General features: G+C 44.9%; 1 protein-coding gene across 2 annotated transcripts; it reads right to left on the reverse strand.

Annotated features, from left to right (window-relative positions):
- Positions 1–5,693: 5,693 nt before the first annotated feature.
- calb2a (calbindin 2a) lies at positions 5,694–43,153 on the reverse strand. Of its 2 annotated transcripts, XM_055648740.1 has the most exons (12): positions 43,010–43,153; positions 42,033–42,109; positions 33,332–33,400; positions 33,070–33,150; positions 31,065–31,121; positions 19,938–20,015; positions 19,499–19,554; positions 18,783–18,822; positions 15,039–15,056; positions 8,257–8,310; positions 7,265–7,336; positions 5,694–6,401 (listed from the first exon to the last, which is right to left on the reverse strand). In XM_055648740.1, exons 1-12 carry the CDS (start codon positions 43,098–43,100, stop codon positions 6,288–6,290), a joined length of 807 nt encoding a protein of 268 aa, XP_055504715.1. In that variant the 5' UTR covers positions 43,101–43,153; the 3' UTR covers positions 5,694–6,287. The 2 variants fall into 2 exon arrangements, with proteins under 2 accessions (XP_055504715.1, XP_055504716.1); XM_055648741.1 differs by lacking the exon at positions 15,039–15,056.
- Between the last annotated feature and the right edge of the window lie 28,936 nt (positions 43,154–72,089).

Here is a 72,089-nt window from a genome sequence, read left to right on the forward strand (position 1 = left end):
CAGATTGTGCTGAGAAGTGGCAAGGTAATAGCAGCAATATTTGTCAAACAATGATCTTTAATAAGAGAGTTTGATCACCTATCCTTGGTATTTAACAGTATTCCCACAGTCAAGTCCTCAACCATCAACATCCTTTTTGATTGTTGAACAGCTCAACATTGTTGAACAGAAACGTAACTAGATTGAGCAATGTGGCTACAAGAGCAGGTTGGAAGTGAGACACAGGGAACACATTCTACTTGCCTGGATACATACAGCCTCAACATTTTAGAAACTTATATCCATGCAGGACAAAGCAGTTGCTTAAATGGCACCCACCAGCCTGAATATTAACTCTGTCCATAACTGAGTGTGTATCGCCTACAGTTACTCCAGGATTTGTCTTTTGCACCGCCCCACAACCTTTATTGCTCAACGTGAGAGGAGCAGGCAGAGCACCACCTACAAGCCACATACTCTACTGACCTAAAAATATATTATCACTGGCTTTAAATACTGGAAATATACTTTGACAGAAGCAAATTGACAGGATATAATAAAGTGACTGAGTGATAGAACCAATCACAAATGCTCAGAAATGGAAAATGTAATGTTTCTCTGAGATAATCATGTTGTTAGTGGGAGTGTAAGGGGTCAGAGGAATGACAAGCACACCGTAAATGGATAATTGATTAATGGGCCTTAACTGGAAAAGTAACAATTTGAAGATGGACAGGGATTGCATGGGAGGTTATTCTTATGGTAGGGGACAATTGAGCGACATTCTTACTTTAACAGGGATAGTCATGTGCACGAGTGAGTGTAAATGATATAAAAATGGGAAGTGTAATGAGGGTCAGTGACAGTCAACACTGTAAATAGTGTGTATGAAGCTGGTGACATTGATGGAAAATGTAAAAGGTACAGTGAGAAATAGACAAACAGCACCCAGGAGAACAGTGGAATGCAGAGTACACAGTAGGAATAGGAATACTTTACTGTCACATGTGACTAGGCACAGTGAGATTCTTTGCTTGCATACCCAATGTACACAAATAGCAGTCACCTACGGCGCTGACAAAGATACAAAGCATGCTGGCTCCCTCTTTTGTCCTCATCCACCCCCCCCCCCCCCCCCCCCCCCCCCAACATTTCCCCTACTCCGGGTCCCCATTGTCCATCGTTCTTCCCCTTCCCATCTCACGGCGATCCCCCCCCACGCCAGGTCCTCCATTGTTCTTCTCCTCCCCCCTCATGGTGGTCCTCCATACTCTGGACGACTGCGGGTTGACCCGCGAAGCATCGCCGCCGCTGCGAGGCTTCACCACCGTCGAGGCCCCATCGTCGCGAGGCCTCACCACTGTCGACGCCCCACTTCATGCCTCCGTGGTGCCGATCCGGGCCCCAGCCACGAGCTCCAATTTTAGTTTTGCAAGTCTTGCTACATTTACTACTTAACAACATATGTTGTCATTATATGGAGCAGGAGTCTATGTTGAGCTATAGCAGATGTCGTACCTGCAGGAAGTTATCCTGCGCATGTGGAGGTTAAGTACCTGTCCCACTGGCGATTTTTTTCGGCTGCCGGCATCATTGACTGACGTATCAGGTCACCGAAATGGTCACGCCGTGGTGATGTATTGACAAACGGTGTTTCATCAAGTGTCGCAACATTTTTTTTGTCGCTGCTGGATTTTGAAATGTTCAAAATCTTTTGGCGACCCTGATATGACGTTGGCAGTTGCCGAAAAAATCGCCAAGTGGGACCAGGGGTGCGTGTGGTAACAGGGGTCTTAACTCAGCGTGGTAACAGGGGTCTTCGTAACTGCGGCCATATCTGTTACGTTGCATCCTCGATAGTCATTAAACCAGGTTTGAAACTAAATAACTTGATGTTATTTATGAAACCTTAAACACAGTCCACAGCCGTGGCCCGTCAGGAAGCCTTCTGGCCGCAAGGCCCATCCAGTAAGCGACAAGTGCTCTGTAACTGGGAACATGATTGACAGCAAAAACGCAATGGTAGATGCACTGGGGTCAATAATTCTCATACTTAACATGGTGATAGGCATTCTCAATATGAAGGGCACTGTAATTGAGGTCAGTGGCTGGCAGCCAGAATGTAATGAGAATAAGAAAGCCACATTCGAAACAATGTGTGTCATCAAGGTTAATTGGTGCACAGTCAGGAGTGTAAGTGGGGCCAGGGAGAAGCAGTGAGTGTGATAGAGGTTGGAGTGAATGATTTACTGATGAGTATGATGGAGTTTAGGAGGTGTACTCGGCTCGTTGTTATTATATGCTTCAGGTGGATGGTGGGTTTATTTGTGACTTTCTAACAGCAAACATTTTGAAATGAATTTCAGTGTATATACAAATAAACTCACATACAGAACATATTGTTCAATGAAAAGATTTAATTGATTTGGAGCAACGTAGCTTTCTAGCCATTATACAGATTATCTAAACAGGAGACTTGGGTAAAAACTAAAACCAATTCATGTACAATGCAAATAAAACAACTTAATGGTCAGCAGAAGGTCAGTTATCAGGCAGCTGGGTTATTATTTGCATCAGTGATTTTTGCCCTCTAATCGTGTCACCTCCTCACTTGAAAGCACTGGTTATCGTTAATGTACCATGAAATGGCATTGATAGTGGTCTGCCTCCTCATTAAAAGCAGAGCCCAGGCAAGGATTGTCAGTAGAACATTTATTTCTTGAGACAGATTCTACTAAGTGTGACGTTACTCTGAATATCAACTAAAATAATTTTCTGTTGGGATTCACTGGGGAGCAATCAAGAGCCGGAACTTTACTTATTTTGCTGAAATCCTTTTAAGGTTGCTGGGTAAACTAAGTTCGGTGGTCCTTACTCTGATTGCTTACCTGGTCCACATTCAGCGGCAAGCCCACCCACGTTTCTGACTCCCGGTGTTTCCAATTCCGACCGGTTACAAATGCAGTATGTATGGCCGATCTCCTACGTACATAGATAGCAGGCAGTGGCGGACTGGGTCTAAAAATATTGGTTGCCAGGAGACAAAGGGGGCCCACTTCATCAGGGGCCCACTTGCCATCGGGCAAGCTGACACCCTGGCCAGTCCGCCGCTGATACCAGGTCTGTGGATAATAAGGACTGGATGTGTAATGAGTGAACCAGAATGCTGAACAGTGGAGATTTATTGGGATAGTGGATTATCAGAGTTTAACTGTGCTATCTGAGTTGTATGTGTTGAATCATTTGGTAGTGGAGACTCAGGACTTCCATGATGTGACTAGCAGGTTCCAAAGTATTACCAGCTGCCTTTGTACATAATGCTCACTTTCCATTCCTAATCCTACATCAGTAAGCCAAGATTGGCTGCTGTGGCAATGAGAATATAAATCCGAGGTGTCATCAAGCATTACTGCATCATATCCAGACCCAACCTCCAGCAATGTGTCCAGGTCCAGGAACTCAAGCTTTGGAGGGAATGCACAGAATAATTCCTAAGAATTACATAGTAAAATAGCTTCCTTTATAATAATGGAGATACAAGAACTTAAAAGAACCAAACCACCCTCACCAGCTAGAGTGAGGTCCTGGCCTCCCATCTATCTGATCAGAGACCTTTGAATTATCTTTAATCAGACTTTATCTTGCACAAAATGTTGTACTCTTTATCTGTACACTGCAGACTGCTTGACTGTAATCAATGTATAGTTTTTTTCTACAACACACAAGAAAGGCTTTCCACACATGCCAATAATAAACAAAACTAGGGTGTTCAGCCAGAACAGAGGATGCTGAGAGGTGAGATCAAGGTATAGGATGCTGCAGAGACACACCATGGTAACATCAGTGAGGAGGTCTTTCAGCCCATTGAGTTCATACTGGCTTTATGTACGAACAATCAAGCTGGTTCTACTCTTCACCTCCTGAGTCTCGCAGAGCCTCCTTTTTCACACACTATCTCCTCACCTTCTTGGACACTACAACTGGATCTTCCTACTGCACATTCCACCCCAAACCTCTTGTTGCCTGAAGCAGTTTTTGCCAATGTCATCAATCACTTTCACACTGTCCTTGGTTTATTACCCCTTTGTCAAAAGAAATCAAGTCTGTCTCTACCCTTTGTGATATTCCATCCCTTTGTCAGTTCTCTGCACAACCTATTCTGTTCTAGGGAGAATGATCTCAGCCTCTCCTGTCCATCTACAGAACTGCAGTCCTTCATCCCAGGAGTCACTTCAGTAAATCTCTTCCACACCTTCTTCTGAGCATTTACATCTTTCCTCCAGCTCTGCTAAACCATTTTATAAAGATTTATCATTATTCCTTGTTCTTGTACTCTAGCTTTACAAAAAGCCCAGGAACCTGAAAGCCTTTTTAAAGCAACTTTCTCAATCTCTGCTGCTACTTTCAATAAATTTTGCAGATATCCCCAGATCTGTTTGCTCTTATGCCTCTTGTAATGGTTGTACCCCCTCATTTACATGATGTCTCCTTCTTCTCTAACCACATTGTCAACTACTGTCCATTCTCCTGGCCTCCGCCCCATTCAAGTGAAAAGCATATTTTAGAATAGCTAGCAGCAGCTTATCTGAGCAATCAATATTTGCATTAACTTGCTAGATAGATTAATAGAATCTAGATTATGCATGTCATTTCAGAACAAATTAGACATTATGAGAATGAAAATTTTATATTTACATAATTAATAGACAGCAATTAATAATCCATTGACCTCTGACAAGCTTTAATGTTTATATTCACACCACTGATCGACTGATAAATAACTAATCCCTGGCAAATTATGTTTTTTTTGTGCTTGCATCATATAACAGGACAAACTGCAGGGTTGCATTTCCTCTATAGGCTGTAATGTTTGTATGTACATCACTGGCGTTTTGAAGGTGTGCCATTACATGCTGAACTGCAAACCCATGTTGGAATGCACTACATTTACCTCACAGACTATAATACTCTATTTACATCACTGATTACTATTATTTACATTTGCATGACTGACAGACTTTAACATTGTATTTACACCATTGACCTCCCCCCCCCATCAACTGGGTTCATATCAAGCAAGTCTGCCCAGTCTCATGTTTAAATATCATAGGTCATACACTAATTACAATTTGCAGTGATATTTGGCAGATGATAAACAGACCGGTGGCTTGATCACATTTGTTCCCTACCACCCATATCTGTAAACTGAGCTCGTTCAGTTGGGCGGAAGGGGCTCTTTCTAACCACCTAATCTCACCTGCCCACCTTCTCAGACCAGAGAAGGCTGGCAATACTTGGCATGCCAGGCAGCATCTGCGGGTAAAGAAATTGCTGACAGTTCAGGCCATAGACCATTTTGTAAGTTTCAATGAAAGGTCATTGACCACTAGTGTTGACCTTGGCCTTTTCTCCAGATGCGCCTGACCTCCTCAATTTCCTTATTTATACCAGATTGTCAGCATCAATTGTATTTTGATTTTGGTATCCGAAACAGGGTAGCTCTGCACGGAGATTGATGACTTCTTCAATATCCTTCCCCATAAATTGGGTTTGCACTTCTTATCTCAAATACTCTTTGGATGAAGAGGTTCTGTGCAACATTCTCCTTCAGTCCCAATTTTTGAATTTAACGTTTTAATTTCCCTTAACTGAACAACCTAAACAATTGAGTTATATTTCAACCATTGAGCTTGGAAAGTGGGGTGGGGGGGGGGGGGGGGGGGGGTTGGAGAGGGGATGGTGACAGTGGGAAAGGCAGATATAGTGGTGAAGGGCAGATCCACAAAAAATATGAATGGGGACAAAATATGGGAATGCGGATAAAATATGGGAAGTTACTAACACCCTCTGGGCTTTCACTTTGATGGGTCCCAGGTGAGCTCATAATCTAGTTTACCATTTATTCTACAGACCATCCAATTTCAGAGTCAGGACAAAGTGATGAAAACAACAGTACAATGTACCAAAATCACCAAAAAAAAAAATTGCCTCATGGATAACTGACTTTCTGCTTTAGATCTCGGGCATACCTTTGGCAACCAAGAGGATTTACCAAAACACAATGTGCTTTTTTTTAATATATTACAGTGTATATGTATATCGCTATATAGATTGTTGCTTTAAAATGCAGAAAAGGAGATACATAGAAAATAATGACGACTGCTGTGTGTGAATTGTCCCTTGTGACATTTTGTAATCTGCAATGCAAGCACATTTGTGGTTTCCAGAACGCACTGCACATGCGCTGGGTGATGTTCTGTGGGGGTGGGTGGGGGCGTGGATTACATAATTTGTTGATGGATCTCTCCCTACAATGGCTCCGTGCACAGGATCATCTCCAGCTCCCGCCGATATAGTTTGCCCCCATGCGACAGGGACAAGATATTTTTCTTGTATGCAGTTACTTTCTTAATATCCATCTCCTAGGAGGGGGAGTTAATAAACAATGCATCAGATAACAATACTGATCATGTCACATGTAATAATTGTATCCACTACCCTCTCCTCTTGGCTCCAGCTTCCCTTTATTAACCTTGTCAGACTTCACCCACACCTCCCCGTCCCGCACCTGACTCCATCTGCCCATCATTCTTCACGCCTTCTCAGTCACCTACTGCTGCCCGTTGTAGACCTCCTTCTCTCCTCTTTATATGGGCTAACTTTCATAAATGCTGCTAAATCTTCTGAGTTGCACCAGCAGACTGTTGTTGCCTGTTCTGACACTTGTGCTTGGGGTGGTATGGTAAACTATATAGAGTGTCTGTGCAGTGTAGACAGTTTTTAAACCTGACTACAGCTGCAGCCTTCCTGGGAGTGTTTGATGGGGCACCGTAGAATGAATTTTATTCTGACCGTTTCTGTTTCCGGACTGCAAGTGTGTTTGGAGATAGGGCAGTATGATTCTTGCTTCTAACCTGCACAATAACTGTCCTACGAGTGGTTAATGGGTGAATGCTGAGGGATCTTTAATCTGCATCAAAATTGTTCAGTTCCTGTGTTGGGCATGTGTGACACTTTACAGGGAGCTAAATTGCTCTGTCTCTCCTCTGGATGTGCTTGATGAGAGAGCAGAGAGCATGCCTTGCATCTTATCCGTGGTATTCCTTCGTGGGGAATGTTGTTGGCATGGAGTAGAGGCCTTTACTCTGCAACTAACCCATGCTATGGATACCATGAGAATGTTGGGTGAGGCAGATGAGAAAGTCGCTTGAATTCCTAGCACCGATTAGGGTAAAATAAGCACCCATACTCTTGGATATTACTGCTTCATTCACCAAAGACCCACCTTTTTATTTCTCTCATACAAATCTCTCAGTAATGCATCTAGCTCATGACTGTCGATGTAACCGTTTCCATCCTGAGAAGACAAGACAGAAACCAAAGAATTATATGGTGAGAAATGCCAGTCAACAGCAAAAGTCAGAGGGCCGCCTGCTCTGCTGAGCAAGGGACAATGTTCTTTGTATCACTGCTCTGGGCTTTCATCTGATTTTTTTTTCTTTGTGGAAACCTTGACAAGCATCTTAATCCTCAGGGTCAGGTTGCTTTGCGCATTCAACATGCACCTGCACCACCCCAGCTCCTCCTGCAAGTGGCAGGGCAGTATAGAGTGTCAGAACCCAGGTGCTGATGCTGAGACCTCAGTGTCAGGCCCTGATTCAACACCAATCAAACCCACACAGTGAGCAATGGAAAGGTATTTCTCTGCAGATCTGACAGACACCCACTTTCCCCGAGACTATGGTCAAATCTCTCTAAATTTAGGAACCATCCTCACAGGGTGTATGTACACTGTCAAACTATTCCCAAATCTCCCAGAATCATTTTCCATTCTTGTAAATTCAAGGCAGAATAGGCCCATCCTCAGCTCTTCTATCTCACTATCTTGACCCAAACATCAGGTGGTTCAGGTATGGGTGTCCTGAATCTCTGGAACAATGCACCTGAGACTGACTCATCCATCTTCAGAAGTGAGGAGGGGGAGAGGATTGTGTGTGTGTGTGTGTGTGTGTGTGTGTGTGTGTGTGTGTGTGTGTGTGTGTGTGTGTGTGTGTGTGTGTGTGTGTGTGTGTGTGTGTGTGTGTGTGTGTGTGTGTGTGTGTGTGTGTGTGTGTGTGTGTGTGTGTGTGTGTGTGTGTGTGTGTGTGTGTGTGTGTGTGTGGGGGGGGGGGGGGGGGGGGGGGGATGAGAGGAGTGTCAAATTCACCCATTAAAGTAAAAACGTGGGTCTATGAACAACTTCAATGGATATAACTACATCGCAGAGGTGATAATTACCCTGTCATAAAATGTGAATATTGCATTGAACTCCTCTGCATTCAGTTTCATGCCCTGTAAATGCAAGAAACATGCATTAGAAACATTGAACACTGTTTATTTTAGATCAATTCTCCAGACTAGAATCTCCACATTTTCTTATCTGTTTCAAGTTGATTTATGGCTTCTGTGTTTGAGCCCCGGAGTCATTTTTCCGTCGCCTCCCATTGCTCTCCCTGAACACACAGTTGAGTGTAACAGATGAGGCTCTAGGGCTGGGAGAATGGACCCCCTTTTTCAGGACCCAATCTCAGGCTGCAGGTGGGGACTCTTCCTGTCACTGAAGGAAGGCAGCAGGAAGTGGGAGGAAGATGAGACTGGAGTTGTAAATTAACCACTGGAAGAGGGGAGAGACTCTGAAGAAGCAGAGGGCATTTGGGGAATGTGATGAGGGCATTGACCACAATGCCCTCATCACTAAGATTTTCCTCCTCTGACACTTTGTTCCTGCTGTGAGCGACGAGGATAACAACCTCTACCATAACAACCTCTACTTAACCCCACACACATCTCCTAAAGAGTCTAAGTAAAAATCCAACCTCTCATTTTCACAACTTTGGCCCGTTCTGTTGACAGCCCACTCTCACCATGCAGACCCATGAATGTGGGTTGCTCCACCGATTTTTAGCCACAGTCCCATCACCTCTCCTTCTGCTAGGAACGAGGGATTAATTTGCCCTTTCTCAGCTTCGGATGTTGCTAGAGAGAAAGGTGGGAGGTGGATGTGATTCTGGGGCTGCAAGATTGCAACTCAAAAGGCTGTGGAGGTCAAGTCAATGGATATTTTTAAGGCAGAGAGAAATATATTCTTGATTGGTATGGGTATCAGAGGTTATGGGGAGAAGGCAGGAGAATGGGGTTTGGAGGGGAGGTTAGATCAGCCTTGATTGAATGGTAGAGTAGACTCCATGTACCGAATGGCCTAATTCTGGTCCTATCATTTATGAACTTTCTGGATGGCCTGCTTCAGTACTTCTAGCTGCAGTGAGCACCTGGTGTTCTGGGAGTGGTTGAAGAGGTTTTATATTCGGTATTCTCTCAAGATCAAACACAATTTGCATCAACTGCCATGCCCTACGTTTTAGGGTGGCTGTTGTGGCACCCACAGGTTTGCCACCGGGGCAGATGAAGCTTTGTGAGGCAAGTTGGTAATTTATAAGGAGGTGCACACCCCCTCCATTTACTCTGTTCTTCTCACAGCCGCAGTGGTTCCCAACCCCTATCCACTTTGACCAGGCATGGGCTGCTTCAACACTCAAGAAGCTTGACACCTTACAGGACACAGCAGGCCATCCATTGCCATTCACTCACATTGATGGAAAATAGTAGCAGTGTGTATCATCTACAGGATGCACCAGTAATGCCCCTGTCCCACTTAGGAAACCTGAACGGAAACCTCTGGAGACTTTGCGCCCCACCCAAGGTAGGTTGCAGGTAGTGGAAGCAGGTAGGGAGACTGACAAAAACCTCCGGGAACCACACAGAAACCTTGGGTGGGGTGCAAAGTCTCCAGAGGTTTCCGTTCAGGTTTCCTAAGTGGGACAGGGGCATACACTAAGCCTTCTTCGACATCACCTTCCAAACACACCACCTTTATCAGCTGAACGGACAAGGGCAGCAAAGGTATGTGGACACCTGGAAGTTTCCCGCCAAGTCACACACCATCCTGAATTGCAAACAATGTAGCTACAAGAGCAGGTCAGAGGTTAGAAATCCTGCAGCAAGTAACTTGTCTCCTCACTCCCCAAAGCCTGTCCACCATCTACAAGGATCAGGTCAGGAGTGCGATGGAACACTCTCCACCTGCCCTAATGAGTGCAGTTTCAATAAACTCGATACCACACAGGATATAGATAAGCTTGATACGCACCCCATCCACAACCACTCACTCACTGCCACCAACGTATAGTAGCAGCGGTTTGCACCATCTACACCATGCACTGCAGCTACTCACCACTTCTCCTTAGTCAACACTTTCCAAACTCACCACCTGACCAGCTAGAAAGATATGGGTAGCAAAAACATGGGGAATATTACCACCTGGAACATCCCCTCCAGGCCACAAAGCTACCTGACTTGCAGGGTCAAAATATCCTGGAACTCCCTTTCTAACAACGTTGTGGGTAGCCCCAGACCTCAAGAACTGTAACGGCTGGATTGAACTTAGCACCACCTTCTCAAGGACAATGAAATGCTGGCTCAGTCGGTAAAGCCCAAACCCCTTGAATGAAAATAAAAGCTCCCAGGAAAAATGCAGCATTCCTACCTTCATTGCATTTAACCAGTGAAGAGTCAGCATTACTCCACACATAGCACTGACCGGGTAGAACGATCTTGGTCATCCAGCCTGAATACTCCCAGGTTTCTAACTCTTACTGCACCTGTCTGTGGAGTATTGATGCGACTGGAACAAACGATTTACTTTAAAAGTGACACCCACTTCGGGTGGGATCTGTTTGGCTGGGAACCTGCCGCTCTCCCATCAAGGTTTGGTGCGGAGAGGCTGGTGGTGAGTGGGGTGGTCGGCTGCTTAACACTGAGATGTGACCGTTGCTGGGGCCTACACCTTCAGCTGATGGGCCACCTGGATCCTACGGTTTCGTACATCGTCCCCCTTGTGATGGGACCTGGGTTAGTTTGACTGTACACCTCTCTCCAGCCCGGCTGACTATGGTGACAAGATCCATGGCCAGCAGCAAATATACAGTGAACCCTTCTTAGTGTGGACTCCATTAACTTACCCATTCCCAAGCAGTAGTAGATATACCAGTGTATTATTTCTAATTCTTACTGGACGTGCCTTGGGAATGTTTGGTGTGAGATTGGAATAGAAGATTTACTTGGTGTTCTGCTTATGGTTTGCCTGGTTTGGGAGTGCGTGACAAGGTAGTGTCGAAGAAGCCATACTCTGCATTTAATCTGCACTCTTCCCACCTTGCAAGTGTTTATGCAGAGGAAGGTTTAACTTGGTACTGAATCTGTGCTATTCTTGCTCATTTGAGTGTGTGCTGGAAGAAAGGAATTTTGCTCATGCTGAACCAACCCTGGCATTGTTGGATGGAGTTTTACTTGGTTCTAAATCCTGGGAATTCTAAATGTGACAGAGAACCAAGCATTTAGCCTCAGTTGATGGTTGATTTAAAAATATTTAAATATAAAGGACCCTCCATCGATCAGACAACCATGTAAATTAGCCACAAAATTAGTAAAAGTCAGATGAGGCAGCTTTACACAGTAATAACCCTGCCCTGGGAGTTTTTGCTGGGATAGTGTAGAGGGGGGGGGGGTTCACATTGTTGATCCATGCCGTTCTTGCACTCTAATGCTTGACCGGAGAGTATTGAGGTTAGAGATTAGGGAAATTGATGCGAGATTAGGGAATTTGTGTATTGAAATTAAGGAATTTGATGTGAGATTTGAGCTATCCTTTTGATGAGAATATAGACAGTGCTGTACTATACTGAACCTTGGATCCTTGTCTGAAGAGAAGAGAGAGGGAGAGAGAGAGGACAAAAGACAGTGAAAAGGGTTGAGGTATGGGCAGGGGGACAGGCAGAAAAAAGGGTAGAAACAGGAGAAGAGGAGAGATAAAACAAGACACTTGTAGAGAATAAATTAGAGGGTGAGAAAGAAGAGGATGAACAGAACACCACAGTGAGACACGGAAGGACAGAGAGAGATGGCGACAAAAGAGCAGATGCAGGTGACGCGCAGGAGGCTGCGACACCCTAGAGAGAGCAGGAGGAAGGCAAAGGAATGGGCAAGGTCAAGAACCAAAGACATAAAGTGATGCAGACTCACACACAAATAAACATGCACTCAAACAAACAATCACATGCACACAAGCACAATTACTGAAGGCTATTTGGTTAAACTGAGGCTCACAATCTGAATTACCTCAGTACGTGCTCTGAGAATCTACTCTATTGCCCTGCCCTGTTAGATGATCAAGCTCTGGTTGGTTTTGTGGTTACAAACATGCCTGGAAACATCATCTCTTTGGGCAATGCTTTAATGTCCCACAGGATAGAACATAATCAAAAACCTGATCACATACATGAAATGAAAGATAAACACACTATGCACAACAATTATATAAAGTGTGGTAAATGCATGTACGCTACTGTATGGGGGTGTGATTAGCGTGTTGTTAATAGGCTAAACTTAGGTAATGGAATTATGGGTTAATTGGTAGTAAAGTTAGAAAGGTTGTGATATTCATTCTACCTACATCATGGGGAGACAGGAAACCATGTGAGGAAAGGGAAGGACATAGGAATAATTGAAGAGTGTTCTTCAACTGAAGAGCTTCAAAATTTCATTTTTGGCAAAGTTTCATCGGCAGCTGGTGAACTGAAGAGATCAACAGGGTCTGGAACCATCACTCTGGACTGGGATGGACACACCTGACTGGCTGGCGGGACAACCTGGTACCTATGGGCAACTGGGACAGTTAGATCAATGATGCTGGTGCTATCAATGCTACCTGGAACATGTCTTAGCAGAACATACCTTAGCCGCTGAGTAGAGTCGGAGGGAAGGAAGGATCACAACTTCATGACCCAATAGAGAAAGGGTTGGTTACAAATTTGTTTTTTATGTTTGGTCTGTACATGGGGTTAAGTAATTGGGATAGTGACGGATGGGAACTTTTCCAAGCACATGAAATTAGCTATTCACCTTGGACATGAGGGGAAACAGGCCGGCAGCTGAGCAGGTGTTTTCTGAGGAGAATACCTGGATCAAATGAGGGGGTGGAGCCTAAGAAGGAAACCAAGAAATATCTGCTGCCCACAGCCAATGCCATCATCTTGCTGTATTCTGTCTGACTGCCCAGTAACCTCCTATGGTCACTCAGTATCATTACACTGATATAGTTCTTCATGGGCTAATAACACAGTTCTATTCCTGGTCTTTTAGGCAACCTGGAATCCTTGGAGAACATAATTGTCTTCCCTCATAACTGAAGCAGGCCTTAACTGGAGGGCAAAACCTGCTGCAGTGTACTTGGAAGGGAGGAATCCAAATTCACGTTGGTCATGAGGTGCACGATGACCCAGGATTTTATCTTTTCCAAGGTATGTTCTTCTTTCCACCTGAGCCTCCTGTTGGAGTAATACAGTGTGGAAACAGATCCTTCGGCCCAACTTGCCCACACCGGCCAAAAAATGCCCCAGCTGCCCTAGTTCCACTTGCCTGCGCTTGGTCCATAAACCTACACACCTGTCCTATCCATGTACCTGTCCAACTGTTTCTTAAACAATGGGATAGTTCCCAGCCTCAACCAACTCCTCTGGCAGCTTGTTCCATATACCCACCACCCTCCGTGTGAGAAAGTTACCCCTCGGATTCCAATTAAATCTTTTCCCCTTCACCTTGAACGTATGTCCTCTGGTCCTTGATTCCCCTATTCTGGGTAAAAGGCTGTTGGCAATGTCTTGGGGTCCTTGATCAGCACCAACCCCTCAACTCAATTTCTCCCCCAATCATTTATCTGACCCATTACCCAGTCCCCAAACAAACCTTTTGATATTGATCTGGCCACATTGCTTTTACTCTCAGATCCAACCTCTCCATCCTTTGGTCATAGAAGTTTTGACCAATCCCCAATTTCGATCTATTCAACTGTTTCCTCCAAATCCAGCATTTCCAGGAACACCTGACATCTTCCTGCTTGTTGTGCAAACACACACCCACTTGCTGGGTCCTGGAGCCTGCTGCACCGCCCTCACATTGCCCATATCCTGTTAGCTGCATCCATCATAATGATGAAATATGGAGATGGACCATGTATTCACTGCAGCTAGTTCCAGAAACAGAAGACTTTTAGTCATCGCTATACTGACAGTTTCAACGTTCTTCCATCTTCCCTGTTCTTCAATGACTGCCCCTCCAAGGCCCTGCTTCCCTATTCCTTAGACTACTCTGAGGTCTGTTTTTGCCGACCTATTCCGATTTCTGGTTTTCCCGTGCCCGCTGTTACTCCACATCCCTGAAACTTCTTCCAGCTCTACAACCTTCTTATTTCTGTGAAGCTCTAAATCTGTCCCCAGTGTTGACTGCTCTGCTACTGATGCCTATGGCTTCAGCCACCTTGGAATTAGCTCTGGAATTCTGCCTCTAATCCTCTTTACTTTGCCAGCTCCCATAAGGCTGTACTACAAATTACAAGCTATTATCTATTTGCCATGTTATTTAGTTTTGAAATTTCCTGTCTAAGATTTTATTAGTGAGATATATCACGATGGTTAAAAGTTCAACATAAGTTGGGTTCTAAATCAAGGGAAAATGAACAGAGGATTGAAAATATTGGGAGGGGATGGATTAAAGTCCACAGATGTGAATAGGGTCTGGATTAAAGAGTGAGGAAGCATCAGAAGATCTAGGGTTAAGAAAGTGGGAAGGAAATGGAGAGGCGTCCAGAGCAAGGGCTTAAGACAACAGAAGCGGAGAATGACCAGGGAGGCCAGCGGAGATTTAAACATAAATAACTGTAGAGAATGGCCAGAAGAATGACAGGAATTAGGCAGAGGGCTGGGGAATGAAGGGATATGGGCAGAGGCTGGGGGGATTGTAAGTCGGCAAATTATCAACAACTTTTCTTGGATGCATGAATGCATGAATAAAGTTAAACAGATTTAAAAAAAAAGCTCAAGCCCAAACACCGTGACACAGAGGAAATATCTGTTGTTAATATGGAATGTTGTAAGTGAAATTAAAATCACCTTAGCACTGAAACTTACCTTTGATCCTCTGTCATCCTGAGAGTAAAATAGAACTTCATCAATCTTTCACATATGTAATTAAGTTTTACCTGTAAAGAGCTCTGTTCTTCATGATGGAAACAAGTTAATTATTTATTTTCAATGTTACTGTGGGTGTTTTTCGGTGCTCAGAAATGTGCAGGAAGTCAGTGCTGGGAAATGAAACATCTGATGTACAAACTACCCGCTCCTGGGTCTGTTCAAAGCTGTACAAAGCTCCTGGGTCTGTTACAGAGGGCAGAGGCTGAGCAAGGGTCCCCTGGATCTGTCCCAGCTTAGACTGTTGCCCACTTCTGCCCCACTCTGCCAGCCATTCTGTGCAGTTTTTCAGACGACTCGGGCACAGCAAGTTCTTTTGAAGCCAATATTCAGAGGAGATACAGATCTCCCATCTTAGGAACTCTAGGTCTGGTAGACGAGAGGCCCACATTTCTGACCCATTCATACTTATTTAGCATCAGTGTCCGAATAACCCCTCACCACACAAAAAGCCATGACAGAGGAACAAGAGGAGACTATTCAGACTCTCAAATCCCTAATACTATTGAAGGCGATTGTAGTTAATTCGCAGACTAACTGCAAAGCACTTTTTGCCATATTCAGTCTTATTAGCAAAAATCTACTGGTCTCAGATGTGCAATCAACATTTGATACAGCATTAACTGTGCTTTATGGACAGTGTTTGAACCTTCTCTGTTCTCTGCATATGGAAGTGTTGCTGAGCTCCATTCCAGGAAGACCCGGCTTTCAGACTTTGCCGCTGGTCTGAGGCTCTACATCCAATAAAAAACATTTCTCAGTATCCATAAGAACAGATCCTCTTAAATCAACTATAATGAAATCAACTTGACAAATTCCAGGAATACAATCACACTGTGTAATCTTTCTCCATAATTTACGCCTTGGGCGCTCTTCAAGTAAACCTATGCTGGTATCTATGCAGACATCAAGATAAATATGTCCTTCATATTCCTAGATTTGCTCAATTAACCTTGCATCATCGGTTCCACTTTCTTAACTTCAGATTTTCAGCACCTACTTCAGGCATGAATCCAATCTGTGGCCTTATATCCACCCCCTCCCAATGTTTCAATCCCTCCGTGGGTCTGATTGATTCCCAGGCTATTGCATTTCCTCAAGGAAGCAATGGGCACATCCTTGAATATTTCCCCCAGCCTCCCAATAATCTTTCCCATGATAAGCTGGGAATAGAGGTTCTGTTTCAGGAGTAAAGTGTCAGGCATGTGAATACCAAGCGTAGCAGTGGGAGTGTAACTAGGGCCTCAGTATTTAGGTTATTGTCTTGAGAGGGGGCATCAAGGTGAAGTGGAGACAAAGAAGGAAGCAGAGGAGTAAAATGTATGGCTGTGCAGGCTTGAGAGCCCCAGTGGCCTATCCTGCTTCCATCTTCTTGTGTTTTTGTGGATAGTAAATCATGATGGAAGTAGCAAGAGGTTTGTTTTAGAAAGAACTGCAGATGCTGGAAAAATCAAAGGTAGACAAAAATGCTGGAGGAACTCAGCAGGTGAGGCAGCATCTATGGAGAGAAGGAATAAGCGACATTTTCGGGTCAAGAGTCTGAAGAAGGGTCTCAACCCAAAACATTGCCTATTCTTTCTCTCCATAGATGCTGCCTCACCCGCTGAGTTCCTCCAGCATTTCTGTCTACCTAAGAGGTTTGTTTTGTTCCTTTACTTCAGTCACAGTCGTTTAAATTGATTTCTGGCATTTCTGGTCCATTTATTTTAATTGTTTACCTTTTAAAAAAAAAAAGTGTTTTTCATTACTTAAATTATTTTAAACGTATAAATCTATGCCATCAAAAAGAGAACATACAAACTCTGCACAATCAGTGCCCAAGTTCATCATCAAAACAACACAACTAGCTGTACAACTGTGATGCACTTAGGAGTGTAGGACTTAGGGACACCTGTGAAACAAACTGAAACCCATACCTGTCACCTGCTGCAAAGTGGGAATGGTTTCATTTTCCAGCACAGACATCCTCTTCTGGATGAAATGTAAAACTAACAAAATTCTTTCCAAAATAAATAAATTGAATGCAGCAGACACATTGAAAAGACACGAGACAACATACAGGACTAAATGACTTTCTTCTTCTGAAGGACAACCACAACATTGACTTGTTTTTAACACAGCAAAACATCACAAAGCAGACCTGAGGGCAGTCAGCAGCTGTCAGGGAGCCAAGAAGGATGACAAAAGGTGTGGTTGCAATGATGGCAGAGAGCTAGTTGAATGGCAAGGCTTGAGAGGAAGTGAAGAGATATATGGAGCAATGAGAATTGAAGATGGAGAGCTTTGGAGGGGCTGGCGAGTGTAGGTGCTCATAACATCAGGATTTGCCGTGTTTAAGATACAATTATTGTGGAAATGTGTCAGGACAGCAACATCGAAATTTGGAAATAAAAAAAACAAGATATTGGAAGCTGCAATGAGATGAGACAAGAATTGGATGGCTGATTCTTTCAGGAGATGGAGCCTGCATGGAGTGAAAGTTGGGGAATGAGGAAAAGGGAAATCTGAGCACAGAGATGCTGAGGGTACGGTAGAGGACAGTGAAGACAGGGTGGGCCACGTTATAGGAGTAAAAACGGGAGATGATCTCAGAGCCCAGGATTAAACAGGGACTAAGACTGCACACTGATGGCCTTAAATAAAGTGAGAAGCCACGATAGACAGCAGGCTGTAGGCTCAAAGATTGGATCACTGGGCATTCTCACTGGCATTTCAATGGAGAAATTTCTAAATGATCCATTATCTGATTTTGAACAGGAGGCTTGACAATCCAACATGGTGATGGAATCAAGGGAGCTCCATACTGGGCTTCTGAAATCTGACCCTTGCTTCCGCAGTGTTGCTGTGATGCTACGTGTAGATGAGAGGCGGCAGACTGCTGACTGACCCAGAAGATGGACCTACTGCAGGAATGGTCCCAGCTGTATTTAGACAGAGGAATGAAACAATTACTGGACAATGTTGTGAAGAGCTGACGGTGGAAGACTGATGTGTCAAAAACCATGGAGAGTTCCATGAGGGCAAGAACTGATCAGGTATTACAGTGCAAGTTAGAAAGGCCTTTCACCCATAGGGCTGTTGCTTTGTATGAATCAATGATCTGGACTGAAGCGAGGATAGCAGTGGAAATGCAGCAAGGGAGTATGAATGTGGATGCCTGTCCTTCAGAGTCTGGCCAGAGTGTTTCATCAGAAGGTTTCAGCAATACAATGGGATGATTATTGCAAATGTTATTGGACAATGGCAAGTTACACTTAATGTCATTTCTTCTGCCTGTTACAAGGAACAGGTGGGTACATTCCATTCCATACTCTCTGAGGGTCCATGGGTAAATAAATGAATTTATGTAAATTGTAACGTCAGACCCCAAATTAAATCTCTGTCGTGTTTAGTTAGGAGACCTCAGCTGAGTGCCAGGAACAGATTTGACACCCTGGACTATGCAGGGGCAGTTGCTCCCAAACACTGGCCAGTGCTGGAGAATGGATGTGTGTGGACATTGGAAACGTTCAATGCCACACTGACTTTGCTGCCCTGCAGAGGTACCTTGGCAGTCATGGTTCAGGCGCACAGACGAAGGCTGAGCACGCAGGCGAACTTGTGTATGTGGGACTGCGTACTCAGCTTGGCAACACTTCAGGAAAAGGAGTAAAAAACAGGAGAAATCGAACTCAGCACACTCACCTGAAACTTTAGCAAAAAATTTTCATGAACAGGCAATAAACTAAAGGAAGTAAAAAGAAAGAATTAGTCTTAAAGAGATAGAACACTGATACATCACACAAAACGCCCACCTGTACTGCATGTTTGGAGTGTGCTGAGGTACCTTCTGCCGTGGACTTGAGAGCTGTGCTGAGATTATCCTGGCTCTCAGTCTATGGCACAAAAAACAGCCGTGGTGCCAGGAGACAGAGGGGGCTTGAGTGGCCAGAATGCTTTCCAGAAGCACCTGTAGGGACACTCTCCCATGAAGCCTGTGAGCCAACCTCCATCCACTGCCCAGCTTCTTGGGGAACCGACACACAAGGTCTGCTGGTGATTTCCTGAGAATTCAACCCATTCACCCTGCACTAATGTTCAGCTTTTGACAAGCATGTAACACCTTTCCTTTCCCTAAGTTGAACTTAATTTGCCACATGTCCACTTGTTTGAACACTTTCCTTCTGACAACCCGCCTTTGCACCATCTATATCCTCCACAGCTATTTCTTTCTCCATATTTGATGGGTGTTATGTCAAGTCATAAAACTGACCAACAGGAAAAGAGCAAGCAGTTATCAAATCTTACCTCCATCAGGTCTAAATGCTTCCTCTCACCCTTCCTCGATTCCCATCCCAATTCCAATCAGACCCTGCCAGTCTTTTCATCTCCTGGAATCCATCTCGAGAGAATTAACTTACCGTGCCATCTCTGAAAGACCCAGTTTCCCATCGCCATTTGCATCAAACATTTTCAGCTGTAATAGAAAATAAAGATGGCATGGTGACCGATTCCAGCATCCACATTTTTTTCCTTTGTGCCAGCGGTGCTTGGAGAATGAATGGCGTTTGTTTAACAAGAAGTGTAGGCCGCGGGTTGGGATGAGGGAGGATTAACAATCAGTTGGGAGAGTCGGTAGCCAGAGATCAGGGTTTTGAGAGGGATAGCCAGGGAAGGGAGGGTCAGGATGTAGGTGACTGGCACCAGGCGGGCATGCCATGCAGGAGCAGGTCTATGAGTGTTGTGCTAGGGGGCATCACCGCCATTGCTCCAGTTCGGGGCAGCACTCACCACCCAGGGACAGCAGCCGGGAGAGATAAGTGTGTTTGTGGATCTATCCCATGCACGGCTACCACTCACTATCGTTTGTGTGTATTCCTGCAGCTTCTTGTCGTCGTAGTGCCTGTTTGCTTTCTTCAAGAGGTCCGCCAGGAAGCTCTGAAGGGAGACATGGTCCAGGTTCAGTTATCTCACATTACAAACACTACTTGCAGCATAAGAAGTATCTGGTTTCTTTCAACCCTGCACATCCATTCAACGAGCTGGTGGCCAGTGTGTACATCAGCTCATTCGGCCACTCTCTTTGCCAAAATACCTCAAGGGAAAATCTCAGCAGGTTGTCAATGTTACTTTAGCCTTAGTAACCGAGAATACCAGCTAAGCACCTCCAAGACAGGAGACGACTGACTTTTGTGGGGAGCCAGTTGAGTGACATCATAGATTTCTACCAAATAAAATCTGAGAGGCTGTAAACTGGCTGTCCCAGCTGAACTATGTCTGCCTGGTCACTATGACAAGGTGCTGGAGAAAGCGTATGGCACACTTGCCTTCATCAGCTGTGGCATTGAGTACAGCAGTCGAGAAGTCATGTTATAGTTGTACAAGATGTTTGATTGCACACCAGAGGAAGGATGTAATTGAGCTAGAGAGGATGCAGAAAAGGTTTACAAGGATGTTGACAGAGTTGGAGAGCTTAAGTTACAGTGAAAGGCTGGACACAAGAGACTGTTTTCACTAGAGTGTAGGAGGCTGAGGAGTGATCTTATAGAGGTTTAAAAAATCATGAAATGCATAAATAGGATGGATGGTCATTCTTTTCCCAGGGCAGGGGAGTCTAAAACTAGAGGGCATTGGTTTAAGATGAGAGGGAGAAAATTTAAAGGGAACCAGAGGGGTAGTTTTTTCAAAAGAAAGTGGTAGGTAAATGAAACGAGCTGCCAGAGGAGGTGGTAGAGGAAGATTAATAGACATGTGGACAGACACATTTGGACAGATTCACAGATAGGAAAGATTTAGAGGGATATGGGCCAAACGAAGGCAATGGGATTAGCTCAGGTAGACACTTTGGTGGGCATGGAAGAGTTAGACCAAAGGCCTGTTTCCATGTTGAATGATTACAACTCTCTAATCATGCCAGGCATCGAGACTAAACCTCGTATGTGCAGAATTTGTCTTTAGGGTTGTGTTACTGAGTTTGATGTCTCCCAACCACCAATTCATGTTCTGAGCTCCCTCCCTACAAAGAGGCACCATCTCTCTCCTGGCCTGGTGTGGACAGAATAAGCAATTGTAGGTTTGCTAGCAATGATGGCCCTTTGTCCGTGTATGCTGGCGGGCTAAATGTGAAGCAGGGAGAACCTGTGGCCCTGATCCATCAACCAGAGATTGTTGGCAAGAGACGGGAAGACCTGACTTGTATGGCAGCCTTCCTGACACAGAGAACAAACATGAATCATTGTAGAATGGCAGGAATAATGATCCATTCTTGTCGTCTCACGGACACATGTCTGCATTTCTCTGTCATCGCGCGCCAAGCCTGGACTGCTGGCAGGAGGAAACCCCTGCAGCAGACATGCTGCCCTGGCTGGAGCTCTGGCTAGACTTGTCCCAGAATTATCACGGTGAGACTTCATGAAACATCTTCTCCCATAATTGGATCTTTTACTGACTGATAAATAACAGTGCCGAAAGGGCACTAGGTGGTAGGGATCCTGAGCTCAGTTCCTCGCCACAGAGAGCCTTTATGTGGGCAACTCTGGGTGAAGGTCCAGTTTCCAAAGGGTGGAGTGACTTAGGACTGCAGAGAGGTAATGATAAACCATTATGTTATAGAGAATTAACAAACCTTAAGTCGGCCTTACTGGTGGAAGATTTCAGAGCAAGCCAAAGGGCAGGTGCCCCCAGCAACAATAAATCCCACACTTGGGAAGTTGTGGCCCAGGACATTGAAAGGCATGGTCGCCAGCGTTTCCAGTGGTTTGTGACGCAGTCAGTCCAGTACTCAAGGTCCAGTGTGGCTGGTCTACACCCAACACAACCAGACTCTTGGCAAATGTACGTAGAGCTTACAGAAGGGTGAAATGTTACACACACCGTCCACACACACTGCACCACCCACCCTCTCTCTCTCTGGTACCTGCATGCACTGTGCACCACCCATTTACTTTGTGCCACCCACATACACTGTGCCATCCACAGACACACACATACATTCTCTGCCACCACCTATAACCACTCTCCGTGCCAGCATGAGGGATGCACCACCAATGGTCACCGACTTGAGAAGAAGTCTTATTCCCTGGAGGAGGTAGCATCAATGATATTTCCCATTGGAGAGTTCGGCCGCAAACAATGATACATGTCTTGGACATCTTGCTGCTGCCCAGGATGGTCTGGAGTCACAAATGCAGGATTAGATTCCCTCCCAGACAGTCACATCTTGGGCGGGGGGGGAAGCAACCCAGACAGAGTGCCCTGGGGCAGGAGGAACAGAACCACCATCCTTGGCCAAGCGCCTCAAGAAAAATGTTGTCTGAGGTGGAGTGTGAGACTGGAATTCTGCCTGTGCAAGAGGACTGATCATTCTGCTCTGTCTTGGGTGACCTCTGCGCACCCTGCTGCATGCCCTACCAGAGGCAGGAACCCAGCTCCCTGTTCTCTTGTGGGTGGGTTATGTCTCTCTTCTTCCTGTGTTTCCCCACTGCCCTTTGACGTTCCTTGGCATTAAGTGCTGAAATGATCTATTGGCTAGAGGTTGCTGGCAGTTCAATCATGCCAGGAATTAAACACTTTGGTCAATTTAATGTCTTCTATTCTGAACAAGCGGTTTATGAAGCACTCACTGGAGTATCAAACCACACAATGTGATTTCACACAGCTCTGCCAAGCCCCTTTGGAACCGTATTTTATTGCGCTACCTATATAATCGTGTTAAAGCTGAGCAGTGACTGCAATCTTTATCCTTCAATGAGTTGACGGATTCCTGACCTCAGGCTACCTGAGCAATATCAGGACAGGAAAACTGAAGATTGGACAGAGTTGGAGCTATACAGCACGGAAACAAGCCCTTCAGCCCAATTGGTCTTTGCTAACTAAGTTGAATAACTGAGGGACCCATTTACCTGCGTTTGGCTCAAATATCCTTCTAAACCTTTCTATCCATGCAACTACCCAACTGTCCTTCACAATCGGATCTTCTGTGGCAGCTCACTCCAGATATCCTCCACTTGTGAAAACCTACCCTTCAGATCCCATTTAAATCTTTCCCCTCACTCACTTCACTCAAAAAGACTGTGACCGTCCAACTTATTTTCACTTCACATGATTATATAAACAAGTTCACCTCTCAGCCTCCTTTACTCCAGAGAAAACAGTTGCATCCTATCCAGTCTCTCCAGACCACGATACATCCCTGTGAACCTTTTCTGCACTCCCCCTAGATCACATCTCCAGAAGCAGCTGCAGAACCTGCTGCTGCCCACTTCACTTTCTCTATCAACAGTTTCTTACCTCATCGGACTAAAGTCTGGAGACAGGATTTGTTGAACACAGGGCTTGCTTTAGTAATGCCCGCTGTCATTGATCCACAGCCTGCCATTGTAGCCTGAGACTACCAACAGACGTGGAGAGAGTGACCCTGATTGAGGCAGGAATAGGGATTCAGAAAGTAGTGTTTAGTGGAGTCTCAGCCCTTATACAACAATCGGATACCCAATACTTGCAGTGTGTGTGGCCAAGAGTAGAGACTGCGGGGAGGAAATGCAGTCTGACCATAGCCACATGGTGCAGGGGATCATTCCATCTGAGAGAGTGGCAAAAAATTTAGCAATTATAAGGAACAGTGAAGTGAGGTCTGGTGGATACTGTTGCAAATAAAGTCCTGAATGTTGTAATGTCATCCAGTGTTGAGGACTCCTCTTGGGACTGGAGAGGAACGTAATGAGAGGGGAGAAACTCAGTTGTTGTGATCTAGATAGGAACCAGCAACAAAGATAAAATTGGACAAAGAGATGCTGCTGAGAACTTTGGGATTAAATTAAAGAGCAGAACCACAAAAGTAATAGCGTGTAGTTAGGAACTGCAGATGTTGGTTTACACCGAAGGCTGGAGTAGGTCAGTGAGTCATGCAGTAACTCTGGAGAAAAGGAACTGGTGACATTTCGGACTCTGAACCTTTTCGTACCTCTGGATTACCTCTCCTCTGACTGAGTCTAATGAAGGATTTGAACCTGAAACAGGAATCAGTTTTCAGGGAGTAGCGTTTGGAGGAACCTCGGCCCTTACACAACCAATGTTCGGAAGATGGAATTGATGGCTTTGTGGTCAAGTTTGCAGATAATACGAAGATAGATGGAGGGGCAGGTAGTGTTGAGGAAGCAGAAAGTCTGCAGAAGGACTTGGACATCTCTCTAAATGTGAGAGTGGGCAAAGAAATGGCAAATAGAATACAGCAGAGCAAAGAGAACCAACGGGATCCCACCACTGGCCACTCTTCCCATCTCCTCCCGTGTCTGCTTTCTGCAGAGCCCACTCCCTCCGTAACTCCCTGGTCAATTCGTCTCTTCCCACCCAAACCATCCCCTCTCCTGGCACTTTCCCTTGCAACCACAGGAAATGCTACACTTGTCACTTTACCTCCCCCCTTGACTCCATTCAAAGACCCAAGCAGCCTTTCCAGGCGTGGTAAAGGTTCACCTGCACCTCCTCCAACCTCATCTATTGCATCCACTGCTCTTTGTGTCAGCTGCTCTACATCGGTGAGACCAAGTGTAGGCTTGGCGATCGCTTCGCCCAACACCTCCGCTCGGTTCGCAATAACCAATCCGATCTCCCGGTGGCTCAGCACTTCAACTCCCCTTCCCATTCCGAATCCGACCTCTCTGTCCTGGGCCTCCTCCATGGCCAGAGTGAGGCCCACCGTAAATTGGAGGAGCAGCACCTATGTTCATACCCAGCAGTATGAACATTGACTTCTCCAATTTCAGATAGTCCCTGCTTTCTCCTCGCCTTCCCAGCTCTTCCTCAGTCCACTGTCTCTGCCTCTTCCTTTCTTCTTCTCCCCCCCCCCCCCACATCAGTCTGAAGGGTCTCGACCCAAAACATTGCCTATTTCCTTCGCTCCATAGATGCTGCCTCACCTGCTGAATTTCTCCAGCATTTTTGTCTGCCTTCGATTTTCCAGCATCTGCAGTTCCTTCTTAAACAAAGAGCATGGTCATGCACTTTGGTAGAAGGAATACAGGTGGAGACATTGCAAATACAATGCTAGCATGCATATTGCAGGGACTAAAATATAACAGCAAGGATGTAATGCTGAAGCTTTATAAGGCACTGGTGAGGCTACATTTGGAATATTGGGATCAGTTTGGGGTCCCAAACAGGAAGAGGGATGTGCTGGCATTGGAGATGGTCTAGATGAGGTTTACGAGAATGTTCCTCGGAATGATTGGGTTAACGTATAATGAGCATTTGAAGTCTCTGGGCCCATACTCGTTGGAGTTTGGGAGTGGATCTCATTGAAATCTAATGGATAATGAAAGGCCTAGATAAAGTGGACATGAAAAGGATGTTCCCATCAATGGGAGGGTCTAGAACCAGTATCCTCAGAATAAAATAATATACTTTTATAATTGAGATGAAGAATTTCTTTATCAAGGGGCTGAGGGGGGAAAATAGATCCTCAATGATCAAATGGCAAAGCAGACTGAATGGGCTGAATTGGGCTAATTCTGGTCCTATGAATTATGATCTTATGGTCTTATACCCATTTTTTGTTGTCTATATGGGCAAGAGCAGAGAATGGTGGTAGGAGAAGCAACTGACCACAGCTCCCTGGTACAGGGGACAATTCCAGCAGAGGGGGTGACACAGAAACTAGGAGTGGTAGGAGACAGTGTAGTTAGATTATGGTAGATATTGTTGCAGTCAATGAGTCTGTAATGAAGGCTGTAATATCTCAACATTGTCAGGGTTAAGGACTCTTACTGGACTGGGAACAGAGTGACTTAGCTGTTGTGGTCCATATGGGATCCCAAGGACAGAGAAAGGACATGGACGGGAGTCTGCTAAAAGGGTATGAGCAGCTAAAATGAAAATTAATAAGCCGAAGCACAAAACCAATAACCCTCTGCAAACTCGCTCAGGGTCAAGCAGATTGGAGAGCTTTCTGCATCAATCAAAGACCGGTGCAGGAGAAATGGGTTTCGATCCATGGGGCACTGCAGAAGCGGAGCTGTTCCCTTGGGACAGGATTCACTCGAACCAGGCTGGGGCTGGTGATCAGTGAGTCAAACAAGTGCTAAAGCAAAGGCTTCAAACCAAACAGGAGGGGGCAGTGTGTTACATTTAGAAAGTTAAACAGAAAAGACAAGGCAAAATGGACAATGATCCTGTTGGCATGCTGGAGTTCAGCCATGTGCTGTTTAACTCTAGGACACAGTGGGTGTCGACACACTCCAATTAGAGTCAGGGAAAATCAATATAAAAGGTCAAAACGAAAGACTTGACCTGAACATACACAGATTTATTAACAAGGGAGCTCTCGCTGCCTCTCCCATCAGATGGCACAAGGATAGAATTTCCATGGTCCTCACCTTACTCCTTGGTTCACTTATCCCTTCCCATCCAAACCACCCCCTCCCCAGGTACTTTCCCCTACAACTGTGAAGGATGTAACACCTGTCCTTATACATCCTCCCTCACCTTCATCCAGGGATCCCAGCAGTCATTCCAGGTGAGACAGACGTTTATGTGCACCTTCTCCAACCTCATCGATTGCCTCCAGTATTCCCGATGTGGCGTCCTGCACAGCGAGACCAAGCGTAGACTTAGTGACCATTTTGGTGATCACTTGCGCTTGGTCCACCATGACCTATGGGATCTCCCAGTTGCAAACCACTTTAACTCCTCTTCTTATTCCCATACTGACACGGACCTCATCCATTGCCAGAATGAGACCACATGCAAACTGGAGGAACAGCACCTAATATTCCACTTGGGTAGCTCACAGCCCAATGGTATGTACATTGAATTCTCCAATTTTAGGTAACTCCAAAACCCTCCCCCTCTCCACTATAATCCCCCCTTACTATCCACCCCTCCCATGTGCCCCACCTTGACTCACACCTATTTCTTCCCTCTTGCGTCTACATTTCTTCTAGCTTTGCAATCCGAACTTTCCAAACCTTCACTTCTGTCTTTAGATCTCTACCCTGTGTTCCCCATCTCCCTATCAAAATGCTCTCTCATTGGTATCAACCCATTACCTGCCAGGCTTTGTCCTCCCCCTCCCAGCTTTCCACTCTACACCGAGCAAATCAATGAAGTAAGGTGCCAACTCACCGAGCCATGTTCTCCAGAGATGCTGCCTGACACCCTGAGTTACTCCAGCACTTTGTATCTTTTTAGATTATTAATTAAATTAATTATTAATTACATTTGAACGAAATTTCATTCAAACTTTTGTTTGTTTGAATGACAATAAAAGGCATTTTTTTCTATTATAAATGCGAGTGGTCTACTAGCCATTACACAGACTCGGCTGGGGGATTAAATAGTTCAAGATTTTTCTAATAAAACAAAAATGCAAAATGGAAAAGGAGAAGTTATCCTTGTGAAAAAGAACAGGCTAGAGAGAGAAAATGTATTTCCTGAGAAGATCATGGTTGAATTAGTTTGGTTGGAGCTATAGGACAGTAGAGGGCAGCAGACATCGTGGCAGATCTAGTCGCCCAGCTGCAGTGGGAAAGCATGGCCCAGCATGAATCAGGCACATGTTCCTCGGGTAATCACAGGGGATGTCACACACGAACAGGCCAGACTTAAATAGCTGTGATAAGAGCGCTGCCAACTCTCATGCATTGAGTGCAAGACTCACGCATTTCACCACAGCCCCGACGTACTGCAATTAGTGCCGTGACGTCTTCAGTTGTTGCTGACAGGGTCGTAGGTTTTCGCGGGTGGACGGACATATGTTGACTTTGGTTGTCGTAGGTGGACTTCCCAATTCGCGAGGAATTGTGTCGCCGGTTGACGTAGCTTGTTGTAGCTTGACGTCAACTAGGTGGTGGCTTGTTGTAGACATTGTCGGAGGGTGGGGCCAGATTTCACACTCTAAACTCTCACCCAATGTTGGCAGCCATGTGATAGTGGGCAGGATGGATTCTCGTACAGGTGTACAGCGGTTGGATCAGAACCAAGGAGGGAACAGCTGATAATAATAGTGTAGTTAAGGGGCCTTTATGCAAAAGTAATAATAAGACAGAACTTTTAATTTAGATTGAAAATAAGGACCAAGGATGTTAAATCTTGCCAGGATTTGAGTGTCCAGGAGAGGAGAGGTTGCCAGGCTAGGATTTTATTCCAGAGAACGCAGAAGGCTGAGGGGTGATGTTATCGAAGTGTATAAAATCATGATCATCGAACACCCGTACACTAGTTCTATGTTATCTCACTTTCGCGTCCTACGCACTAGGGGCAATTTACAGAAGCCATTTAACCTACAAACCTGCATTTCTTTGGATTGTAGGAGGAAACTGGAGCACCCGGAGAAAACCCACGCAGTCACAAGAAATTAAAACTCTACACAGACAGCACCTGGGACCGGGTCTCTGGCACTGTGAGTGAGGCAGCAGCTCTACTGTTTCACTTTGCTATTGTCAAGATTCCTGAAGATTGGGAAATTACCGACTTCAACAAAGGAGAGCTGAGAAAACTGAAAATGCAAGTAGACCACAAGGTGAGATTAATGAGGGACATGGGCATGAACTGGAATAGGTTGTGGGTATAAAGAGGAAAAGGTAAACCTAGTTCCTTTTGGGGACAGAAAATTGTGGAGACTAAAAGGTTTGAACTGAATTTCAGAGCTGGAAAAATCAGTATAGCAATAGCTTTGGAAAAATGAATGGGTCTCAAAGCCAATAGTGATTAGGACAGCGGATGCACCAATGGCCATCTACCAAGATTAATTGTTTCTAGAATGGTTCCCACACATCTTAAAAAATCTTTCCCGTGGTCTTCGTGATAGATTTCTCAGGGAGGGGTGAGTATTGGGAATATCTTTCTTTGTTTTGGAATTAGTGTCACTGAGCCTGATTTCCTCATTGTCTATCATACTAACGATATGAATTCGACACTCATGGTCCAGCAAATGGGACATAAACACCAGCTAGCTTTTGCAGCCATAATCCTATTTACGGGGACATACGTCAAAATAATGTCACTGTTTGCAATGATAGATCAATGCCTTAAAATTCTCCAATAGACGACGGACAGTGAAGGTGCTCTAACAGCAGCCCAAATCATCATCAGGAGGTTGGTAATTTTGAAGCAGGACCAGCCTGCAAAGTTTATATTCACAGCCTTCTTTAGCTACAACTCTTGCTGACGTCAGCATACATTTTAAAAAGGGGACATATCATCTTGAGTTCCATTTAGTGTGATTTCCTTGAGAGTAGGTTAAACTGCACAAGTACACTCTGTACACACTATGCAAAATAAGGCATCTTGTCATAACACTGTATAGCCGAACTCACCCGATTCTACACATAGCATTGGGGGCAGCATGGTACAGGTGACAGATACAGTCAAAGAAAATCATACCACCAAGGCATCACGGCAGGCTAGTTTTTCAGGGAGACAATCCACTGGAATAACATCACCAAGATTTCCAACCACTTACAACCTTTCAGAGACTTCCTCAGTGAGATTTACAAATGGGGAACCCATCTGAGTTTTCCAGTGTGAAATGACTTCATAAAGAAATCCAATCAGGGCAAATCTCTGCAAGAAATCTGGGAGACATTTAACAGAACAATTGGAACAACCAGTGGCGCTCTTACCAAGAAATCTGAGATTATATCACCATGAATTCCAGACTGGGACAAGTTTGCTAGATATTCGCTCTGAACTATCTCACCAAGAATTCCAGTCTGCGACATCTTGCTAAGTGGCTGCCTGGAATATTCACATCAAGAAACCCAGTATGGAAAACCTCATCAGGAATTCCCGTCTCATACAACCACACCAATAAATCCAGATGTTGTGAAAAAAAATCTGCTCTGGGACAATCGCAACAAGATCTTCAGTCTGGAAAATGCTACCCACAAATCTGGGACAACTGCAACAAAGAATCCAGTCCGGATAATCACACAAAGAAAGCTAGTATTAAGACAACCTCATGAATAAATCAAGAGAGAGACTTTCTGAGCAAGAAGTCCAGTCGGTAATAATTTACATAGACATTGGATGTACTTCTTACAGCACAAAAGGAGAACATTTGTTCCTCCGTATCTCAGCTGGTTCTCAGCAGAGCAATTCCATCAATCCAATGCCCCATACCTTATTCCCCTGCCACTTATTCTCTCGCACACGTCCACCAACTTACTCTTCTAATTTAGTTTTGTCCAATCTTGTGGACAAATCCAATCAGAGACAATCTCAGCAAGGAATCCACAATAAGACATTCTCACGTGACATCTAATCTAGGAAATTTTCAGCAAGAAATCCAGCCTGGACAACCACTGCAATAAAGTGGAGTCTGGGACAAACATAAGAAATTTGGTCTGGGAAACCTCACTGCAAAATCCAATCCCAATCAATCACGCTAATGAATCCAGAGGTGGTCTCTCTCACCGATAAATCCACTTGGGTACAATCTCAAGCCGGGAGTACCAAACCTAAACGTTTAGTCCCTGACAACCTCATCAATAAACCCTGTCCAGATTATTATATCCAAGAAATGGAGTCTGGGATAATCTCAACTCAAATCCAGTTGAGCTTCGGATAATGTCAATAAAAAATCCAGTGTGGAACATATTCAGCCAATGAGTCCAGTCTGGGACCACTTCAGAAACTTCTGTCTTGGATAATATCAATAAGATTTCCACCCTGGAAATGACCTTCATAGAACCTAGTCTCAGACAATCTCACCAACAGATCCAGTCAAGAATCTCACTAGTTAGGGACAGTCTCATTGTTATTTCCATTCTGGGGCCATCTCATCTGGATATGCAGTCTGCGACAATCTTACCAGTTAACCAACAAGGGCAATCTCTCCAAGGACCCCAGCCTGGGACAATCTCACCAAGGAATCTAGCCCTTCAAAACAGGAAGCATTTCAAGAGAATCACATTGTGGCTGCAGGGATTTGTTACTGGGAGTATAATTCATGGTTGTTGCAAGTAAAATAAAAAAAATTTGTGTCAGCACCTTCAGTTCATTTGCTTCGATGTACCCGCTACAGTCTGAATCGTATTTCCGCCAGGTCTGTAAAACAAAAAGAGATGAATTGAGATTAGATACTGCGCTGGTAGAATCTTGTGATGATGGCATCATGAAATGAAAGGGAATTTTAGTCCTTCAGTTAACGTGTTGTATTTTGAGAAATCAAACCACGGCATGATCTTCACAGTAGGTCCTTGGTACTGCAGAAGGATCTAGGAGCACAGTACATAGTTCCTTGGAAGTCAAGTCATAGGTAGAAAGGGTGTTCAAGAAGGCTTTGGATACATTGGCTTTCATAAGTCAGGGTACAGAGTATAGAAGTTGGTATGTCATGTTATGTTGTACAAAATGTTGGTAAACTGCATTTGGTGTTTTGTGTTCAGTTTCGGTCACCCTGCAACAGATAGGATGTTTTGTTTAGATTAGTTTAGAAATACAATGGTTCAATGGTTCTTTATTGTCATGTGTGCACTGTACAATGACATTCTTTTTGCATAGTTTGCTCATGGACAAATTGCCATTTGGCCCACAAAGTCCGTACCGACAAGCAATCACCTGTTCACAAGTTCTATCCTGGACACTAGGGACAATTTACTGAAGCTATTTAACCTACAAACCTGCGTGTCTTTTGGAATGTGTGAGGAAGCCGAAGGACCTGGAGAAAAAGGGAAGCATTAGAGTTGGTGCCTTACAGCACCAGTGACCCGGCTCCGATCCTGACTATGGAGTTTGTATGTTCTTCCCGTGACTGCTTGGGTTTTCTGTGTGCTCTGGATTTCTCCCACACCCCAAAGACGTACAAGTTTGTAGGCTAATTAGTTTGGTAAAATTATAAATTGTCCTTAGTATACGTAGGGTAGTGGAGTGGGGATCGCTGGTCAGCACGGAGTCGGTGGGCCGAAGGGCCTGTTTCCGCAGTGTAACTAAAAAAAAAATAAAGCCAACACAGTTACTGGGACAATGTGCAAACTCCGTACAGACAATACCTGTAGTCGGGATCGAACACCGGTCTCTGGCACAGTAAGGCAGCAACTCTACTGCTGTACTGTTCTGTTTTTGAGATACAGGGTGGAAGCAAGCACTTGGCCTCACCGAGTTCATGCTGACCAGCCAGCAAATGTCCATACACTAGTTCTGTCCTACACACTAGGGTCAATTTATGGAAGCCAATTAACCTACAAACCTGCATATCTTTGAAATGTGGGAGGAAGCCCATGCAGTCACAGGGAGAACGTGCAAATTCCCGAGAGGCAGCACCTGCAGTCATGATTGAACCTGGGTCTCTGGCACTGTAAGGCAGCAACTCTACCAGTGCGCCACTGTGCTGCCCACTTACAGAAGTCAATTAACCTACAAACCTGCACGCCTTTGGAATGTGGGAGGTAAATGGAGCACCTGGAAAAAACCCATGCAGTCACTGGGAGAACGTGCAAACTCCGAATAGACAGCATCCGTAGTCAGGATCTAATTCGGGTCTCTGTTGTTAAGATGGAAAGAATGTAGAGAAGATTTACGAAGATGCTGCCAGGACTTGAGGGCGCGAGTTATAAGGAGAGGTTGGGCAGGCTAGGATTTTATTGCTCGGAGCGCAGGAGGTTGAGGGATGATCTTAGAGGTGTATAAAATCATGAATGTGATATGGTGAATGCAGAGTCATTACCCAAACTAGGGGACTCAAGAATCAGGGGACATAGGTTTACGGTGAGATGGGAAAAATGTAATAGGAACTCAAGGAGCAACATTTTCACGCAGAGGGTGGTGTGCATTTGGAATGAGCTGCCAGAGGTGGTAGTTGAAGAAGGTACTATAACATCATGTAAAAGACATTTGGTCAGGTTTATGGACAGGAAATGTTTAGAGGGATATGGGCCAAATACGGGCAGGTTTGACTAGTGTAGATAGAGCATTTTGGTGGGTGTGGACAAGTTGGGCCGAAGCCAACCTGGCATCTGTGCACAGTAGGACATGTTTTCCCCAACTTGTTCCCTACCTCCATGAACTCTCCGCTGGATCGTACACACTGCCGGAAGCACAGCAAGAAGTTCTCTTCTGTTGGGAGAATCTGGGCAAGCTGGAAGAGAATGGAGCGAGATTCATTATTTCCATCAAACATTGAGGGCTACTGTCCTCCTCACCCAAGCCCCTGTGATTGTGGCCTTGCTTCCTGCAACAATGCTGAATTTGGGGGGTGGTGCCTGGGAGGGCCAGCAGACTCGGGGGCACCACAAGAACTCAGTTAAGCAGACACTCACCTCTGCCATCTCAATCCTCCCATCCGCATTCTTGTCGTATTTTTCCATAAATTCCCTCATCTGTATTTCCTGTTTGTGTGAGACAAAATAATCCGCTCAGCTCAACGTATTGTCAGAGAGAAAGCAGATTTACGTTTAGGCTTATTATTTTAAACTGATTTATTCCAGATTTACCCAACAGAGGGCACATTCCACAGAAGTCAGAGCTCTTCTTTAATCCTTGCATCTCCGGTAGAGAGACAGGGAGAGAGAGAGGGAGACAAACACACGCAAATTATATACTCACAAATTTTTATTAACACCAATCTTTCACTTACCGACATTGAAATATATTCTCCAGATTTACCCTGTTGTTTAATCTATTATTTCTAATTTAAAAAACATGAAAACATGAAACAATGATCCATACATATACACAATACACACACCACTATACATGTTCTTATCCCCTGCACACATATTCTCTTACAATTATTCCACAAAATCCAGGCACAATCGACATACATTCATTTCATTTACACACACAGACTGTCAGCACTCTTACACATACTGCATACATATATTTCATATGTACTCCATTGCCACAAATATCACAAGCACACACACTGTGAAGCATACTTCCATATGCCTACCCTGTCCATACATACACTGGTTCTCCATCTTCCTCCACATTCAATTGATGAGCATTGTCAATTTCCACCAGTTCCAACGAGATTTTGCTCTCCTCCCCTTTCAGCATTTTATAGGGATTGTTCAATTAGCCGCACTCTGATCTACACTTCCATTCCTACCAACCATTCCCATCTCATTTCACCTTGTCTTGCAACTGTTGGAGATGCAACACCTGTGTCAGGCTCTAGTCCCAGAATAAGCCGACACCTGCGGATTGTGGCAAGGCTTGCATGCCGTCCGGGCTGCACAGTGAAGTCAGGTAGAATCGCTGACAACACATCACTCCCTGATGAGCTCCAGGCACTCTATGCTGCTTTTGAACAGAAGATGGCCCATAGCAGAAGTGTCCACGTCGCGGGGCTGGAAACTGGAAGTATCCTGAGCTAATTCTGCTACCCCACCATCATCTATTGCGACAAGTGATGGCTTCCGCTGATTGCCTCTGGAAGCTTGCGTCCATCTCAGGATGGACGATGACAGTGAGGCCAACATTTGTAACAAGATGGACGTGAAAAGCAGAAGAACAGAAGATCAGTGGAATTATGTCGTCCCAGTGATCAATGGAATGATAACCATGTTATTGATGGAATGACAGCTTCAGGTGCACTTGGCAGACATTAGATCGCCCTTCCTGAGAGTGAACCTGTGGAGAGTGGCAGTCCATGGCTGTCTACTCAGAACCTGTGTGGACAGACCAACTGGCAAGAGTATTCATCTTTAACCTTTCTCTAGTATACTCTGAGCTTTCCACTTGTTTTAAGAAGACCATTATCATCCACTGTCAAAGAAACACAAGGTGGCGTGCCTTTACAACAACTGTCATGAAATGCTTCAGTAGGCCGGCCGTGATGCACATCAACTCCAGAGGGGGTTTCGGTAGTTACCTAACATTGGAGAATTCAGTGTTCATACCGTCAGGTTGTAAGCTACCCAAGCATCAATGAATTCTCCACTTTTAAGGATCAACTTCCCGCTCCCTACCTCCAGTTTCTTTATCTTCTCACTCTCCCCTGTGCCATACCTGGACTTGCACCTATTTTTCCCTTCAGGTTTCCTCTCACACTCTAACAACCTACAGGTCTGTAGTTTAATTGGCTTCTGTAAATTGTCCCTAGTCCATATGATAGTGCTAGTGTATGGGGATTGCTGGTTGGCGTGGACTCCATGGGCCAAAGGGCCAGTTTATGCACTGTATCTCTAAAGTCTAAAATGTTCATACCATTGAGTTGTACGCTATTGAAGCAGAATATGAATTGCCGATCCTTCAGTTCGATGTGGCCTCACTCTGGCAATCAAAAAGGCCTGGATAGAAAGGTCAGTATGGGAATGGGAAGGGGGGTGAAAAGGGGAGTGAAACTGGGAGATCTAGCAGCCTTGACGTAGAGCAGAAATGTTTGGCCAAAGGGTTGTCTAGTCTTACGCTGGGTCTCGCTAAAGGAGAATCAAATTTGAGACACGAATGGAGCTGAACATTGTGCAATCATCAGTGGACATACCTACGTCGTATGACTGAAGGAAAGTAAATGAAGAAGCAGCTGAAAAGGGTTTGGCCTGGATGATAGCTTATTATTATTCAGAGATGTCCTCTGTTAAAAGATCAGAGTTTAAGAGCTAACGTCTCAAATCCCAGCCATAACCATTAAGCAGACCTGTACTATCACTGATGCTCAGGGATGTGATGATCTCCAGGATGAAAGTGTCCAGGCAGCTCTTCCCTTCACCGACGCTTCTCAATGTCTTCATTCCGGCTCAGTAACTCTGAGCTGAGCATCTTCCAGCAGCAGGCATAGTTATCTGGAAACACAGTGGTGTCCAGAATCCACCACATGCTGCAGTTACTGCTCTGCCAAATCTCAATGACCTTGATCCACTGAATAACATTTTTGTCTGCCTGACTTAGTTTACTGTTTTCTTTGCTGAATTGATCGTGTGCTGGGTAAATGAAGCTCGTATAATAAATAAGCGTAGGAGGATGAAGAGAGATCTTGTAGAGGTATAGAAAATCATGAGAGGAATAGATCGGGTGATGCAGTCTTTTGCCCAAAGTAGGGGCAATCGAGGACCAGAGGACATAGGTTCAAGGTGAAGAGGAAAAAATGTAATCGGAATCCAAGGGGTAACATTTTCACAAAGAGGGTGGTGTGTGTATGGAACAAGCTGTCAGAGGAGGTAGTTGAGACTGGGACTATCCCATTGCTTAAGATACAGTTGGACAGGTACATGGATAGTACACAAAAATGCTGGAGAAACTCAGTGGGTGCAGCAGCATCTATGGAGCGAAGGAAATAGGCAACGTTTCGGGCCGAAACCCTTCTTAGAGTTTTGTGTAACTTTGATTTTTCCAGCATCTGCAGTTCCTTCTTAAACATAGGTCCATGGATAGGACAGGTTTGGAAGGTTATGGACCAAGCGCAGGCAAGTGGGACTTGGGTAGGCAGGATATTGTTGGCCGGTGTGGGCGAGTTGGGCCGAAGGGCCTGTTTCCACACTATATTACTCTAAAAGTATAACTCCACTTATTTTCAATTTCCCAGCACATTGGTTAACCGGCATGTTTGCATAAAAAGGAACTGCAGACGCTGGTTAACACCAAAGCTAGACACAAAATGCTGGAGTAACTCAGCGGGACAGACAGCATCTCTTGGAAGGAGTGGGTGATGTTTCAGGTGAAGAAGGGTCTCGACCCAAAACATCACCCACTCCTTCTCTCCAGAGATGCTGCCCGTCCTGCTGAGTACTCCAGCATTTTATGTCTATGCTTGTTTAGACTTGCGGTTCCGTCTCTGAAATTGTCCTGGCTCTTTGTTTCCCCAAGTCCAAGGCCCTTGGTTTCTACTCTGAAAGGGACGGGATAGGAAAACTTTATGAGAATGTCTGAGACTGATTGTCCAGGAATAGATAGTGCCAACGTCTGAGACTAACGGCAGAGGAGGGATTTGAACTCATCTCTTCAGGACTTTTTCCTGAGCTTCGGGACATCAGTTTAGTTACTGAACCATCAGGCTCCAAGATGATGTTCGTCCTCTACACAGTATGATGTTAATTTAGCTGAACCATTTCTAAGGCAGCTTCCAGCCACTGACTTGGCTGTTGTATAGTAGCTGTGAGAAGGGACCAGTGGTCCCAGCTTTGGGAGATTGTGTGTTTAGAGCAGGATATAATTCCCCCCCCCAGCCTGGGATACAGGACTCCAAGACCATATGGTGTGAGAACTGTACATTCATGAGTTGCGCTGTTGCACAGTCCACCCAAGCTGTCCACTACCTTTCAGCTGCTGGTTCCCTTTGATCTATGAGTTTTGTTTAAGATAATAATAACTATGGTTTCAACCCAAGGCGGAATGGTTTCAAGTTTTAGAAGAACAGGGCGAAACCTTGCCAAGTTTACTTCTTTGCCAATGTCCTTGTAAGTATCCTGGCAACCTATTTTGCTTTTTTGTCAGGCACTGTTACTGTATTATTTGTAAGAAGGGACTGCAGATACTGGTTTAAACCGAAGATAGACACAAAATACTGGAGTAACTCAGCGTGTCAGGCAGTATCTCTGGAGAAAAGGAATAGGTGACGTTTTGGGTAAATTATTATTCCTTATGAACAGAAGCACCTGATTAATTCAATGCACTATCACAGGACATTTCCATTATCCCACTAAATTGCTCTGCAACATATTTTCCCTATACTCCTCCCAGATTCTACCACTCACATACACTAGAGACAATTTTCAGTGGCCAATTCACCTACCAAGCCACATTAGAAAGTACTGAGTTCAGGAGGGGCAGTAAGGAGTGTAGGGATTTTGAAAAGGCTGGAAATAATGGCTTGTGTTTTTCAGATATCCAATTCACTAGAGTTTTAGCTCATCAATAATTTGTTTTCCAAGAAATTGAGAAAGATTGAGAAAGGTGGTGGATGTATGGAACAAGCTGCCAAGAAGTAGTTGAAGCAGGGAGCATCCCAACATTTAAGAAACAGTTAAGACAATAGACAATAGGTGCAGGAGTAGGACATTTGGCCCCTCGAGCCAGGATGATCAGTCATTCAATGTGATCATGGCTGATCGTCCCCAATCAGTACCCCTTTCCTACCTTCTCCCCATATCACCTGACTCTGCTATTTTTAAGTGCCCTATCAAGCTCTCTCTTGAAAGCATCCAGAGAACCTGCCTCCGCCGCCCTCTGAGGCAGAGAATTCCACAGACTCACCACTCTCTGTGAGAAAAGGTGTCTCCTCATCTCCGTTCTAAATGGCTTACTCCTTATTCTTAAACTGTGGCCCCTGGTTCTGGACTCCCCCAACATCAGGAACATGTTTCCTGCCTCTCGTGTGTCCAAGCCCTTAACAATCTTATATGTTTCAATGAGATACCCTCTCATCCTTCTAAACTCCAGAGTGTACAAGCCCAGCTGCTCGATTCTCTCAGCATATGACAGTCCCGCCATCCCGGGAATTAACCTTGTAAACCTATGCTGCACTCCCCCAATAGCAAGAATGTCCTTCCTCAAATTAGGTAAATCAGGTACATGGATACGACAGGTTTGGAGGGATATGGATCAAATGTGGGCAGGTGGGACTGGTGTAGCTGGGACATGTTGGCTGGTGTGGGCAAGATGGGCCGAATGGCCTATTTCCACACTGCATCACTCCGTGACTCCAAGCAGTAAATGAAGTAAGCTGGCTATTATTTGGGTGGCACCACCACTGACAAAGGGAAGCGAGTGTATCAGGACGGACAACAGACTCATCAGGGAAATGAGGTACAGAGGCACTGGCCTCAGCGGAAGTGGAGCCAGAGGAATGAAGTTGCAATGAGGTAGATCGTGAAGATAGGAAATTGCAGGCCCATAACCAAACCTCCCTGTACACCTCGAATTCTGTCAATATCTAAACATTCATCCATCTCTCCCTTGAATGCACTCGGAAGAGGAGTCTCCGAAGTATAGAATAAAAGTTCGACCCCCTCCCTCAGTGAAGAAATTTCTCCTTGACAGTCACGATGCCATCGATCTTGTTGCGTGATATGGAGACGTTTGAAGGAAAGATTACCTACATTAGCATACAGAAAATGTAAAAGAAAATGGATTTTTGAATTAATTTTTCCCACGCATTTGACAGCAATGCACCCAATTTTATTTATTCTCTCCTCACGCTCAAAGCCTGCAGCGGTGGTGATATCCTAGTGACTCTGCACTGTGCCTCCTCCAAGGTCAATGCAGTCTTTCCAAGCTCAGCATGCCAGCACCGTTCCGCGAGGGCTGTTGTAAAGAAAGCTTCGGACTCCAGCCACAAACCAAAGCCCCAGCAGGAGTATGAAGAATCTGTAATCACCTCTAATTGCAACCTCCACCTTCTTACTGGGTACCACCTGCATCAAATTCCACTCCGACAGCTCAGTGATAAGGTGGGAGGGGGAGGGGTTGTCACACTGTAGGTCACAGTGAACAATAACACAGTGGTGATGTTGCAGGGGGTATAACTTATCTCCGCAAGCGGCAAAATAATGAGTAGCAAGATAAGAGATCACGTCTGCTTTGGAGGACGCAGAATCTTCTGAGGAGGAGGCGCCAGAGCAAATGTCAAGCGCATAGTGCAGAGAAGGATAACAATTGAGGAACGGAATCCCACAGCTGCTGTTTTACTGTCAGTTACACTGGGTGTAGGGACTCACTATTCCTCCTCTCACACTCAACATAAAGTGCAGGATAGAGACCTAAGGGGACTGGTAGCTAGTGCACATGACCGCCTCGTGCATTCTGACACCTCGCACAGGGTGTGACCTGAAATCATGTAAACCTAATGCCACCACCCTGGATGAGGCAGGAATAACGATAAACACCAGTTTAAAACTAAACACAAACTGCTGCATAAACTCAGTGGGCAGTCCAGGAGTATCAATATCAGTAGAGGCAAATAGACATATGACATTTTCTGAAGAAGGGTCTCGACCCGAGACGTCATCCATTCCTTCTCTCCAGAGATGCTGCCTGTCCCGCTGAGTTACTCCAGCCTTTTAGGTCTATCTTCAGTTTGAACCAGCATCTGCAGCTCCTTCTTATATATATATGACATTTTGGGTCGGGACCTTCATCAGAATGAAGGGACCCAACCCAAAACACCAGCTGTGCATTTTACCCCCACAGATTCTGCCTGAACACTGAGTGCCACAAGCTGTTTGTATTTTGCTCAAGATTCCAACATCTGCAGTTTCCTGTGTCTCCAATACTAGACCAAAATGCAGATATGAAACTGGTGTTTATGAGGCTTGAGATAGGCTCATGGATGTGGATGGGAATAAAGGGACATGGATCATGAGCAGGCAGAGACTGGTTTAACATTATGTTTGGCATGAACATTGTGGGCCAATGTGCCTGTTCTTGTGCTAGGTCCTCAAGCCTGGAGCCAATCAAAGTGACCCCTGTAGATTACTCTAGTTCAAGGGTCTAGAAAGTCCTGCATCTCACCACCTCCCCTGCATGGACAGTGGATGCTCATGCCTAACCTAATGGGTGAACATTGAGTGGTCAACTCTTGAATCATATATTCAGCCAATATTTAAGGTCACCAGCCATTTTAGGTAACAACATATCCCACAGTCTGAGTTCTTCAGATCAGCAAGCCCAACCTTTTACTTTTGGATCTCAATCGGCAATTCTGTATCTCCCACTCACATCCTCTCTTCTTCTTCTTGCGTATGGCATGCACAGCCTAAAGTTGTAGGATAACTTGTTCTATTTGATCTTATTTGATTGTGCACTTCGGGTTGATTGCATTCGTCGAAACAGGGCGGACCACGTGAAGGTTGCAATCTTCCACCCCTAGATGGAGAGCTTCACACATTGTCTGCCTCCTCACTTCACCACCATGTCTTCTCACCCTCAAGGATCTTCCCATGGGACCTCTCCTCCTTTCCAAAGCACCTGATGGGAAGAGGGAGCTGGTGGGGAGGACATTAGAGAAGGGGAACAAGGTCTTTGGGGCAATGCTTCAGTGAGAATTCACATTAGTGCTGTTTGGGGAGGTTGTGAGAGGGGGCAGGGCTGGTGAGGAACGGAGGTGCTGGGTGGTGTTCTCCACCTCCCCCTCTATGAGTGGACAGGGGGCATTGTGTCCCTTGCAACAGACACCCATCCACAACAGATAGTGGGGGAGCGGGGCACCAAGTGGTAAATTCCCTCCTCTCTGCCCGGTCCCTGGAGTGTGATTGGATGTAGCCAGTCCCCCCATTTACCTGCATAGACCTTCATCACTGCCCTTCAGAGGAAGGTCTTGTCCCAGCTGAGGTCAGAGGGCACAGGGCTGCTGGTGAGTCCGCCCATCACCCCAGAGACCCAGCTTCTCCCCATTCACCCAATGCTGCTCTTGCGTCAAGGTCCCACCCACCCTCCCCTACTCATGCTCCCTCCACAATCGCCGGCTGAGTGTCTATTATACCCCCTTCTCACAATTTCTGGTCGCCTGGCTTCTACCCCATCCCCTACTACCCTGTCTGGACCAGCCCTGCCCCCCCCCCAACCACCCCGCACTTGCATGTCTGGGCACCACCGGCTATCCCCGCTGTCTGTCCTCTACCTCACTCTTTCCCCACACCCCCATGAACCTTCCAAATGATGAGCTTTATTTACCTCCGTTTATTTTTTTCCACTTGTAACCTCCATTTATTACCTTATACCTTATCGGTATCCCATTCATTTTCAGTCAATTCCTCTGTCCCATTCCACCCACCTCCGGCTCCCCTGTTCTCCCCGTGGACCGCGTTCACCACCCTCCGATCTCCCCCCCTCCCCACCGCCACCCCCGCTATCCGTCTCCATCTCTCCCGTTTGCTCCGCTGCATCGATCCATCAAGCTGCTGTGTCTCAAACGCTGCTGCGTCCTCGACACATTCTGCGCTCAGCCCGATGGTGTGTGACCTGCCCGCAGCAGCCTGCGACCGCCCCGACCCCTGCATGCCCCACCCCGCCAGGACCCCGGGAGAGTATTCTCCCCGTCCGGACCCCAGGCGTATACTCGGCCCCTACCTAAGGGGTACTCACCACGCCGGCGCCTTTCCTCACTCGCTGCAGTTCTCGGATGAAATTCTCCAGTTCCTTGCCCTCAATGTACCCGTTACCTGCACACGCAGGGGGAGAGAAGCCGCTGTCAACCGGGGATCATTCAGACAGCGAGGACTGTGCCCCTCTCCCTCCCGGCCAGAGCGCGGGCTCGGGGGACGGACAGGGGGCCGGGCGGGTGGTGGGGGTCAATATTGAGGGCAACCCGAGACAGCATGGAGAAGATTCGGGGGGGGGGGGGGGGGGGGGGAGAGAATTCGGTGCGGTGCCTCCAATTCTGGGCGGCGGAGACATCGGCCACTCTCCCCGCGAACCCTGAAGTGAGCAGCGGCTTGTGGGCTCCCTCGGTGCCCCAAGCCGAGCTCTGCCCCACCCACCCAGCCCAGACACATCACCTCCCGAACTGCAACTCCAAACCACACATTTACAAACTTTCAAAACACTTGATTTTACATTTAAATATTGGGAATATATATATTTTGGGACTGTACATTTATTGGAAATTGACTATTACTATAATATATATTACATATATAATTGGAATATTGGGATTACATATATTTTGCCTCATATTTGGGAAGATATCCCCCAGGGCGAGATGCCAGTCTCCGCTGCCCGGACACAGGGCGCGGCGCCCGGTTGCCGGCACTCAGTTTGCCCCGTCGTTTATTGGCATTGACCTTCAGCCGAGCCACTGCCAACTTAGCGACCGCCGGGCGACATTCTGCAGACCTGAGCACACAACACAGTTCCGGGGAAACTCAAACTGGTCAGGCAGCATCTGAGGAGGGAATGGGCAAACGGTGTTTCGGGTCGTGACCCTTTTTCAGATCAAAAAATGCCCCGACGTCCCCATCTGTGGCAGGGCACATCTATCTATCTGTGGTCGCTGCATGCATTTTGTGATCAAAATATTATTTTTGCAATAAATGAAAGGTGATTTGAAAAAGAGGTCTCACCGTCTGCATCGTAATGTTTCCAGACTTCCAGGAACTGGGAGGCGGTGAGTTCGGCCAGGTTCAGGTAAGGTGGGAGCTGCCTCTCGGCCATCGTGTGTACAAGCCCGGACCCGTTTGGAACTGCCGCTGCCCGAGCGCATCCTTTTTATCCCTTTGCTGCCGCAGTTCGCCGAGCCACCTGTGGGGGGCGCCACGCTCTGGGTCTTGCGGCATCAAACATCTCCGCCGCCAGCTCCTTGTGCGGAAGGTGGGCAGGATCAAAGACACGGGCAGGATGAATGCACTCCTGTGTGCGGGCAACGGGGCACTGTATATCTGGGCTCGGTGTAGGCACTGCTGTGTACGGGCCACTCTCTACATTTGGGCACAGTGCATGCACTGCTGTGTGCAGGCGGTAGGACACTCTCCATCTGTGCTCAGTGCATGCACTGCTCTATGTAGGCGGTAAGGCACTACCCTTGGTTTAGTGCAGGCACTGCTGCAAGCAACTGCTGTGTGCGGGTGGCAGGGAGCATCTGGGCTCGGTGAATCCAATGCTGTGTGCCACACAGGGCTGGGGCTGGGTGCATGTAGCACGTCATGTCTCTTGTCACCTGGAAGATAGATCAGCAAACAAGGGCACAAGGAATTGCAGATGCTAGTTTACAGTAAACAAAGAGTGTTGGAGTAACTCAGCGGGTCAGGCTGCATCTTTGGAGAACATGGATAGGAATGTTTCGAGTCGGGACCCTTCTTCAGACAGTAAACAAGACTGTTTATTCCAGGTTCCAATGTTTGCAGGTCCATTGTGCCCGTAGCAGCAACGCTCAAAGGACCATGTAATATGACTGTTCACGCATGATGGAAGCTGCATTTAACTCCTGTACTGAGAGATCTGGTCCCGGCTGCTCCCTCCATCCTATTGGTCCGGGGAGGGGGGCTTCCACTGGGTCCAGCTTCTTTCTCAAAGCCCAAATCTTCGTGAGATTCCCATTTCCCCAACTCTGACACGGGGCAGTCACCCAACTGAGATCCTGAATGATAAACCAAAGCTTGTGACATTCATAATATTATTCTTCAGTCTGAAGAAGTACACGAAATTACTTCTGCTCTCTCACACCACGCCTGTAATTACCAAAGTCTGGTTGCCTCAATTCAGGAAGGCAGTTATCTTCTCTGGGACCCCATTGGCATATCCTTATTCTTCTCAGAGAAGGGAAGCGGAGACATGAAATACCTCCATCAGATGATCCATCTACCCCGGGTAAGGTTGCCAACTGTCCCGTATTGGCCGGGACATCCCATCTATTGGGTTGTCCCATTTGGGACTGCCCTTGTCCCGTATTTGACTGCTACTACTCGGGTCGAGGGAGCTGTCGGGTCGGAGCGTCGCGTCGAGCCTCGTCTCACTCGCCCCGACGATGTGCAGCAGCAACGCCTCGCCCGTAGCCCCGTCGGTCGGCAGCCCGGCCAGCTGTCCGACCTTCGGACCTTCGCTTACCGCCGACACCACCACCCCTCCTTCTCATGGCCGATCATCAACTCATCGAGTCGGTCAACGAATTGGCGTCTGGAATTTGTCCCTTGTTTTGACCCTTTGTCCCTTATTTGGGAGTGAGAAAGTTGGCAATCCTAACCCCAGGGCACCTTTGCAATCTCCGTCCGGGTTGTAGTAACTGGATTGGCTGCTTTGGGATGGGATCAGGGACACATATTAGAGGTAGCTCCTTCTCTGGATGATTGAAATTGATAGGGTAAAATGGCAAGTGACATGCGATGACATGGGTAAATGCTGTGATAAGAGCAGCGGTTGGTGGGGCCAGAAGCCTGGACCAGGGAATTGAGAGCATTCCCTTTGAAGTACTGAAAGGGGAGGGGAAGATATGTCCAGTGTTGGAATCTTGTAGTGTGTGGTTTAATTAATTTACAGTTAAATGTTCACCACCTTTCTCTGTCCCATCATCAACTCCATACTTACTAATGCAGGAACCAGCTTGGAAGTGCTAAAGACTAGACTGAAACAGTTACAACCATATATTCGCCTAGAATTGCTGTGTAGATGGTCCATCACGGCTTCTTCCTGAGATCCCTGCTGTTAGAGAAGTCAGTCCCCAGCTACTTTATTGCTCTCTATCTGATATCAAGGAACAACCTGCTGAACTGTGCCTACATATCTGCATTGCACAACTTCTATATTATTTTGTTTGTGTTTTCTCTCTATACTCCCATCAACCCATCACCTCACTCTATCAGAAATATTCCATTTATCCTATCCATCTGTGACACTAGATACAGCAAAGGCTGTGGGATCAGACAACATCTGAGCTGTAGTATTCAAAACTTGTGATCTAAAAATAGCAGCACCTCCAGTGCCCTACAACACTTGCATCTACCCAACAATGGGAAAATATCTCAGGCATAACTTGGTCTCAAATCAAATCCAGATAATTATTCACCAATTAGTCTATTCTCAATTGTCAAGAAACTGATGGAGTATGTCAACCGGCAATGTTATCAAGCACCAATTACTCACCATAAAACAGCTCCCTGTTGCCCTGATTGGGTTTTGACAGGCCAATATGGCACCAGACCTCATAACAATCTTGGTCTAAACATGGACTAAAGATCTATATTTCAGACATGAGGAGAGAGTAACTCCTTCTGACATAAAGGCAACATTTGACTGAGTTTGGCATTGAAAGGCTCTGGTAACACTGATAACAATGACCATCAAAGAGGAAACACTCCAGTGGTTGGAGGGCTGAAAGGAAGGTGGTGTTGGTTTATTATTGTCACATACTGAGTTACAGTGAAAAATGTTGTTTGCATGCTATTCAGTCAAATCATACTATGCATGAGTGCAACCAAGTCATAACAAGTACACAGGTAGCGCAGAGAAAAATATTAGAATGCAGAATATAGTGTTACAGCAATATAGGGCTACAGTTATAGAGAAAAAGTCAAAGGTCTGTACTAAGGTGACCCAATGACAACAGGGAAGAAGCTGTTCCTGAATCTAGTGGTATGTGCTTTCAATCTTTTGTATATTCTGCCCGATGGAAGATAAGGAAATGACTGGATTGAAAAAGGTCCTTAACTATATTGGCTGCTTTGACACGTGGATGAGAAGGTGGTGGGGAGGTTTGATTGTGCGATGGTCTGGACTACATTCATAATTCTCTGCAATTTCTTACGGTCTTGGGCAGAGCTGTTGCCAAACCAAGATGTGATGCAACGCGATAGAATGGTTTCTACAGTGCATCTGTGGAAGTTGTTAAGAGTTAATGGTTCAATGGTACTTTAATGTCACATATACCGAGGTTCAGTGAAATTTATTTTGTATACAGTTCAGTACAAGTATCACCATAGGTAAGCATTTAGATACATCTTAGATAAGCATCTTCGATACAGTACAAGTGTATAGCAGTAGTACACTGAGACAGTATACAGAGTCGCCAGTTTTTAGCACCATTTTCAACTCCCAGTTGTCAGTGCAGGTTTCTTGACCTGACAAGAAGGTCCATTGCCCTTGCGGCGTTACTGGGTTGGCTTGGCCAAGCATATCCTATGGTGCCCACTGCCGCTACTTTACTGCTGCAGGCCCACCTCCATGTATTTATCATTTACAAAATGTAATGTGGTTACTTGTCCAAGCCTCTCCCACAGCATCCTCTAGCACCAAGAAGTGGAAAGCCAGCAGTCTCATGGGAATACCACTGTCTGCTGCATCTCCTCTGTGTCATGCACCACCCTGAAAAATTGGTAGTTGTGGAGAGAGGATCCCAGCAGACTGCTGATCAGAGCAGGGATGTTGGTCAGTGGGAGGGATGGTGATTGGTATGGGGTACCAGGGTGGATGTGAATTTGGCAAGGGGGTATAGATTGGGATGGGGTGCCTGTTGGACAACTAAAATGAGAGTGTCTGCCAGGGGAACAATCAAAGGTGGACATCTGTGACTCAAACATTTCCCACAGCAACTGTGAGCAAATTCCTAAATATGTAAATACTTCCTGTGATGGTTTGGGATTTTATTGACCTCGATGATGTTGCATTTTACACCTGGGAACCACAATCTACTGAGTCAATCATATCAACTCTTGCTTTTTATAATTTATTAGTCCCAGAAATTTCTGCTCAGTGCACAGAAGCTTTCGGATTCATCACCAATGGAAATATGGGGAAATGTAAAAAAAAAAAGATTTAATGTAGGATTAGTGTAAATGGGTAATTGATGGTTGGCTTGGACTTAATCGGCTAAAGGCCCTGTTTCCCTGCCTTATCTCTATGACACTATGAGAGTGGTAATTTACATTTGTTAATTTTACTCAATATTTAGCTGTTCTCTAATGCAAAAAATGTTTTATATTTTTGACACAGTACAAAGCTTTAAACATTACATTTCCATTATTATAATTTGTTTAAGATTTTCAGCACTTATGAAAATCAGAGACATTCACTCCATAAACCTCTGTACTTTGCTAAAGGCTTTGCTGTTTGGATTGGAGCCCATCAACTGTCTAAAATGTCGATCCAGATGTTTTGCAGTTATGGGCTCTTCCCTGTTGTTCTCCTGTGGCTGCATTTATCCTTCATGCTATACACATTCTCTTCCTTGCTCATTTACTGGTCTAATCAATCTCTCTGCACTGGTTATGTCCCAAATGCACAACCTGCGGCTCAAACTGACCACCCCTGCCTCTCAGCATCCTCGCTGCCTCTCTACCATGGGAGCTGAGCGGTGAAGCCCAGCAATATTGGTGAAAGAGGGGTGCCAAGAGTGATAGAGAGATATAGCACAGGAACTGGCCCTTCAGCCCCCTGTGTCTGTGTGTATTCACTCTAATCAGCCACCCATTCATACTAATGCTATACTGTTCCCATTTGATTCTCCTCACATTTCCAGCATCTCTCTCCCTGCCCCACCATCAGATTGTACACTCATCTACACACCAGGGGTAATTTGCAACAGCCAACTAACCTATCGACCAACATGTCTTTGAGAGATGTGAGAGAGAATTGGAGCATCGAAGGAAACCCACGCTGTCACAGGGAAGTGTAGGCCTGTTAACGAGGGAATTCCAGGATTCAGACCCAGCGGTCCGGCAGCATTTGTGGATGGAAATAACAGTTTTTGCTCAGTATAGTTTATGTCTTGATGGGGAACTTGCAGGTGGAACATGCTGGGTATAAACAGGTCATGCAGTGTTGTGATCCGACTTCGTCAACCTCCATCTAATTTTGGGAATGGGGTGGGAGCGATGGTGAAGCTCCTCAGATATTATTTAGTTGAACTGGTCATTTGGGAAGAAATCTGGAAAAGAGGCAGTGCTGCAGATTATGGATTAACAAATGGGCTGCTCTAATTTGGGAACCTGGATAATTAAAGTATTTAGAAAATGATGTTCCCTGTTATCAGGAAAGTAAATGACAGATGATCAATGGGAATGAAGTGAAGCAAGGTCAGTAATAGCTATTCCCAGCTCTTCACTTTCCACAGTCAATATTTTATTTATCTGTTACTCTGGTTAAGAAATGCAGAAGTACCACATAAATTATGCTGCGCATGACTATTGTAAAAATACAATCAGCATGTAAACTTTCTTAGAATTTTAAAGAGATCATGCATGTCACTGAATAATGTAACACATTTCTGTCGATGTTCAGTAGAAATGAACCTGATTGGTTGCATCATAGCCTCGTACGTCAGTTCCAATGTACAGAAACACACAAGGCTGCAAAGAGTGGTGGAATCAAACTGGTCCATAATGGGCACAGTCCTCCCCATCATCAAAAGCATCTACATGAGGATCTGCCTCAAAAAGGTAACATCTATCACCATTCATCCCATGCCCTCTTCGCACTGCTACCACTGGGCAGAGGTACAGAAGCCTAAAGTCCCACACCACCAAGTTCAGGAACAGCTACTTTCCAACAACCATCAGGTTCTTGAATCAACCTGCATAACCATAATTCTACCTCAGCAATGGAATACTATGGACCAGCTTTTGCATTATCGTCTCGTCGTGGCTATCCCTCGAGGTCGAGGATGATGGTCTACGTTCTGTTATTTTCATCAACTTGTTTGTCATATGTGTTTTGCACTGTTTTGTTTATGCAGTCCTTTTCTTGACCTTTGGTCTTAATTATTCAATCTGCCTCAGATACATTTTTACGTTTTCAGTATTACTTCTTGGGGAAAATGCATCTAGAGGAGTTACCCCAGCATTTTGTGTCTATCTTTGGTGTAAACCAGCATCTGCAGTTCCTTCCCACACAAGAGTACTCGTGACTTGTAGCTGAATGTCTGGGTACTTTACAATTTGAGTCTCGTGATAAATTACTGTCCGAATACACAATCGGGTGCTTCAGGAGACCCGTTTATTTCATGTATATGAATATTGGATGCATATCGGCAGTATATTTCATAATTACTAAAGCAGGCTTCCATCAGTTAATGGCTAGTGTTTCATCGCGATTTGAGTCCATTTCGTAATACCCCTGATAATGAGACTAAACAACTAACGTCCAGTTTACAAAATAATGTGGACATTTATATATCAACAGGTCAGAAAGAGTGGGGCGTATATTCATTATTTTTTAATGTGTCTTTCGTTGAAGATAAATGAGTTGTTTGTTGCTTGCGGGTTCCCTCAAGTTTTTTTATGTGAAATTATATCAAGTTGCATCGTTTCAGGTTTCACATTTGGAATTTATTTTGGAGCTGGGTTCCGCTGGGGGTCCACGGAAGTTGGAAGAATTCTGCTTACTGGGAATAAAGACCAGAGGCAGCGCAGTGCGGACACTTCCTGTCTCTCGGGCACTAACTCAAGCCGATTCACACTTAATCACACACACGCGGACATACGCAAATGTGATCGAATTTTATGCACGGCCAACGCATAATGAAGAAGGGTCGCGACACGAAACGTCACCCATTCCTTCTCTCCAGAGATGCTGCCTGTCCCGGTGAGTTACTCCAGCTTTTTGTGTCTACAATTTCAGAGTTAAATAAAAAACACAGAGTGCTGGAGGAACTCAGCAGACTAGGCGGCATCTGTGGAGGGAATGGATTAGGAGTTGTTTCGGGCCAGGGTTCTTCTTCAATAGAAAGGAACTGCAGATGCAGTTGTCTTTGCAAAACGCCAATTGATTCCGGGAATGCCAAGTCAATTGAGTGAGAGAGAGCGTGTGAGGTCATAGGTGATAGGAGTAGAATTAGGCCATTCGGCCCATCAAGTCTACTCCGCTATTCAATCATGGCTGATCTACCTCTCCCTTCTAACCCCATTCTCTTGCCTTCTCCTCATAACCTCTGACACCTGTACAAATCAAGAATCTATCGATCTCTGCCTTAAAAATATCCAGCCTTCTGTGGTAAAGAATTCCACAGATTCACCACACTCTGACTAAAGAAGGAGGAGGGGAAACTGACAAATTGGAGGGTTTGCTTCAAGAATAACAGAAAGCTATTTCACCATCAAGCATGGACCCGGGACCACCTTGGAGTTATTCAACTTGAAGAGGAAAATGTAAAGACTTCTCACCTTCCCTTGCACACTTTTCAAGTTGAGTAATAAGAGCTGGGGTTGACTCCCCTATACCACCAGCTAATTTCATGTCCTGTAAATATCCCAATTAATTTCCTGTGTGACATTCCTTTTCCAATTATTTTTCACCAAGGTGTAACCTCAAGGACTTCAGTTTTAAGGCAAGGCTGGATAGGTTGTGACTTTTTTCCCCTGGAGCATAGGAGATTGATCATGATCAATACAAGGTCATGAGATGTATAGGTAAGATGAATGCTCACAGTCATTCTCCAGAATGTAGGAATCCCAAAATAGAGGGCATTGAGTTAAGGTGAGAGAAGAACAACTTAAAAGAGATGCATGGGCCAATTTATTTATACAGAGGGTTGTATGCATATGTAATGAACTGCAGAGGAAATTGTGGAGGGAGATACAACAGTGATATTGAAAAGTCAATAAGGCAAGTCCAGCAAGGCTTATCTCCAACGTACCTCAAAACGGGCAAAAAAGATAATCTCGGACCACTCCCATCCAGCAAATCACCTTTTTCAGTCTCTCCCTTCAGGGAGGCGCCTCAGGTCACTTGCTCAGGTCACTTGCTACTAAAACCACCCGCTTTAAAAACAGTTTCTTCCCCTCAGCAATAAGAACTCTCAATTCCGTCCAATAATCAGACAATAATATGACTTTTGATGTATACAGTGTCTTGTCTATGGTCTTTGTTTGTTCTTTTGCACTATGTATTGTTGGTGAGATTTGTGATTTGTGGTGTGGTATGGATGCACTTTATTACGGTGATCTGTGTAATTAGTTGTATGTAACTAAAGCAGTGTACCATCATGTACCGAATCCAAATACCTGTACCACCAACCCTGGTTACATGGCAAATAAAGATTCTATTCTATTCTATTCTATTCTATTCTATTCTATTCTATTCCATGAATAGGAAAGGTTTCGAGTGATATGGGCCAAACACAGGCAAATGGGATGAACTTAGTTATAAAACCAGGTTGGCATCACAAATAACTCACAAACTATCACATTCAACACAGAATCCCATAATCCACATCACTCTCAATCCCATTGCAATTCAGATATTTACTGAAAGAGCAACTTGCTGAAATGTTAACCACTTTGATATGGACTGTGCATGGTTGATGTGTGGAGGAGTATGCCTCTGTTTTGCTTCAGTTTGTTATTACGCTATTCAGAGAGGTATTCTTCATTACTGGCATTGCTCTTTATTTGAATGGAAACCACATCCCATCATTTGCAGTGCAGTATCAAAGCCCAAGTCAATTAAACTTTTCAATGACTCTTTAGATTTTGGGAATCTGAAATGTTTTCACCTTCATTCATTCATTTCATCAAAAGGCTTTTAAATTAATTTTATTCAGTATGTTCAAAGTTGCAATTCCCCAAAACTTAAGCCACATTCTACAATAACTGTGCAACCCCATCCTTTGATCAACCACGCCACTGCATGTTATCTAGTGATTTCGTCCAGCATCAGCTAACCTCCATATGTACGATTGCTATCGCTGAATCAGGAGACCAACGTTTCAATACATAACATTAGATAATACTCCACTGCACTGTTGAATTAACAATGCATTGCCAGGAGCTCATCCGATGAAATGTTAAACTGATAATGTTCCACTCACAGGGTGATCCCAGAATAATGTTCCACTCACAGGGTGCTTGCATTCAAGGTAAGACTATAATATTCAAGCCTAGAAATTAAGATTTGTAACACATGTCTTTTTCATTCATTAAAAATGTTTGCCAAATGTTGCCTTATCAGCATCTTGTGCAGACATCCCAACTCCTGTATTCAATGCCCTGACCGATGAAGGCAAGCATGCCAAAGTTAAGAGTCAAAAGTCAAGAGTGTTTTATTGTCATATGTACCAACACGGAACAATTCTTACTTGCAGCAGCGCAGCTGGCTTGTGAACACAGCACTCAACAGATGATATAATAAGCAAATGAAAAAATAAGGTCAAAATAATAAAAATAAAACAATATAGTGTAATAAAAGACAAAGTCCCTAGTGCAACTAGGCAGCTCATAATTCAGAATTCAGTTGAGATTCATAGTGTTCGATAGTCTGATGGTAGTTGGGAAGAGGCTGTTCCTGAAACTGGACGTTACATTTTTCAGACTCCTATACCTTTTTCCGAAGGCAGGTATGAAATAAGAGTGTGGTCCGGGTGATGTTGGTCCTTGATGATGCTGGCTGCCTTTTTGAGATAGCACCTCCTATAGACCCCTTCGATGAAAGGGATGTCGGTACCTGTGATGGACTGGGCAGTTTTCACCATTTTTTTGTAATCCCCTTTTATCAGAACTTAACAAGGAGGAGGATACAAATGCAGGTTCAGACACAGGGCAGATCAGCCTTCAGAGTTTAATCGGTCCAAGTCGGTACACAGGTAAGCAAAACAGATGCAACAGTACAATCTAGGAGCAGGCAAAAGACAGAGGTCGAAAAACAGGCAATGGTCGAGGTCACAAGATTTCTAGAGCTGGAACGAGGTGATACCAAGTAGCATACACAACGAACTGGCAATGAGAACTAAAACACAAAAGGCTTAAATACAGACTAGCAGGAGATAACGCGACACAGGTGAAACACATCAGGGCGGGGCCAATAATCACATGAGGGTAAACGACCTGACAGGAAATGGGACCTGAAACAAGAGGACATGCGAGACACCAAAATAAAACAAGAATGCACACTCTAATACTAAAAAACAATAAGAAACAGAAACTAATTCAAACCCGAGACCTGACACCTTTGTTCCTAGGTATTTGAGTTGCCTAACCAGGCCGTGATACTACCAGTCAATATGCTCTCTACCATACAGTTCTAACATGTAGAAGTTCAAGAGAGTATTGTGGGCATGATTGCATGAATGTGCTAGGTTCAGGACACATCTTCAGATATGTGCATGCCCAGGAACTTGTGATTCTCTCCACCACTGACCCATCAATGAAGATAGGTTTGTGGATCGTCAGCCTTCCGCTTCTCATGTCAACAATCAGTTCCTTGGTTTTATTGATGCTGAGATTTTTGTTCTGGCACCATTCAATCAGACATTCAATCTCTCTCTTATACTTATCATTATCCATAATTCGTCCAATAACGGTGGTGTCGTCAGTGAATTTAAAAATGGAGTTGACTACGCAGTCATGGGTATATAGTGAGTAGAGTAGGGGGGTGAGCGCAGAGAGTTGAGGTGCCCCTGTGCTGATGGTTATCGAGGAGATAATGTTGCCAATTCATATTGAATGCAATCCAGTTGCAAAGAGATACAGTATGCAGAACCCATTTCCCTGAGCATGGTAACAAGTTTGGTGGGAATGATGGCGTTGAAGGTTGAGCTGTCATCTACGTACAACAGCCTGACAAAACTCCTTACTCACCACCCTACCTATTTTGCCACTTTCATTAACTATGTACCTACACCCCATGGTCTCTCTGCTTTAAGTTTACATTTATTGTCACTGTACCAATTGGTACAGCGAGATTTGAGTTGCCGTACAGCCATACAAAAAAAAGAGCACAACACACGATAGAATTTAACATGAACATTCCCACACAGCGGAATCAACGTTTCCCACTGTGAAGGCACAAAAGATCAATTCGCTTCCTCTTGCTCACCCGTGGTCGGGTTCACCCGTGGCTGTGTTTACAACACAGCCCAGAGTCCCACCAAATACTGAGCGAGTCCTGCCCTAGTTTGCCTGACCAAATTACAATACCTCATATTTGTCTGAATTAAATTCCATCTGCAATTCCATGGCCCATTGACCCAGTTGATCAAGATCCCTTTTAATCTTACATAACCTTCTTCACTGACCACTATACCACCAATTTTAGTATCATTCGGAAACTTACCAACCACGCCACCTACAATCAGATGCAAATCTTTAATATAAATAAAGAACAACCGTGGACCCAGCACTGATCCCTCTGGCACACCACTTACTACAGGCCTCCAGTCTTAAAAACAATCTTCTGGACCAACCTACCATGTGATACCTAGACAAAGGTCTTGCTGAATTCCATGTGGACATCATCTGCCACTCTGGCCTCATCAATCTTCTTGGTCACCTCTTCAAAAATACTCATTCAAATTCATGAGGCACAATTTCCATGCACAAAGCCTTGCTGGCTATCCGAAATCACTCCTGGTGAATTAATCAATCGTTAATGTAAACATCTCAACGTCTATTTTTGTCAAACCAACTTAAAACCTTACACATTTGAATAAGGTCACCTCTTATTCTTGTAAACTCCAGGAATGTGTCTAATGGCTCTAGATGTGCATGCTAGAATTTAGAAGGTTGAGGGGGGATCTTATAGAAACGTACAAAATTCTTAAGTGGTTGGACAGGCTAGATGCAGGAATATTATTCCCGATGTTGGGGAAATCCAGAACTAGGGGTCACAGTTTAAGGATAAGAGGGAAGTATTTTAGGACCGAGATGAGAAAATCATTATTTACACAGAGAGTGGTGAATCTGTGGAATTCTCTGCCACAGAAGGTAGTTGAGGCCAGTTCATTGGCTATATTTAAGAGGGAGTTAGATGCGGCCCTTGTGGCTAAAGGGATCGGGGGTATGGAGAGAAGGCAGGGATGGGATACTGAGTTGGATGATCAGCCATGATCAAATCGAATGGCGGTGCAGGCTCGAAGGGCCAAATGGCCTACTCCTGCACCTATTTCCTATGTTTCTATGTTTCTAAAGCAACCTTTTTCCTTCAGTGGTTTTGATCTGTTCCAATGTGCATCTGTGATGCCATGTGGCGGGATTGTTCATTGGAAATATGTGGCATTGACCACCAGCTCTGGCTGGGCATTGCACTTGAGACCCATTGTGTGAGGTGGTGCTTTTGTCAAGAATCTCTGCTTCTGTCACAGCAGGTGACTGTGACTGATAGATTGAGATATATTGTGTGGTCAGTATCGAGGCTATGGGGCTCACTGTGATTACATGATGGTCAAGCACATTATGTACCTTGGACCTTTAGAAGCTGTGCAGGCCTTCTTATTCAATCAGTATGTTTTTTTAGGAAGAATTAAAGGACATGTTTGAGGATTGAAGAATTGCCCTATAGATCAGCAGAGTGATTCTAGTCTCCGAGACCAGGCAAGATCCCAACCCATTCAACATCATCACAGTGTTAACGCTTCATTCCTCACAGCCAATGAGTGGTTGGATAACCGATTATCAGAATTTTACTGTAAAATTCAAAAAGAGGAAAGAACTTGGAACATTAGGGTCTGGAATGCAGGAATTGCAACGGGGAATAACAAAGATTTTGTCTATCTTCACGGAAGACATTGCCAAGGCACATCAGATCAGCAGTTAACCAAGGGTCAAACGGCAGTCAGAACAATTAACATCATAGCAGAGAAAGCACATTTAAAATTAATTAAAAATGAATAACAAGTACTGCAGAAATGTCCACAAAGGCATCAAGCAAAGCACTTAAGAGCCAGCGATGGTGGTCAGGTGAACATGGGTAATCACAGGCCATTGCATCACTTGTTGATAAGTGCTGGAACACATCTGGCTGTTAAGCCTAGATACTATCCTTCATTAAATTCAGTCACATCTCTCATCTGACAAATCTAATGGAAATATTCAGCAGAAACTGTGCAGAGAGAAGAGCTGATTTAATGAACACCTGATCATAACCTTTCTCCTGAAGTGGCCTGTTCTGACACAAACTGGAAAGGCTGATTATCTAAATTATTGAATTCAACGTTGAATCCGGAGGACAGCAGCATGTCTAGTTGGATGAAGGATTGTTCCCCCAAGTTTAGACTGGGCTTCATTGGAAGGGTGTAAGCGGCCAAAGGCAGGAATTCCATCACTCTCGCTCTTCACAGATGCTGCCTATTGGGTACAACCACCGTTCTCCTTTATTTCTTTTTTCTTCATTAATCTCACAGCTCTTTCATGGCTCAATTTCTTTCCAATCTGTTCTTGTTTCTCTCCCACTATGTACACCTCTCCAGATAGTGTTTAACAAGCCTCCACCACCCTATCTCAGCCAACACCACCACACTTGTGTCATTCAGTTTCTCTTCATCACTCACTTTCATGGACCTTCTGTTCGTTTCACCCACTTCTCAGCAACTTAAACGAGTTTGATTTCTCACTTTGCCTGGTTGTTGTCAAGGGTTAGAAACCTGAAGCATGCTTCACATTTGCTACCTGACCTGTCTGTTTCTAGTTTTATTTCACATTTCCTACATCTGTAGTTTTTTTTACTTTTCTCAACTGCTCTTAATTTTGATGAATTTTGCTTTGTCAGAGATCTCAATGATGACTGGTCCACTGGGCTTTAATCAAGCCTATTGGTAGTACAATTGCATTTATATAAAAGAATCCAAAGAGCGCTGGAGAATCCATTGAGCATTTTGTAGAGTTTCAGAGTTTCTATTGCACAGTAACAGAACCTTCATCCAAATGCATCCAGGTTGGTCTTTTTGCCGATCTATACTAATCCCATTTGCCCACATTAGGACTGTAACCTTTTATGCCTTATCTATTTAAGTGTCTATCTAAACTCCTAAATATAGTAATTGTGTCTGATTCCAAGTCCCCTTTCAGCAAGTTCCAGATATGAACCATTCTGTAAACAAATGACCTCTCTGATCTCGTTTAATCACTTCCTCTCACTTTAATATCACGCTCTCTTCTCTGACTACGGGGAAAAGATATTGAATGTCTATCTATGATGCCTCTTACTCTCATAATCTTACATACTGCCAGCAGGTCACCCCTCAGCCTCCGCTCCAAGAAAAAAAGCCCAATCTATCTAATCTCACCCCGGAATTAAAACACTTCTCTCCAAGCAAGATCCAGCGGAATCTCCTCTGCACTTTCTCCATACAACCACATCCTTCCTATAGTCTGCTGACATGAACTGTGCATAATATCCCAGATGTGGCTTGGCCAATGCTTGTAAAGTCAGCGCATTAAGCCTGAAATATATTCTCTGCCTGATTCTCACCCCGGCGGATTTATCAACCATCATGCTTCCCATGTTATTTAACACCTCACCCTTCTTAATACTCACATGCTTCAGACCATCACGTTCCCTTCCCCGAACTCACTATCTTCGACATCCTTTTCCTTGGTGAATGCAGATGAGAAGTATTCATTTAGGATCTGACCCACATTCCCCGTTTCCACTTATGGATGACTTATCTGGTTCTTAAGGGGACCCAATCTTTCCCTAGCTGCCTTTGTGCTTCTAATTTAGTTGTACAACGACTTAGAGTTCTCCTTAACTTTACCTGTCAAGAAGATTTTATGACCTCTTTTAGGCCTCTTATTTTCTTCTTGAGTACTCTCCCAGCCCTCTACATTCCTCAAGGGACTCGCTTGATTGTAGGTACCCACACCTGTCAAATGCTTCCTTTTTTCCTGATCAAACATTCAATGATCTTTGTCATTTAAGGTTCCCTAATCTTGCCATCTTTCCCTTTCATCCTCACTGGAACAAGCGTCACCAAACTCTTGCCAACTCTCTTTATATAGAGAGAGTTAGAAGTAGCAGGTTATATTTTCTCCATTGAACATATACTCAAGGTAATTTACATTATAATGTCAAAGACAGAGGATTATGCCCATGGTAACAGGCCCTGTTCTTTGACATTATATGGTTCTCATGCTCAGGAATGGAAAGCATCTACATGAGGGCCCTGCCTGAATAAGGCAGCATCTATCATTAAGGATTCCCGCCGTTGGGGCCATGCCCTCGTCTCACCGCTACCATCGGGCAGGATGTCCACAAGTCCCACACCACCATGTTCAGGAACTGTCAGGTTCTTGAACCAATCTGCAGTGCCCTAATTCTACCTTAGCTACGGACCACCTCTTGCACTACCATTCACACTTTTTTTCATTATAACACAAATATATTGTTTTTTATACAGTCCTTTTGTGGCAGTTTGATGTGTAATCTATGTATAATTTATGTTTTTTGTGCATTTGACTGAGTCGAGGTCTCTGTGATGCTGCTGCAAGGAAGAGTTTTATTGCAGATATACATCACCGTTTTTGTGCATATGAAAATAAACTCGAGTTGACTTGAGAGATGTAAGTCTGTACAGTAGCAGGTTTGTGGTCAATACTCAGAAAGTAGCATACGCTCGAGCTAAATTATTTAATAGATCACCAACTATTGTCATTAGTTGAGGGCTTGCTTGCAGGATATTGCCAGAGGAATAGAGAGCTGGCGTGAGCACAGGGCTCATTAGCCAGCCCACACGCTGGGTTTCTAATGGCAGGCCTGCCCAACCTGACCTATTAGTGAGATAGGAGGCTGAAGGGAGGAGGATTCCTGCTGAGTTTTGCAGAAACCAGGTCACTCACGCCCGAAGCCTCTGAGCAGCAGGGGGGGGGGGGGGGGGGGGGGGGGGGGGGGGGGGGGGGGGGGGGGGGGGGGGGGGGAGGGGGGTGGTGGGAGCAGAGAGAAGAGTGTGTTCTGTGGTGCTGGGCAGTCATCGTGAACGGCTGCAGTCCTTCGGATGAAGGTGCTCCCAACGCTGCTGGTGAGGAAATTTGACATGATCTTCACAGCTCCCAGCACAGTTCTCAACCAACTGTTTGAGGATCCAGACTTCAAGCCTGACACTAAACTCTTGGTCCGCCATGTTACAGGGAAAGCTGTCTTCCGTATGCTTTGGAGCTGTAGCGTCACAGAGTCATACAACACAGAAACTTTGGCCCACCTAGTCCATGCCGGCATTTTATCTATCTACACTAATCCCAGATTAGGGCTGTATCTTTCTATGCCTACGCCTCAGTGTCTGTCTAAAAGCCTGTTAAATGCAGTGACTGTATCTGATTCCATCACCTCCTCCGCAGCTCCTGTAACTAAAGTCCTTCAATCCAGGCAAAATCCTGGGCAATCTCGATGAGTCTGTGGAGTGGTGTTGGATAACAGAGCTCCAGCCACACATGGATCTCTTCACTGCTCCTCTTGCAGAGTCAATGGCTGCTGTCATCTTGAGCATAGCCACTGATAATTCCAGCTGTAGCAGCTAATTCTTGGGTGGGGGGGGTCCATTTCTCTATCCTTCAGCAGAGACCAGTAGGTGATGCGGGCATGGGGAGATGCTGGGGGTCCCAAGGGTTGAGGGAGTCTGCTGCTCCAGTCATATTTCTTCCACGGTACCAAGCCAGGTTTGGATCTTGAAGTTATCCAACTGCTCCCTCCTCCTTTAACCCTCAGTTCAGTCTCGGATCCTGATCAGTCTGTATGCCACCTTTGCAGTCATTGCCATGGGACCACCAGTAGCCTGTGGGAGAGTGAGTGCAGGGAGGTGCAGTGTTGTGGCCCCTCAGGCGATGGACACCCTTCAATTCCTTCCTGAGTCTTCCTTGAAGCTGTGGCGGAGGCGGCGGAGACCTGACTCGGCCCCGAAGCTGTGGCGGAGGCAGCGACCACCCGCGGAGTTTGAACCGTCGCCTCGGCGCAGAGGGAGAACAAAGAGGGAAGAGCCAGAGACTTTAAGATTTTGCCTTCCACCAAAGTGAGGAGGTGTTTGGTGAACTCACTGTGGTGGATGTTAAATTTGAGTTGACTATGTGTTTTTGTCATTTTTTTAAATTATATGTATGACTGCAGGGAAACAAAATTTCGTTCAGACCGAATGGTCTGAATGACAATAAACGAATCTAATCTAATCTAACCTAATCTAATCTAATCTATCCCATATCTCTTACTCTGATGAACCTCAAATGCAGATAAAAGGTTAATAACTCGGGACTAAAACAAGTGTCTTAAACTTAAATACAACAATATGAGGAGAGTTGGCTAAAATAGTCTGAGAAAACAAATATATAGTTTCAGATGGTTAATCCCCTCCTGCATTGGGGGTTGAGTCTCAGTAATTCTCTGTTGTAGATGGTCTATAGATAGGGCCACTGAGTAATTCGGCATGAAAACAGGTCCTCTGGCCCACCACTCGCACAGCAATCAGTGAGCTTCCATCCATGTTAACCCCATCTTCCAGCAATTGGCCTATAGTCGTCCATGCCTGGCAGTTCAAATGCTAGAGTCGCAGAACATGGAAACACTTTGGCCTGACTTGCCCATGCCAACCAAGATTCCACATCTACACTGCCACGTTTGGACAATTTCCCACCAAACTTTTCCTATCCATGCACCTGTCCAAATATATTTTAGACATTGATATAGAATCTGCCTCAACTACCCCCTCTGGCAGCTCGTTCCATATACCCACAACCCTCGGTGAGAAAAAGTTGCCCCCTCAGCTTCCTATTAAATCTTTCCCCTCTCACCTTGAACCTAAGTCCCTTGGTTCATGATTCCCCTGCTAATCTAGATGTTATTTAAAAGCAACAATTCTGCTCCCACCACTCTCTCTAGCGGTGTATTCCAGGTACTCACCACTCTCTGGGTGAAAGATGTCTCCCTCAAATCCCCTCTAAATCTCTTACTCCTTTCCCTAAATATGTGATCTCCAGTTTTTACCAACCTCTGAAATGGAGACAATGTTTCTTGCTACCTATATTATCCAAAGCCCTCATAATATTAAGTACCTCAATCATGTTCCCTCCTAATCTCCTCTGCTCCATGAAATGAGACCCAGCCTCTACAGTCTCTCCTCATAACTGAAATGTTCCATCCCAGGCAACATCCCAGTGGATCTCCACTCCAGCCCTCCATTGCTATCACATCCTTCCTGTAGTGTGGTGAGTAGAACTGCACACAGTTGTCCAGCTGAGATCTGACCAATATATTATAGTTGGAGCATAACCTCTCTCCATTGTATTCCCCATCAAATGAAGGCCAGGATCACATATGCCTTCTAAACCAAATATCTTCGTATGGTGCCACTTGCAAGGTACTTTGGACTTGTAATACCAAGGTCCTGTGTTCCTCAATACTTCAAAGAACTCTACCATTCATAGTGAATGTTCTGAGCTCATTAGTACCGCCCATTTCATCAACACATCAATATCATCCTATAGCTTAAACCCACCTCCCTCAATGTCAAGAACTCCACCAATCTCAGTGTAATCTTCAAATTTACTGTTCACACACTACATCCACATCCATATCATTCACTTATATTATAGACAGCAAGGATCCCACTATGAATCTCTATGGAACTCCAACAGTCACGGTCATCTAATCACAAAAACAATCCTCTGCCACCACATTCTGTCTCCCATTGTCAAGCAAATTTTGGATCCATTTGCTAACTTGCTCTGGATTTCATAAAGCTTTGGAAATTCTCCAAAAAAAAAAAAAAATGATGAAATGATTCAATTTATTGTCATTGTCAGTGTACAGTACAGAGACAACGAAATGCATTTTTAGCATCTCCCTTGAAAGGGAGACACAGGGCGTCGCGGTGTGCCCGCGCCTGCCGCAGTAATTACATTCCATTACAGGCAAAGGTGGGTGAAGTGTCTTGCCCAAGGACACAACGACAGTATGCACTCCAAGCGGGATTTGAACCGGCTACCTTCCGGTCGCCAGCCGAACTCTTAGCCCATTGTGCTATCTGTCGCCAACATTGTGGAGGTACTTAAAGAGGAGATGGAGAAACAATTGAAAGATAGAGGAGTGAGAGTTATGAGAACATGGGATAGAATGCCATTTTCTCACAGCTCTCATCTTAGTAAATCAGCTTTGCGTTTCTGGAGTCTGTGTGGAGTCCAATGTGGAACGGGAAGTCGCCGCACCAGATAGGGATGTCCAGGTCCTCTCCGCCTTCCCATTCAATGTGGAAAGCAGAGGTGCTGTAATATGGAAGAAGGATGTCACTGTCTGCTAGTCTGGAATAAGTTCAATCCGTTTCACTCATCAATAGTAGACCTTCTCGAAGGGGTTTAAATGAACCAGGCAAGATGTTTGGAGAATAATAAAATAGCCTGAATTTCTCTCCATTTGGGAACTGTTCCTTCAGATTAATTTGCAAAAGGTGAGAGAGGAAAGCAAGTGAATCAGTCAACCATCTGTTGTGGGAAATTACCAGAGGTTGCACATAAAAATAGAACACCTTGAAACTGTGTTGCTCAGGGAATAGCTCATGTCCAACAAATGGGAGTGAATTATTTAAAGAGCTGACTAAGGGATAGGGACATCCACAGATGTCATTTGTAGGGATTTGAAATGCCCTCAAGATTATCATTGCATGAGAGACTCTTAGTTATTGGATAGAAGACAAGTTATGAGTAGCAGGGGATGGGAAGGATAATGAGCACCTAATCAAATTAGCAGGTATGATGTAACCATCTGTGGCATTGGCTCGGTTTGTTTGTTCTTTTTTCCCTCTGGGAGTTGAGCACTGGCCCAGCCTGAACTGCCGGGCATTTCTTCCTGCACTGTATTTTACAACTACTCCAGTCTTTGATCTATGTTCTCTCTCTCTAATTGTTCCCTTTCACTCAATGATCAGGTAACCATGTTTACTGTTTGTCTCCACGGTCACCTCGGACTTACCCTGTCAGAGACACCCCCCCCCTCCCCCCCTCCTCCCCCCTTTCCCCATAGACAGTTTGCATCTCTAGAAGGAGAATGACAAAGAAAGGTTTGGTCCCCTGGCCCTGGCTGTCAGTGATATTCAGTGCCGGCATTGGAGTTTATAATAGAAATCGTTCCATTCTCCATCACTGACATCCCTCATCTTCCCCTGCACAAAGGAAAAAAAGATGAAACTCATTTACTCTCAGAAAAATAAATGCAACCAATCTACTGTATTAATGGAAGTTTTTAGTATTCTGAGCTTAAAGGAATAATAATGAGATGGAGCAGAATGTTTCTTTGTGATTCCAAGGGATGAGACGAAGCACAGATCGATCCAGAAAAAACAATGATTTCATTTTAACTTTGCTAATTGACCCTCTGTTGACAAGAAATCTTTCATCTTTAGCCTGGCGATACTGTCTGCGGGATATTGTGTTAAGCAGTGCACCAGATTTGTGAATGATCTCCCAGCAATTACACAATGCTGCAGGTGGGGGTGAGCTCAGTGTCAATTACTGTGTGAGTGTCAGACGTATGGGAGCAGGGTATATGCCGAATAACAATGCGAAAGTTCTTCCAAACCATACCACTCCAGTTCATGCTTCAGTTCAGTTCAGAGGAAATCCATTCAGAGTTCGGCTTCTTGTCTGCGAATGCAGGAAAATCAATTTTGTCCCATAAATCTCACAACCTGAATATATTCTTAGTTTGAAGTCTGAAGAAGGGTCCCGACCTGAAACATCGCCCATCCTATGTCTCCAGAGATGTTGCCTGATCCACTGAGTCACTCCAGTACTTTGTGTTTGTCTTTGGTATAAACCAGCACCTGCAGTTCATTATTCCTATATTCTCAGTTCCCCAGGCATTGCCTCAATGCATCTCTGTCTCCAGCAGCTTTGTCCCTCTTTTTACTTCTCATCCTTTGTCTTGTCTCCATCTCACTTGGCCTCTTCCTGTCACTGTCTTGGTGCCATCTCTGACCACTTCCCCCATTCCTTTCCTTCCCCTACTCAGTCTGCTTCCATTTCGAACAGCCAAACGTCCAACCTTGGTTCTCTATTCACTGCAGCATCAGACCGATCATACCCAGCTTCTACTCACCGAGCCCGGGACCTCTCTCCACCCGTCCTGCTTCACCAGTGTGGCTCTCATCTCTGTGCCCTCCATTGCCAGGATCGCCAGCCTGAACAGATCTGACTGCCAGTCACCCGCAGATCCTGTCAGATCCCGTGGATTACTCGACAACCCACTTGTCCTTCCTGGATCATCCCGGAACATTCGATCAATCCCTGCATGTCTCCACCATAAACCATCTTAGTCCTCACTCCATCTCTTGTTTTGTGACTCCCAAAAGCAAGTGCCAAGATTGAGACAGGCCAATCAGCTGTCTTCCTTCCTCACCCTCATCCATTGGCCCAAATTTCTTCCAAACTCCTTCCCATCCCCACCCAGAACCCACCCAACAGGGATTTCTCCCTTGTCTCCCTTGAGGGGGGGGGGGGGGGGGGGTTGCATTGGGGGTAGAGTTGATGAAAATGTAGTGAGAATAAAATAGGATTAGTGCAGGGTTGGTGCAAAATGGGAGTTAGATAGTTGGCATGGACTCTGTGGGCTGAATAATACATTTCTGTGGTGTATGATGTGTATATAATATATAAAAGTTCATATTCCTTGCGTGGTGTGGTGCCAAGCTTTACCTGTGCAGCTACTAGGGATCTTTTCCTGCACTAAATCCACATGTAGCTGCCGTTGCTATCTTTGAACCGACTCGTCCTAAGAAAAATACAAAACAGCCGCTTGCATCTCATTGACTATCTGTGGGGTCTTGCTGTGTGCAATTGAATGTCCCAAATTCATTTGCCATGAGCCATCTAAGTAGACGATGAAGCTACTTGTTGGGCTTATAACAGAAGTCTCTCCTTGTGCAATGAGTAGAATCTTTCACTGTGGAGTCCCTTCCAGTGATATTTCCCCACCCAGCCAACTTTACACATTGTTCACAGAAGCACAATGGAGATTTGAGACAGCACTTCAAATAATTCAGCTTTGAACTTTTCAGAATCTATTTCTTTGAAGAGCCTTGTATTAAAATCCTAGACGGATTTTGTTGCAGTGCCAGTTTGGTTGATTCCTGTCACTAGTGATTTTGATTTTCCTTTTTATCCCGCACATTTCAAGCTTTCTCCCGTGGGGATTCTGACAACCTCCTGTCTTCTGACAATTAATTTCTGGCAGAAGACAGTTTGAAAATGCAAATCTGCGTTGCTCAGTGTACGGTTACCCCTGTTCCACTGCTGCTAAATTATACTTTCATCAGGCCAGAATTAGCAGCGCAGAGGAGCCACAGGTAGTGCGGCTGTCTCACAGTTCAAGAGAGCCGGGTTCTTTCCTGACATCCCGTACAGTCTGTGCGGAGTTTGCATGTCCTCCCTGTGACTGTGTGGATTTCCCCTGGGTGCTTTGGTTGCCTCCCCGATCTCAAGATGTGTTGGTTGGTGAATTGTGTACTGTAACTGTACAGGAGAGGTTATTTCGCATGTGAAGAAGAACAGGTGGTAGGGAAATAAGTGGATACAGGACTTTCCTGTGAACCAGTAGAGACTCAACTGGCTTTCTTCTATGTTGTAAGAGGGAAAGGGACGTTTTTGGAACCTTATCCCCATAGTTACTCTGGATTTAGCCCTTTAGAAACATCCCCCCATCTCCCATCCTTCACTTTATTTGTCTCCTTCCTAGTTCTGGTGAAAGGTCTTTGACAAAAAAAAAAAAAATGAAATGATTCAATTTATTGTCATTGTCAGTGTACAGTACAGAGACAACGAAATGCATTTTTAGCATCTCCCTTGAAAGGGAGACACAGGGCGTCGCGGTGTGCCCGTACATGCCCGCGCGACCTGAACCATTAACTCTGATTCTCTTCCCACAGGCATCATGACCTGTTGTATGTCTGGCATTTTCAAGTTGAGTCGAGTTTGTTGTTTGTTGTTATATGCACAAGCACGGAGAGGTACAGATGCAAAGAAAATCTTGGTAGGATTTTCTATTTCTAAGATGTGCAGCATATTGATACAACCTGTTCCTTGAGCTGTATTTCTGCTGCTCTGACATTCATATCATGTACTGCAGTTTTATTTTTGTGTCCGTATGGATTTCATGGATTTCATAGGGTTTAAAGCACATTGTCCAAGTTTATACTTCAGAGCATGACAGAGAGGGGCCGATTTGTCTATAGTGCTATCATTGGGGTGAAATTCAGATCAGTTCAGTTCCGTTCAGTTTTAGTTTATTGTCAAGTATACTGATGTACTGTGACAAGCTTTTGTTGCATGCTAATCAGTCAGCGATAAGATAATACATGATTACAATCAAGACATCCACTGTGTTCTGATACATGATAAGGGAATAACATTAATGCAAGATAAAGTCTGATCAAAGATAGTCTGAGGGTCACCGATAATGTAGATTATAATTCAGGACTGCTCTCTAGTTGCAGTAGGATGGTTCAGTTGCCTGATAACAGCTGAGAAGAAACTGTCCTTGAATCTGGAGGTGTGCGTTTTCATATTTCCGTACCTTTTGCCCAATGGGAAGGGGGAGAAGAGGGAGTGGCCAAGGTGCGACTCGTTCTTGATTATGCTGCTGGCTTAGCCGTGGGCATTGTGGGGTATAAATGGAGTCAATGGATGGGAGACATCAATTTGCATACAGTGCAAATCGATCCACAGAGGATGCCATCTCTCTGGCTCTTCACACTGTCTTGACTCACCTGGAAAGACAGGACACGTACGTGAGGATGCTCTTCATAGACTATAGATCTGCCTTCAACATGGTCATCCCCACCAAGCTCACCACCAAACTTCACCAGCTAGGCCCCAGCTCACCAATATGCAACTGGATCCTGAATTTCCTGACGGAGCGACCGCAGGCAGTGAGACTGGGCCCGCACCTGTCCTCCAATATCACTCTGAGCACCGGCACACCACAGGGCTGTGTACTGAGCCCCATGCTCTACTCCCTCTTCACACACGGCTGTGTTCCTGCATTCGACACCAACACCACGTCAAGTTCGCAGACGACACAACAGTGATCGGGCTGATCACCAACGGTGATGAAACAAACTACAGAGCGGAGGTGCAGAACCTGGCGGACTGTTGCGCACGTAACAACTTGTCCCTAAACACCTCCAAGACCAAGGAGCTGATTATCGACTTCAGGAGGACACAAAATGGTGAAAACGCCCCAATCTCTATCAACAGGGACAGTGTGGAGAGAGTGTCCAGCTTTAGGTTTCTGGGCACACACATTTCGGAGGACCTCACATGGTCCACCAACACCGCTGCGCTGGCCAAGAAGGCACAGCAACGACTGTTCTTCCTAAGAACATTGAAAAAGACTGGTCTGCCCCAACAGCTGCTGACAACCTTTTACCGCAGCACCACAGAGAGCATACTAACACATGGCATCTCTGTGTGGTATCTCAGCTGCACGGAGGCGGAGAGGAGAGCTCTTCAGCGCATTGTCCACAGAGTGCAGAAGATTATTGGGACCCAGCTACCAGCCTTGGAGAGCATCTACTACACACGGTGCCTCAGGAAGGCTGTCAGCGGCCACAAAGACTCCTCACACCCTTGTAATAGTCTGTTCGAACTCCTACCTTCCGGCAGACGTTACAAGGCCTTCTACGCCCGCACCTCCAGACTCAGGAACAGCTTCATCCCCAGAGCTATCGCTGCTCTGAACCGGCCCTGCTGAGTGCCCCCCCGACCCAAATGAACTGTATTCACGCACATCAACCCAGCACAGACATATTTGCACTTTAGACTGTTTTACTGTTCTTTTTTTTATAAATCATGTTTCTTGGGGTATCTAAATTTTATTAATTTTATTAGTTGTTTAAGTTATGACTATCGGATGGAAGCTGCATACCAAATTTCGTTGCACCTATGTGCAATGACAATAAAATATATTATTATTATTATTATTATTATTATTATTGTTGGTTTGAGTGATGGGCTGGGCTACATCCACAATTCGCTGCAATTTCTTACGTTCTTAGATGGAGCTGTTCCCAAACCAAGCTGTGATGCATCCTGATAAAATGCTTGCTACGGTACTTCTGTAGAAGTTGGTGAGGGTTTTTGGGGACATGCCAAACTTCCAAAGACTTCTAAGGAAGTAGAGGCGCTGGTGTGTTTTCTTGGACATTGCTTGGGTATGGGTGGTCCAGGAGAAGTTGTTGGTGATATTTACTACTAGGAATTTGAAGTTTCCAACCATCTCTACTTCAGCGCCGTCAATGAAAACTGGGGCATGTGTACCGCTTCACTTCCTGCAGTCGATCACTATCTCCTTTGGCTAGCTGATATTGAGAGAAGGGCTATTGTCACGACACTTTCATGACAATTGTCAATCTCCTTCCTGTACTCCAACATCATTATTTGGATATTCTCCCCACAATGGTGGTGGTGTCTGCAAATTTGTAAATTGAATTAGATTTGTACATGACTGCACAGTCGGGGTTGTACAAGGAGTAAAGAAAGGTGCTGAGCACGCACCCTTGCGGTGCACCAGTGTTGAGGTTTATTGTAGAGGATGATTTGTCCCCAGATCCCCACTGATTGGGGACTGTTGAATCAGGAAGTCGAGGATCTAGTTGTAGAGATGAGTGCTGACTCCAACTCCCATGCGTTTGGTGATGAGCGTGGATGGTAGAGCTGTAGCCTATGAATAGGAGTACGATGTAGGTGACAGAAGGTGCTCCGGATGTACATGGATGACAATGTCTACATGGAAATATCCCAACAACAATCATCAAAGAGGAGAAAGTTCAGATTAAACCTCAGAGCTTTCTCCGAGGATGTCTGCACTATCTTTAAAGGAGACATGGAGGACTTCAAATGCCAAAATAAAATCCATGTTGACAACCTAGTGGCCTACCTTCAGAAATCACCTTCATAATTTCCTCAAAAACCTCAATGACATTGTAAGAGGTGACCTGCCATCTACTAAGTCATGCTAACTGTCCCTAATTAACTCATTATTTTCCAAATGGAAGTAAATCCTATCCCGAAGAATCTTTTCTCTGACCACTGATGTAAAGTTCATTGGCCTATAATTTCCCTGGTTTCTCTCTACTTCATTTCTTAAACAAAGGAACAACATGGCTGCTCTCTAGCTCTCCAAGACTTTGCCTGTGGCTTGAGAAGATACAAAGATCTTCATCAAGGCTACGGTAATCTCTCTTGCCTCTCTCAATAACCTGGGATCGATTGTATGAAGCCCTGGGGAGTTATACACCTTAATGCTCTTCAAGAGCCCCAACACCACTTCATCCTCAAACTGTTATTGCATATTAGTATTCTCCATACTGATCTCACTGTCCTCCATGTCCTTCTTCTTGATGGAAACAGCTGCAAAGTACTCATTTCATAGCTTGTCTACACCCTCTGACTCCAAGCATAAATTCACTCCTTTATCCTTGAGCAGTCCTACCTTCTCCCTGGTTACCCTCTCGTTTTTATTGTACGTGTCATAGAGCAGAGATATTTAAGCGGGAGCTCAGGGGCAACTGTTTCACTCAGAGTATAGTTCATATCTGGAACGAACTGCCAGTGGAAGCTATAGAAATGGATACAACTATGACTTTTGAAAGACATTTAGACAAATATATTGAGAGGAAGGTTTGAGAGGGCCATGGACGAAATGTAGGCAAATGGAACTGGCTCAGTATGCCAACTTGGGTGACATAGACAAGGAGTGCTGAAGGACCTATTTCCATGCTGTACAGCTCCGTGACTCTCAACCTTATAAATTGGCTGTTGTTAACACCAAGAACGAGGGCATCAAGATCATGAGATGAATAGATCAGGTAAATGCACAGAGTCTTTTACCTAGTGTAGGGGAATCAAGATCCAGAGAACATCGGTTCAAGGTTGGGGAGGATGGGGATATTTAATAGGAACCTGAAGGGTAACTTTCTTACACAAAAGGTGGTGGGTATATGGAACGAGCTGCCAAAGGAGGTAGATGAGGCAGGTACCATCATAACGTTTAATAGACATTTGGGCAGGTACATGGATAGGATATGTTCAGAGGGATATGGGCGAAGTGCGGGCAGGTGGGACTAGTGTAGAAGGGGTATGTTGGCTGGCATGAGAAAGTTGGGCCAAAGGGCCTGTTTCCACACAGTATGACTCTTTGACTACTGTATATATCATCAGTCGTTCATCCTTGCCCGGTCTAAATCGTGGAATTCCCTCCCCACCAGCGCTGTTGGGGCACCTTCAGCAGCCACCCGTCAGCACACCATTGCCTTCATGAAGACAGTTCAGGATGGATAGTAAACGTTGGCCTGACCAGCAAAACCCCCACTAAGAAATAGCTTTCTAAAAATGATGCCATTCGAGAAGTAAAGTGGGATCCTTTGTAACTGGTGCAGTGGTTTAATTGAATGTTGAAGACGACGTGACATTATTTCCCCAGTTCCTTGAACACAAAGAGCTCGGAGCAAATTATTTGCTGGATTATGTCCAAGTTGTTTGCATGTGTAGTCTAGCGGCTATCTTTACCGACACACATTCCATGCCATCTGTTTGAAATGAGATGGTGCGCTCTAGAACGAGTATTTTCTTTTCTGGTGTAATTTGTTATTCAGTACAGGTAGCTCTGTGATAACACTTGCTTCCATAACACACATTCCATATAACACAAATGGTGAATTAAGGGAAACTAGTTGCAATACTTGGACCAAATTGGTTAAAACATAATTTTGAGCAGGAACTAGAGATCGACTTAAACGTTATTTTGGAAATTGACAAGAATTAACATACAGCCATTAGTATTTTTGGTAGACAAAAGTGCTGGAGAAACTCAGCGGGTGCAGCAGCATCTATGGAGCGAAGGAAATAGGCAACGTTTCGGGCCAAATCCCTTCTCCAACACTTTTGTCTACCTTCGATTTTCCAGCATTTGCAGTTCCTTCTTAAACACATTAGTATTTTTGGTTTGCAGTAAGAGAACTAAAGTTATAGCCATTAAAAATACCTTTAAAATATCCAGTGGGAAAATTAACTGTGTTATTGTGAGTCTGAAACGTTCTGCACCTAACCCTTTTTCCCCCATTCACACAATTGTTTACATAATGCAAGGTTTCTTAGGGACACCACTATAGTGTTACAGTAATATTATCTGTAATATTACCCCCCCCCCCCCCCCCCCCCCCCCCCCTCCCCTCCAATAAAAAAAGCACACCAAAATGTATCTGAGAAACTTCTATTTTATTCTGCCAACTTACATCTATACACTCTTGCTTACATGTTAGTATCAAATCATTCTATTATCTCTGGAACATCGTCCTGGTTTTGTGGAATGGCCAGAGTGACCATTAGGATTCTTATTTTCGCTCAGAGTAAAGAAAGAGTTATGATAAACACAGTGTTACGACAGTCAGCCAGTGTTACTGTTAAAAGCAAGGTGTTACAATAAACACAGTGTTACAGTGTTAAAGTAAACATGGCATTGCAGTAAAGTGCTACACTAAACAGTGTTGCAGTGACCATGGCATTACAGTGTACAGTGTAAAGTAAACAGCCAGTGTTACGGTAAATTGACACTGTTACGGATAAAATTGTATAAAAGTGAACAGTGTTACAGTGCACAGCCGGTGTTATGGTAAACACATTGTTAGAGTGAACAATGTTCGAGTAAACAGCCAGTGTTACAGTGAACAGTGTTACAGTGAGCATGGTATTTATAGTGTACAATGTTACAGTAAACAGGCAGTGTCACAGTGAACAGTGTTACAGTAAACGGGCAGTGTTGCAGTGAACAGTGTTACAGTAAACAGCATTACAGTAAACATCAGTTCCAAAGACAAAGTCCAATGTCCGTGTTATAGTAAGTATTACAGCCAGTGTTATAGCAAATGGTCAGCGTTACAGTAAACAGTGTGTTACAGTAAACAGTGTTACAGTAAACAGCCAGTGTTACAGTAAAAACAGTGTTATAGTAAGCACCCATGGAACAGTTGATGAAGCAGCA

This window comes from Leucoraja erinacea, chromosome 17 (genome assembly GCF_028641065.1).
Source record: "Leucoraja erinacea ecotype New England chromosome 17, Leri_hhj_1, whole genome shotgun sequence".
NCBI lineage: Eukaryota > Metazoa > Chordata > Chondrichthyes > Rajiformes > Rajidae > Leucoraja > Leucoraja erinaceus.

Excerpts from the sequence above, each read along its gene's own strand:
- calb2a (XM_055648740.1), bottom strand. The coding sequence starts at position 43,100 with ATGGCCGAGAGGCAGCTCCCACCTTACCTGAACCTGGCCGAACTCACC. Across the intron at positions 20,016-31,064 it reads TCGAAGCAAATGAACTGAAG|AGCTTCCTGGCGGACCTCTT; the intron begins GTGCTGACACAA and ends GTCTCCCTTCAG. Across the intron at positions 19,555-19,937 it reads AGGAATACACACAAACGATA|CTGAAAATGTTTGATGCAAA; the intron begins GTGAGTGGTAGC and ends TTTCTATTACAG.